The sequence below is a fragment of the Nicotiana tomentosiformis genome, chromosome 9, assembly GCF_000390325.3.
Source record: "Nicotiana tomentosiformis chromosome 9, ASM39032v3, whole genome shotgun sequence".
NCBI classification, from domain to species: Eukaryota; Viridiplantae; Streptophyta; class Magnoliopsida; order Solanales; family Solanaceae; genus Nicotiana; species Nicotiana tomentosiformis.
Window position 1 is genome coordinate 78149242 of NC_090820.1, and position 72089 is coordinate 78221330.

General features: G+C 36.5%; 4 protein-coding genes, 1 long non-coding RNA gene and 1 other non-coding gene across 9 annotated transcripts; 3 read left to right on the forward strand and 3 right to left on the reverse strand.

Annotated features, from left to right (window-relative positions):
* The first annotated feature begins 21685 nt into the window (after positions 1-21685).
* On the forward strand, positions 21686-21792 carry LOC117274363 (small nucleolar RNA R71). Its single transcript, XR_004504472.1, has one exon. It is a non-coding gene; the product is annotated as a small nucleolar RNA R71 (small nucleolar RNA).
* A 10258-nt stretch (positions 21793-32050) lies between these two features.
* On the forward strand, positions 32051-37214 carry LOC104086967 (putative methylesterase 11, chloroplastic). Its single transcript, XM_009591336.4, has 5 exons — positions 32051-32537; positions 33490-33726; positions 34260-34403; positions 35512-35643; positions 36487-37214. Exons 1-5 carry the CDS (start codon positions 32193-32195, stop codon positions 36763-36765), a joined length of 1137 nt encoding a protein of 378 aa, XP_009589631.1. The 5' UTR covers positions 32051-32192; the 3' UTR covers positions 36766-37214.
* On the reverse strand, positions 33294-36541 carry LOC117274359 (uncharacterized). The gene is made up of 2 exons (XR_011410930.1): positions 36422-36541; positions 33294-33928 (listed from the first exon to the last, which is right to left on the reverse strand). It is a non-coding gene; the product is annotated as an uncharacterized lncRNA (long non-coding RNA).
* A 1365-nt stretch (positions 37215-38579) lies between the features above and the next one.
* Positions 38580-42178, forward strand: LOC104086955 (protein COBRA-like). 2 transcript variants are annotated; one of them, XM_009591320.4, is made up of 6 exons: positions 38580-38802; positions 39511-39590; positions 39904-40360; positions 40464-40623; positions 40729-41006; positions 41594-42178. In XM_009591320.4, the coding sequence occupies exons 1-6, from the start codon at positions 38718-38720 to the stop codon at positions 41932-41934; spliced, it is 1401 nt and encodes a 466-aa protein (XP_009589615.1). In that variant the 5' UTR covers positions 38580-38717; the 3' UTR covers positions 41935-42178. The 2 variants fall into 2 exon arrangements, with proteins under 2 accessions (XP_009589615.1, XP_070041760.1); XM_070185659.1 differs by lacking the exon at positions 38580-38802 and adding an exon at positions 39315-39411.
* A 2513-nt stretch (positions 42179-44691) lies between these two features.
* On the reverse strand, positions 44692-48944 carry LOC104086948 (COBRA-like protein 4). The gene is made up of 7 exons (XM_009591311.4): positions 48755-48944; positions 48583-48662; positions 47675-47915; positions 46931-47146; positions 46122-46269; positions 45615-45892; positions 44692-45191 (listed from the first exon to the last, which is right to left on the reverse strand). The coding sequence occupies exons 1-7, from the start codon at positions 48810-48812 to the stop codon at positions 44908-44910; spliced, it is 1305 nt and encodes a 434-aa protein (XP_009589606.1). The 5' UTR covers positions 48813-48944; the 3' UTR covers positions 44692-44907.
* Positions 48945-60435: 11491 nt separating this feature from the next.
* LOC104086928 (agamous-like MADS-box protein MADS2) lies at positions 60436-68031 on the reverse strand. Of its 3 annotated transcripts, XM_009591289.4 has the most exons (8): positions 67409-68031; positions 63318-63399; positions 63138-63202; positions 62425-62524; positions 61903-61944; positions 61787-61828; positions 61231-61367; positions 60436-60751 (listed from the first exon to the last, which is right to left on the reverse strand). In XM_009591289.4, exons 1-8 carry the CDS (start codon positions 67591-67593, stop codon positions 60667-60669), a joined length of 738 nt encoding a protein of 245 aa, XP_009589584.1. In that variant the 5' UTR covers positions 67594-68031; the 3' UTR covers positions 60436-60666. The 3 variants fall into 3 exon arrangements, with proteins under 3 accessions (XP_009589584.1, XP_009589597.1, XP_009589591.1); XM_009591302.4 differs by lacking the exon at positions 61903-61944 and having other exon boundaries at positions 67409-67723; XM_009591296.4 differs by lacking the exon at positions 61787-61828 and having other exon boundaries at positions 67409-67723.
* Between the last annotated feature and the right edge of the window lie 4058 nt (positions 68032-72089).

Sequence of the window (72089 nt, forward strand, 5' to 3'; positions counted from 1 at the left end):
TCATAGGTGAAACAATAGAAGAGAAACCCCCTACAAATCGACGGTAATGCCCCGCAATGCCAAGAAAACTTTGGATCTCTGTAGCTGAGGACGGTCTAGGCCAACTCTGCACTGCTTCAATCTTATTTGGATCTACCTTGATCCCCTCACTCGATACTACACGATCCAAATATTCCACTGAATCTAGCCATAATTCACACTTCAAAAAATTTGCATATAACTTCTTTTCTCTCAAGGTCTGAAGCACAGTCCTCAGGTGCTGCTCATGATCCTCCCGGCTCTGGGAGTACACCAGAATGTCGTCAATAAACACAATGACGAACAAGTCAAGATAGGGCTGAAATACATTGTTCATCAAGTGCATGAATGTTTCTGGGGTATTGGTCAATCCAAAAGACATCACAAGGGACTTGTAATGACCATACCGAGTCCTGAAAGCAGTCTTCGGGATATCTGGCTCCCGAATCTTCAATTGATGATAGCCTGAACGCAAGTCAATCTTAGAAAACACTCTGGCACCCTGAAGCTGATCAAATAGGTCATCAATATGTGGCAATGGATACATGTTCTTCGCTATAACCTTGTTCAACAGGCAATAATCAATACACACCCTCATATAACCATCCTTCTTCTTTACAAATAAGACTGGAACACCCCAAGGCGACACACTGGGTCGAATGAATCCCTTATCAAGAAACTCTTGCAACTTTTCCTTTAACTCTTTCAACTCTGTTGGGGCTATATGATCGGGTGGAATAGAAATGGGCTGAGTGCCCGGTAAAAAATTAATACCAAAGTCCATATCCCCACCGGGCGGCATGCCCGGAAGATCCGCCAAAAATACGTCTGGATAATCCCTCACATATGCCATATATGTATCACACCCTTTCTCAGCCATTCGTTGAGCCTTTAGAAATGAGACAACCCTGCTAGGAACATAATCTAAAGTACCTCTCCACTCTAGCCTCAATAGACCTGGCATAGCTAACGTCACCATCTTGGTGTGACAATCAAGGATATTGTGATAGAGCGACAACCAATCCATGCCCAAAATAACATCGAAATCCACTATACTGAGCAACAATAAATCAGCTTTGGTCTCAAAACTACTAAGAAAAACCAAACACGACTGATACACATGGTTAACAATAATAGAATCACCCATGGGTGTAGAGACATAGACAAGAGAACTCAAAGAATCACGGGATATACCCAAATATAGAGCAAAATAAGATGACACATAAGAATAAGTGGAGCCTAGGTCAAATAAGACTGATGCATCTCTATGACAGACCGGAACAATACATGTGATGACAGAGTCGAATGCAACTACCTCCGTCCTAGAAGGAAGGGCATAATATCTGGCCTGGCCTCCCCCTTTAGGGCGACCTCTACCTGTCCGACCTCAACCTCGAGCTGGATGTGCAGGTAAAGTGGTAGCTGGTGCTAAAACCATAGCCTGAGGACCCGGTAGAGCATGTGATGCCTGAGTGGTCTGTGGAGGTGCACCCCTCCTAAGTCTGGGGTAATCCCTCACCATATGACGACTATCATCACACTCAAAACAAGCTCTCGAAGGATGTGGCTGTTGTGACTGGCTCAGACCTGATCGGCTCGATTGACCACTGAAAGAACCCCGTGCAGGAGGTACACTAGACAATGGCGGTGCATAATAGGGATCCTGGGGCCTAGGAGTGGCCGGAGTACCGCCGGCGGCTAGAAGTGCTGAATGAACAGGGCGACTCCCATAGCCCCTACCCTGACGAGCTACAGCTGGGGCACGAGTACCGCTATATGTGCCAGACTCTCAAGACCTCTTGGCCTCTCTCTCCTCCCTCTTCGGAGTCAACATACCCTCTAACCCCCTAACAATCCCCACTACCTGCTGGTATGCAATGTCCATCTCCAGCTCTCGAGCCATGCTAAATTTGATACTGGGGTTGAGCCCCTCGATAAACCAACGAACCCTCTCTCGAAAAGTAGCAACCAAGGCTGGTACATGTCTAGCCAAATCACTGAACCAGACTACATACTCTCACATGGTCATAAAACCTTGGGGCAACTACTCAAACTCTGCACGCCATGCATCTCTGAGACTTTGGGAAACATACTCCCTCAAGAACATATCTGAGAACTGAGTCCAAGTGGGTGAAGCTTCCTCGACCGGACTACCCAACTCATATGCTCTCCACCACTAATAGGTCGCTCCTCTAATATGGAACGTAGTGAAAGAAACCCCATTAGACTTCTCAACACCCATAGCCACTGAAAGTACGAGGGTGGTACTTCTTGTACCTCTTGATACTGAGTTGCTCCCCCTCCGAAACAGCTGCCCTAGCCTCGGGCTGAACTGGAGCTGCCGACTACATTGGTATGACCTCAGGAACCTAGTCAACTTGGACCCGCTGCTCTGGGGTACGGGCGATGGGAGTCTGTGTTCCTCCCGCGGCCTGAGATGTGGCAGGAGCAAGTAGTATCAACCCTGCCTGAGCCAAAGTGCTGAACATGCTCAAAAACTGGGCGAGAGTCTCCTGGAGGGCTGGTGCAGTAACATGCATCTCACGTGCCTGCCCTTCAACTAGAGCTACCGGTGGCTCCTCTATAGCAGCTCGTGCGGGTGCTCTGGCTGCACCATGTGGAAGTCCTCGGCCTTTACCCCAGCCCCGGCCCTGGCCTCTCGCGGCTCTAGTAGGAGGCACAGGTGTTTGGTCATCTGATCCAGTTGTACGTGTCCTCACCATCTGTGAGAGAATAGAAAGACAGAAATTTAGAATCTGAAGTCAAAATTTCGCAGGATAAGAAATCAAAGAAGTAAAGCTTTTCCTAACAGTTCCATAGCCTCCCGAAGATAAGTACAGACTTCTCCGTACCGATCCGCGAGACTCTACTAAACCTGCTTGTAACTCATAACACCTATGAATATAGAGCTCTGATACCAACATGTCACGACCCCAAATTCCCTCCGTAGGATATCGTGACGGCACCTAGTCTCTAAGACTAGGTAAGCCTAATCAATATACGAAAAACATTAAATAAGAGATTTAGAACTTGAACATCCCAACAATCGTATGAAAAGAATTTACCAAAACTCAATACGTAAAATCCCAAAACCTGGTGAAATATAAGTCACAAGCTCTAAATACAGTAACGAACACATCACTGTCTATCAAAATGTAAAGATATAAGAAATAAACGGGATACAAGGGGACTCCGAGGCTTGCGGATGCAGGCATGTGTACCTTGAAGTCTCTAAAGCAGCCACACATCACACTAATATGGAGGCTGATAGGATACACCTGGATCTACACAAAAACATATGAAGAAGCGTAGTATGAGTACACCACAATGGTACCTAGTAAGTGCCAAGCCTAACCTCAGTAGAGTAGTGACGAGGTCAGGTCAGGGCCCTACTGGGAATAATAGGAAAACCAAGGCAGAAGATATAATGATGTAATGAAATGGCAAAGGAGTGTAACAACAGAATTTCACCGAGGATAACAACACGGAATCAAAGAAGACAATTACAACACATAAGGACACACGAATTTTACAAGTTAAGGAACAACAACAACAACGACAACAACAATGCAGCAAACGGAGGAAAAACAACAAAAGGCACTCTCGAGGTACCGTCTCGTAGTCCCAAAAGTAAATAACTCACAACGGCATGACAGACACCTCATTCCACAATAACAATCCACACGGCAGAAATCTCGTGCCAACAATAACAATCCGCACGGCAGAAACCTCGTGCCACAACCAACAGTCATCTCACCAATAATTACGAAAACAAACACAAAACAATTGAAACAATGATGATACAGGCAAGGAGTCCTACAATTAAAAAATGAATACGGAATCAAGGAAACAGGTAAATTAACTACGCATGTTGTACAAATTGCAAATAAGAGATAAGACACGTAGACATGTGAAATTAGGCTAAACATGATGACTACAAATGCTAGAGTAACTAAATTAAGAAAATAAAAGGGAAATACTTAGCAAAACCAGATATTTAACATTTAGCCCGAGTACGCAGTCGTCACCTCACGTACACGGCCTTCACGTATTGCAAATACCATAATAGTACCAAATCCTAAGGGGAATTTCCCCCACACATGTTTAGACAAGTCACTTACCTCACATCTTGCTCAATCAATCAATAAGAAGGCCTTTCCCTCAATTTTCCAACTTTGATCGGCTCGAATCTAGCCAAAACAATTACATACTATAAATATAAATGTAAGAAACTAATTTAAATAATGCAACTACGGCTTTAGTAAAGAATTGAAAAATCACTCCAAAAGGTCGACCCGGACCCACGTCTCGGAACCCGACCAAAATTATAAAATCCAAACACCCATTCGATATCGAGTCCAACCATATAAGAATTACTCAAATCCGACCTCAAATCGCCTTTCAAATCCCTAAATTTTAGCCTAAGAAGTTTTCCCATTTTTTCTCCAAATTTCCAACTAGAAACACTAATTAAATAGAGAAAACAACAATAGATTTGTGGGAATTAATCAAAAATGAGTTAAGAATCCTTACCCAAATGATTTCCTTGCAAAACCCTTGAAATATCACCACAAACCGAGCTCTCTTGGTCCAAAAATGGATAATGAAATCAAACCATCGAACTTAGCCCTTTTCTGCCCAGTGATTTTGCATCTGCGGGCTCTCAAGCGCACCTACGACGCTGCACCTGCGGAAAAACCATCGCAGGTGCGGATTCCATTTATGGCCAGGATTTCCGCTTCTGCGGACCAGGGCTCGCACCTACGAGCCTGCTTCTGCAGAGAACCTTCCGCTTCTGCAACCATAGACCAGGCCAACCTTCCGCTTCTGCGATCGCACCTCCGCATCTGCGGCGCACAAATGCAGCTCTCACCTCGTACATGCGATCCCAGTCTGACCAAGCCAGCTTTTCTCCTGTGTCCAAATGCTCACTTTTGCGAGCCCGTATTTGCGGCCAACCTCTCCGCAGGTGCGACGACACCAGAAGCTGGGAGCTTCAGCACTTGCACAAATCTAAAATTTGTTTCGGATTCAATCTGAATCACACCTGGGGGGCCCGGGACCCCGTCCAATATACCAAAAAGTCCTAAAATATCATACAAACTTAGTCGAGCCTTCAAATCACATTAAACAATGCTAAAAACACGAATAGAGCCTCGATTCAAGCCTAAAGAACCTTAGAACTTCTAACTTCTTCATCCGATGCCAAAACCTATCAAATCAAGTCTAATTGACCTCAAATTTTGCACACAGGTCATAATTGACATTACGGACATACTCCAACTTCTGGAATCAGAATCTGACCCCGATATCAAAAAGTACACTCCCGGTTAAACCTTCCAAAAATCATCCAACTTTCGCCAATTAATGCTGAAATGACCTACGGACCTCCAAATCAACATCCGAAAATGCTCCTAAGACCAAAATCATCCTACGGAGCTATTTGAATCATCAAAACTCTATTTCGGAGTTGTATTCACACAAATAAAACTACGGTCAATTCCTACAACTTAAACTTCCAGTTTTAGAGACTATGTGTCCCATCTCACTCCGAAACTAAAAACCAAACCTCTTGGCAAGTCACGTAACCATAGTATAACACATAGAAGGCAATAATTAGGGGGTTGGGGCTAATACACTCAAAACGACTGTCCGGGTCGTTACAGGATTTGAGCGATGTTTTAGGGGTTCTTTACGTGTTGGATTGGGGTAAGTGTTATTCACCCATAATTGATTATATTTAATGATTCCATAATTATTTTTATCATTAAATTAGTCATTTGAATGGGAGAAAATGACAATTATTGTGAAAACCTTAAAAAATGTAAAATGATGATTTGAAGGAAAATTTGATGTCGGAATTTGATACTTTTGGTATGATTGTAATCGTATCGGAGTGGGTGTTCAGATTTTTTAAATTTTGTCGGGTTCCGAGGTCCGGGCCCAGAGTTGACTTTTTTGGGTTGACTTTTGAGTATTAATTAAAGATCGAAGCTTTATTATCTGTAATTATTTCCTATGATTTTTAATTATGATATTAAGTTATTTTGGCTAGATTTGAGCCGTCCGGAAGTTGCTTCACACAAGAAGGTCATTTTAGAGTATAAATCTAGCTTTTTTGAGGTAAGTATCTTGCCTAACTTTGTGTGGGGGAACTACCCCTTAGGATTTGAGTCATTTGTGCTAATTGTGTCATGTGAAGGGCGTGTACGCGAGGTGACGAGTACATACTTGGTCGTTTTTGTGGGAATTTGACCGTTTTAGGCTCTAAGGTTCTTATGTCCATTAAAAATGAACTTGTCTTGTCATGTTAAATCCCCCATTTATTAAATTCACCCTTACGTGTCTTATTTGGAGTTGATCGATTCATGTTCTACCCTTGTTTCCAATAAACTCTTATGTGCCTTAATTGAAATTGTCGCCTCTTTTATTGACATGTTGTCTTTTTCGTAATTGCTTAACGTTAATTGAAGTTATTGTTATCTTTTTCGTAATTTCTTAACTTTAATTGAAGTTATCGATGTCTTTTATGTATTTGCTAAACCTTAATTGAAGTTATTATTATCTCTTCTGTAATTGCATAACCTTGATGTAAGTTTTGTTATCCTTTTCATTGTTGACTTATCCTTATTTGGAATCATTGATTCATTATATATCTCCTACCGTCGAGTTGTACTTATGTGGAATAATTGTTACACATTATCCCTCCCCTTGTTGAGCTATTCTTGTTGAAACTATTATTACATGTTGTGTCTTTCATTGTGAGCTCGTTCTTCCATTTATTTGTGTTCTGCAGTTCTTGTGTTGATTTACTTGTCGTACTCTCGTGTTATTGTTGTTGATTATTGTTGTACTCAGTGTTGTTGATTCGAGGGCTATGCGTGATTGTGGAATTAAAATTGTTTTGAGAAAAAATTGTGGCATATGGGCACATGTGGTGAAAGACCTTATATTGTATTGTTATATTTTTGGCACACATAGTATTGTTCAGAGGATTGTCGGGGTATTCGCACGTGAGTTATCTGTGCTATTGTTATTATTGATATTTTTACATGTGGCGTGACAAGGTGGACTATATATGTGATTTTATGCATGTGGCGAGACAAGGTGGGAATATTATTATGCGTGTGCGGCGAGACAAGGCGGGCATTTACTTCATTATTATGCACGTGGCGAGACGAGGTGGGCTATGACGGGGAATGATTTGTGATGGCCTGGGGGCATTGTTATTGACGATATTTGTGGAGTGGTGTGCCTACCTTGTGCGAGTTACACATTGTACGTTTCATGGTATTTGTTTCCTGTGTTCCATTCATTGCCTCTACTTGTACTTGTTGACTTGAGTTGTGATAGAACACTTACACAAGCATACATATAATTAATCACCCATATCGGTTTAAGAAGATGAATTCTGATGATATTGACCATTTATATGTACCCTTGTTTACTTGCCTTCGGTGTGGGAGTTATTTTATTGGCACGAGAGTTGTTCATGCACTCAGGAGTCATTGTTATTATTGGCACGTGAGTTGTCCATGCGGATATGAGATATTGCCACTCCCTTGGCACGTGAGTCATCTATGTTGTTGCAAATTGTAATGTGGGAACAAGATGCCAAGAGATTAGGGTCCATGAAATGGGACCCGTGAAATGTGACTATGAGGTGAAGTACCTCAGGAAAATCCTAGAACAAATCTTGTGTGGAAGAGGTTGCTCTTATCGAGTTGTTACTTATTTTCTTTACTTGGTTTCACCGGACTTAAACTGTATTCAGCTTACTCCATGACGTTATTACCTATTGTGTCTCGTTGCTAATTCTTTTCTCTTAGTTTCCTATTACAAGCATTGTTTTGTTATTGTTATCAAATGATTGTATTGTTGATATTATTTTGTTATTGAAACATTTGTATTGTTGTTGTTGTGGTTGGTGTTGGCGTTGTTGTTGTGGTTATTATTAGCATTGTTGTTGTGGTAGACGTTGGTTAATTATTGTTGTTGTTGGTTAATTGTGGTGGTTGGTGGTTAATTATGGGTGAATGGCAACAATGTAATATTGCCATTATAGGATAGTTATTGGTTGTAATTGGCAGGTGGTGTAGCTTAAAAGCAGCCATATTCTACCAGATATTTACCTAGAAAATCGACCGATTTTGGTCGGAATGCTCATATTTTTATCCCACCGACCGACTTCGGTCGGTAATTTCAACGTACAATCTGCAAAAATATGAAATTACCGACCGAAGTCGGTCGGAAATAAACTTTTTAAAATTTTTTTTTTTTAATGATTCCTACCGACTTCGATCAGTATTTTAAAAAATAATTTACATATAAACGGCCGATTTCGGTCGGTATATTTATTTTTCCAACAAAAATTGTCAGATAAAGTGGTCAAACTTTGGTTGAATTAACCGACCGACTTTGGTCGGAAATTGCGGTCGTCTTCGGTCGCCACATGTTAGTGACTACTATTTTTCGACGAATTAAAATCGGTCGGTTTTCCTATGTTTTTGACCAATTTCAATCGATTTTCTTGGACGGTTTTTGGCAGTTTTCTAGTAGTGTAGACCAATCTTGATTCGGTTCTTTCTTCATTTCTAAAAAAATAATTAAAAATAAGAGAAAGATGGCCCTCGAAGAAATTTGTATTAATCAACTCTTTTGTGTTTGTAAAAGTACAAACAATTCCATAGAAGAGTAAAAAAAATTAAGTTGATAAAAAATGTTTAAATGGAGTATTCATACCATGTGTTGTGACCGGTTTGTATTGTAATTTGATTACTTAATTTAATCATGGTATGATATATAAGGATAAACTTGGACCTTTCTTTCTAATTTTCTTTATATATTTACATAAGGAAAAACTCAATGATGATCACTTCAACAATGGTTGCTTACTGCATGTGGATGGCTCAATAAAATTGGTTGTATAAAGTTAAAACTTAATAAGATGCCATAATATTTTTAACAAAATTCATTTACATTTTTATTTAACATTCACACTTCTAACTTATTGAGGTGCAAAGTAGAAAATTAATCTTTTTAGATTTAATCAAATATTTCACTAATGGACAAATATAAACAGTTGAATAGGAAAACTGAGCTAAATTGAATAATAAAATTTTCATAAACATTGAAAAAAGAACGAATGTTCGCGAAGAAGGAAGAATCACCAACGTGCATGATAGAAAAACGTACTAATTAATGAAAGATAGAAAATTAACTTAATTTTCTCACTCAATTAACAACATCAACCTAATCCGAAACAATTGAAACTTTTTATTTATTATAATTCTAAAAAATATAAATTATTTATTTCATCTGTTCCATTTTGTGTAAATCTTTAATAATTTGGGGAGTCAAAAAAAGTTTTCTTTGATCATGTTAAATACTTTTATGGTAGTATCTAAATATGTAAATTTTATTTTAAAATTTTAAAAATTCTTTGTCCAAATTCACACAAAAAATAATCAAGTTTACCCTCGTACTCCGATAAAACTCATATAAACTCGAACATATGGAATATAATATATAAGAAGCAAAAAACTCCAACATAAAATGTTAGTCTAGCTTTTTATTCTTCATAATTGTATGTTGGATAAAATTTTAATTACAGTTATCGTTTAAGCTTCATTATTTTCTCGTATCCATTATTTGGCTTTTTTTTCTGATAAAAGATTTTTCACCACGAAATAACTGCCATCTTCCTTAAGAAGTTATAGTTAAATCTTAATTTAAAACTTTATTATTTGATTGTATTCATTATTTGACATTTTTATTTAATAAAGAATTTCCTTATCTCCTTGTAATGCCGCCATGTGGAATACAATAAATATCCTTTTTACAACGCTACTCTAACACCTCAAACCAACATTTGTTGATCCAAAACTATGCATACAATGTGCAAATCAATCAAAATGTGTTCTAATACCCATAATTAATCAATTTAAATAATTTCCAACTCCGCTCGAAAAATCGATAAAATCCGCCCTCGGGCCCACGTGCTCGGATTTCAAAAAATTTCGAAGATGAACTTTACCCATAACACTATGAACTCGAATATATCATTTATTCTGAATTCCATGTCTAATTTCGTGGCCCATATCCAAAATATACCAATTTCTAGGTTTTTCTTCAAAATCCTAATTATTACTAATTTTCATGCCTAAACCATATACAAACTATGTATTTAACTTGTAATAGGTGGGAATCACTTACCTCGTGTTACTTGATAAAAATTCCTCCATGAAGCTCTCCAAATATCGCCCCAACCAAGTGAAACTAAGAGAAAATGGGCCAAAATCCCGTACTTAAGAAAACCTTCTGCCCAGCGATCATCGCACTTGCGGTCACTTGGCCACTTCTGCGGTTCCGCAAGTGCAGCCACAAATTCCGCTTTTGTGGTTTCCCCCCTAAGGCCTCCTACCTTTGGATATGCGGACCAGGCTCCACTTCTGCGAAGTGGTACCTGCGATCAGAAATCCGCTTCTGCGGTCTCGCAGGTGCGGCCAAAACCTCGCACCTGCGCCTCCAACCCAGCTCCCCTCTAGCCGCTTATGCGGTCCCCTTCCTCTCTTTTGCGAGGCCGCTTCTGCGGAAGATGCTTCTGCAATGAATCTTCCGCAAAAGCGGTTACACCAACAATTGAATTTCCAACAGCTTCAACAAGGCTCCAATCGATCTGAACCCCGTCCGAAACTCACCCGAGCCACTCGGGGCCTAAACCAAATGTACCAACACGTCCCAAAATATCACACAAACTTAGTCGAACCTTCAAATCACGTCAAATAACATCAAAAACATGAATCACGGCCCGAATCAAACTTATAAACTTTCAAATTTCTACATTCTATATCTTATGCCGAAACGTATCAAATGAAGTTCGATTGATCTCAAATTTTGCACAGAAGTCATAATTGACATTACGGACCTACGCCCACTTCTGGAATCGAAATCCGACCCCGATATCAAAAAGTCCCCTCCCGGTCAAACTTTGCAAAAATTATTAAATTTCCAATTTTTACCAATTGACGTCGAAACGGCGTACGGACTTCCAAATCAACATCCGGACACGCTCCTAAGACCAAGATCACTATACGGAACTATTTCCAGGCTCGGAATCCCAAACGGACACCGATAACATCTAATTCCATTGCAAATCAAACTTAAAAAATTCTTAAATCTTCAAAATGCCAACCTTCCATAATATGCGCTGAAATATTCTCGGGCTACCCAACACTCGATCCGGACATATGCCCAAGTTCGAAATCATCATACAAACTTATTGGAACCTTCAAATCCTGATTTCGAGGTCATTTATTAAAAATTCAAACCTTAGTCAATTTTTCCAACTTAAAGCTTCTGAATTTAGATTTTTCTTTCCAAATCAACTCCGAACTTCCCGAAATTCGATTCCGACCACATGCACAAGTCATAACACCTGAAGTGAAACTACTCAAAGCCTCAAACTGCAGAACGATACGCTAGAGCTCAAAACGACCGGTCGGGTCATTATATTTTGTCTTAATTTTTTTTTATTAAATATGTATAAATTATTAATTTAGAACACAATAACTTAAAAAGATCATAAACTCAATCTCACAAGCTGCTTGTCGACATGAGATTCCACCATCATTTTTCTTGGATTTTCTTCCCATTAATTTTGAACTGAACAATATTCCTCAACCTTTGAGTATAGTTTGATAAGGTCTAAATTCCTCTAAAAGTTTACCTTGTCATGCTGCATAACAAATATTTTTCAGCATAAAAAAACATAACACAAATATATGGCATGACATATCACTGAGGTGGACGCCACGTGGTATGCCACCTTACTGCTCCAATACGATTTAACACCCCAGGCATCTTCTTCTAGCACCACCATCTCCCCCTCCACCTAACCACATGCCCCAAGTAGAAATTCATGGCTACAGAATCGATATGTCCTCTACATTACATATGTACCCAAAATGCTTATCAATAGACCAAGGGAGAGTCCAAGCTTAAGTAGATGAGCTAGATCAGGCATAGCACCAATTGTTAGATTGAACTCCATAAATTTCACCTGTAGATATATTTGGGAAACATTTTCAGTAAATTCCAACCAATTTTAGCTTGAATTTTCTCTTACACTACATAGAGTCTTGGTACATAAACTCTAAGAGCATGTTTGGAAAGCCACATGGGAATGAGAATTGGAATTGGGTATAATTACACACTTTGACATGTTTGTTTGACCAAGTAATTACTTGGTTGGTAAGGAATTGGGTGTAATTGAGAGAGAGTAATTACACTCTCCAATTCTCAAGGGGAGGTAAAGAATTGGGTGTAATTACATGATGTAATTACAAGGAAAACTTTTCAATTTCTACTTAGGGCATACTCATACATCCATCTCAACATCCTTATTTTATCCACTTTCATCTTCTAAACATGAGAGTTTTTGACTGCCCAATACTCTGTCCCATACAACATAGTCAATCTAACTACTACTTTATAGAACTTACATTTTTGTTGCAATGGTACATTTTTATCATACAAGACACCGGAAGCGAGCCTCCACTTTATCCACCCTGCTCCGATACAATATGTGTCATCTTTATAAATCTCTCCAACACTTTGTATTACAGACCCAAGGTACTTGAAACTCCCTCTATTAGGGATGACTTGTGTATCAAGCCTCACATCCATGTCCGTTTCCTAAGTAATGTTGATGAATTTGCACTATAAGTATTTTGTTTTGGTCCTGCTAAACCTGAAACCTTTAGACTCAAGATTCTATCGCCAAACTCCCAGCCTCTCTTTAAAACCATGTTGCATATTGTCAATCATAACTACATCATCAAAAATAACATACACTATGGTACCTCCCCTTAAATAAGTCGCATCAATGCGTCCATCGCCAAGAAAAATAAAAATAGTCTAAGGGTTGATCCCCAATGTAACCCTATCACAACCGAAAAGTATTCTGAGTCTCATCTCGTTGTCCTTACTAGTGCCTTTGATCCATCATATATGTTCTTGATCACCTTAATATATGCTACATGTGTATGTAGACTCCAAACATCTCCATAGAACCTCTCTCGGGATTTTGTCGTATGATTTTTCTAGGTAAATGAACATCATATGAAAGTCTTTCTTCATCGCCCTATACTGGTCCACCAATATCCTCACAAGATGAGTGACTTTGTAGTTGATTGATCTGGTATAAAAGCGAACTGGTTCTGGAAATTAGACATGCTACTCCTCACCTCTCTTTTATCATTCTCTCCCAAACTTTCATCCTATGACTTAGCAGCTTGATATCCCTATAGTTACTATAAATTTGGATATCACCCGTGTTTTTGTACAACAAAATCATCGTACTCGACCTCCATTCTTCGGACATCTTCTTCGTCCTAAAAATAACAGTAAACAACCTAGAGAGTCATTCCAAGCATGCCTTACCAACATTCTTTCATAATTCTACAGGAATTTCGGCTGGCCCGGTCGCTTTTCCCCTGCTCATCCTGCACATAGCCCCTTCGTCCTCCCCCACTCTTATGTGCCTATGGTACCCAAAGTATAGATGCCTCATAGAGTTCTCCAAATCTTCCAACACAATATTCTTATCCCCCTCTTCGTTCAAGAGTTTATGGAAGTATGACTGTCATCTTCGCCTAATCTCTGCCTCATCCAACAAAACTCTACCCTCCTCATCTTTTATACACTTCACTTGATCCATATCACAGACATTCCTTTCTCTTAACTTGGCCAGCCTGTACAGCTTCTTATCCCCGCCTTTTCCCCCCAAGAACTTTATATAAACGTCCAAACATAGAGATCCTAGCCGTAGTAATTGCTAACTTCGCCTCCTTCTTAGACTTGTTATATCATTCCTTATTACCTCTTCTCCACCTCGTCTATGCTTTCTACTAGATTCAAATACACCATTTTCTTAGATTTTATTTTCCATTGAACCTCTTGATTCCACCACCAGTCCCCTTTGTTGCAACCACAGAGATCCGTCGAGACCCTTAACACCTCTCTTATTGATTCTCTAATACAGTTCGCTTTCATAGTCCATATACAACTCAAATCCCCACTACTCCTCTAGGCCCTATATCCAACAACTTCTCCCCAACTCTTGAGTTTTGTCCTTAGCCAAGGCACCCCACCTTATCCTAGGTATCTTAGACACAACCCTCTTTCTCCTTGTCCGCTTGATATCTAAGTCCATAACCAATAGCCTATATTAAGTCGTAAGATGCTCACTCGGGATGACTTTGAAATCCGTGCAAAAATCTTTATCACACTTCATGATGAGTAAATAATTAATTTGGATCTTGGCCACCATAATCTAGAAGTTGACCAAGTGCTTCCCTTCTTGAAAAAATGCGAGTTAGCAATCACCAAATCAAAAACTTTAGCACACTCCAGCAGCGAAGTACTTCCTCTATTTTTATCTCCAAAATCAAAACCGACATGTATACTATCATAACCCTCAAAGGACATCTTAATATGGCCATTAAATTTTTCTCCTATAATAAGCTTCTCGGTGTGCGGAATTCCCCACACCAACCCATCTAAATCCTCCCAGAAGCGCCTTTTAACCTCCCCGTCTAAACCCACATGAGGCGTATAAGCACTAATTATGTTTAAAGTAAACTCTTCTACGACTATCTTAATATCCATCAGATTATCATTCATCCTCCTAACCTTTACCACTAGCTCTATGAGGTCCTTGTCAACTAAGATGTCTACCACGTTCTTCCCCTTCAGCCACCTGAGTACCACAACTTAAACCCATGTGCATCCCGAGCCTTATTTCCCACCCATCTAGTCTTTTGGACACAAGTTATGTAAACTTTCCTCTTTTAGAGAATCTTCGGTAACTCTATAGATTTTCCCATTAATGTCCTTACATTTCATAACCCAACTCTTAGCCTAGGGGTTCCCTTACACCCTTACTACCTTTGCCCCCACCACTATGCCACCCGAGGACATGACCTTACTCTATCATTACTCACCGTGGCCACTATAGTCTAAGAGGTACTGAATTATCCCTGCCAGTAGATTAACAAAGAACTACAATAAGGGATAGGCTAAGAATTAAAGAGTTAAGCAACCTAGTGCTCTGATACTAACTTGTCACGACTCAAAATCCTAACCTCGAGACCGTAATGGCGCCTAACATCCACTTGCTAGGCAAGCCGACTTGGAATAGAAAATTTTCCAATTTTGACAGTTAAAAACAAAATATTAACAATAATAATGATAAAAGACTATATCAGAGTGATATAACACCGAGTAACAAAATCTAAACATATCCCAGAACCTGGAGTTACGAATACATGAGTATGTAGAGTGATACAAATAAGGTCTGGACAAAGTACAACTATTTTTAAACTCAATAAAACAGTAATGATAAAAGGGAAGGGGACTTTAGGGCTGCGGACGCCATGCAACTATACCTAAAGTCTCCAACTGCGACTGGATCTGAAAAGAAAGCTACTAAGCGCCATTAGGATCAGCACCAAAATCTGCACAAGAAGTGCAGAAGTGTAGTATGAGTACAACCGACCCAATATACTCAGTAAGTGTCGAGCCTAACCTCAACGAGATTGTAGCGAGGCTATGATAAGACACCCACGTAAAATAAACTTGTGCAAGTGTATATAAAGCAACAAAATGACAGTAAAATGATAAAGACTAGTTTGGGTCGAACATGCAATAGGGGAAGACATAATAGATACGACAAGTATGAAGACATGAAATAATCAAGTAAATCGCCAAACCGGAAATCAATCAAATCAATGATATGAAAATGGCACGGCATCACCCTTCGTGCTTTTACTCTCATCCTCACCATGTAATAATATGAATGAAATGGCATGACATCACCTTTCGTGCTATTACTCTCGTCCTCACCATGTAATTATAATATGAAAGAAATAGCACGGCATCACCCTTCGTGTGTTTACTCTCATTTTCACCATAAAATAATATGAATGAAATAATAAACAACGCGTGGAAATAATTTAACTTCAAAGGTAGTGTCATGATATCAAACTTCAACCTCCAAAATGTTCAACATCTTTAAAATAAGCAATAAATACAAAATGAGTAATTAAAGAAGTAATAATATTTCTTAAGCTTGGATAACATAATTAATGAAACATTATAATACAACGAAACAAGTTTCACCCGCATGCTTTAACCTAATGACAATGCATAAGTACTTGTCACCTCACATATACGTTGTCCACACACATAAAATACGTAGAAAATAGACCAACAAGTCCTAATCACTGAAGTCAAGGTTAATCACGATACTTACCTCGCTCCGCAATCAAAGAAATCAACCAACCAGGACTTTTTCTTTTGAACAAGCCTCCAAACTAACCAAATCTAGCAAATAAATGATCAAATGGTTCAAAATAAGCTTTAGAAACTACTCTTCAATGAAAAAGGTCCAATTTTGATTATGTTTGAAAACGTTAACAAAAGTCAACCCCAAGCCCGCTTAGTCAAAACTCGAGATTATTCAGACCAAAATCCGATTACCCATTCACCCCCGAGCCCAGTTATGTGATTTGTTTCGAAATCCGACCTGTATTTGAGGTCTAAATCTCAATTTTACAAAATTTTCAATTTCTACCCAAATCTCTAATTTCTACAATGTAAATCCTAGATTTTATGTTGAAAATACATGAAAAGTAATGGTTAATTAAAAAGAAATGGATTAAAGTTGCTTAAAATTTTGGAAGAAAATTCTCTTGGAAAATTGCCTCTAGAGTATTTTGGGTTGAGAAATGGTGTAAAATGAGCTACGTCCCATTTTCCCCCTCTTTTAACTAACTACAGATGTCGCAATTGCGAACATCGCAAATGCGAACCCTTCCTCAGAACACCAGAAGTTGCAAATGCGACATTTAGCTCGCAAATGCGAACAACCCACCTTCGTAAATGCGGAAAGATTCTTCACAAATGCGAAGATTTCCCCTCAGAGCACTGAGTCGCAAGTGTGACTCTGAGATAGCAAATACGATGTATAATTATTCGCAAATGCGAACCTATTACTCGCAATTGCAAGATCACCCAGTCCAGGGCCCTACTCGCAAATGCAATGCCTTTATCGCAAAAGCGAGGCTCGCATTTGCGATCCATACCTCACAAATGCGAGATCTACAGACTACACTGGCAACATAAGTGCCCCAGTTATTCAAACTTCAACCAAATTCATCTGAAACACGTTTAAAACATGCACACAAGTGTAATAATATCATACGAACTTGTTCGCTTGATCTAAATACTAAAACAAACACCTAGAACTACGAATCGAATATCAAAATGAATGAAAGTTTTAAAAAAGTTCAAGAACTTTCAAATTCATAATCGAGCCTCCGAATCCTATCAAATCAACTCCATTTTGCACCAAATTTTGCATAAAAGTTTTAAATAGTAAAATGAACATATACCAAGTTCCAAAATCGATATCCGAATCTGGTAGCAATAAAGTCAACCTACGGTCAGACAAAAAAATCTTTAAGCCTTCAAATTACTAGTTTTCAACAATTCACGTCAAATCAAGTTAGGAACTTTCGAATTCAATTTTGGGCATACGCCCTATTGCAAAATCATGATACGGACCTGCCGGGAACATCAAAATACTGATCCGGGTCTATTTACACAAAATATTGACCGTAGTCAACTCAAATTATTTTTAAAGCTAAAATTCATATTTTCTTTAATTTTTCATAAAACTTTCCGAAAAAGACACGGACTGTGCACACAAATCAAGAATCACTAAATGGAACTAATTGGGGTCTCATAACATTAAAGTAAGGTATAGAACTCAAAATGACCTATCGTGTCATCACACCTCCATTCCCTCTTTGAAACGGCGACTACCAGAGGGTTGTTCCCGCGTCGTCAATCTTCCTGAAGTGGCAGCACTAGAGTTCAAAGGAAAACAGGTCGAAAATTGGTAGGTCACATCAGAGCTACTCAAAATCTGTGTTAAAGTGATCCCAGTACGTGGCATTGAGGAAGCAACTGAAGCTAAGTAGCCTTATATTTAGGAAGTAGTTATCTCTATTTAAGATAGTGGAGTTAGTTGTAGATATCCACTTAGTTTGTTTGTGTTTCCATTATCGCCACGTTTATTCACTTCCTAGATATTAGGTAGAAGTTATTGAAACTTTATTCTATTTAAACTATCAGTAATATCATTTGTAAGCAGACTTTTAAACTCCAAAAAGTTCTTTGTTTTAGACTTTGCAAGTTTTACTGTTTTAATTTTATCAGCGTTATTAGAGCTAGGTTGACTACCACAATTTGTTTCCTCATCTCAATTCGAGAAATTCCAAAATGGATGACCTACCAACAACCATTCCAGTTCTTAAATGAGACAACTATCCTTTTTGGTCTATCAAGATGAAGACAATGCTTGGATCCTACGACTTGTGGGAGGTAGTTAAAAATAGTTACACCACTTACGAAGAGACAGATAGACTAACTGCAGCTCAACGTATAGAGCTGAATGAGAAGATAAAAAAGGATGCAAAAGCTTTGTTAATGATTCAACAAGGCATAGATGACAGCGTGTTCCCTCAAATCATGGGTGCAGAGACATCCAAGGAAGCATGGAATGTGTTGCAAAAGGAGTTCCAAGGATCGAACCAAGCCATTGCTGTCAAAGTTCAAGCCTTGAGAAGAGATTTTGAGAATCTCACAATGAAGAACACATAGAAGGTTGTTGATTTTTCCAGTCATGCCCAGACCATTGTGAACCAACTAAGGGCATATGGATAAGAAGTGAAGGAGCAACAAGTTGTCAAAATAATCTTAAGAGGTCTACCAGCAAAATTTGACTCAGTTGTGACTGCAATTGAATAGTCAAAAGATCTAAGTGACTATTCAATTTATGACTTAATGGGATCACTTTTATCCCATGAGCATAGATTGAAAAGGTCTGAAGGCCAAAGCAGTGTGGAGAAAGTACTTCAAATGAGGTTGAATGTTAATGGACGAGAAAAAGGTGTTGCAAGCAATCAGGGAAGGGGAAGATGAGATCGTGCTAGAGGAAGAGGACGTGGATAATTCTATCGGAAGCAAAGTGAACAGAAAGTAGAGTATCTTGAATGCAAATTCTACAAAAAGAAGAATCATGCAGAAGAAGATTGTTGGTTCAAAGAAAAGCGCCAATGTTACAAATGTCATAAGTATGGACATTTGGCGAAACATTGCAGAGAGAAGGGAGATGAAGCAAACTTCCAAGAAGAAACAAGTGAAATAAAAGAAGAAAATATCTTTTATTCTTGCTTAATGGGAACTATAGAAGCAACACAATATGTGTGGTATCTTGACAGTGGATGCAGCAACCACATGACTGGAAACAAGCAGTTGTTTTATGATCTAGATAAATGAAAGAAGACGGTAATTACGCTGGGAGATAACAACACAATCACTGTGACTGGCATCAGCAGTATCAAAGTGGAGATTCTTGAAGGAATAAAAATAATTACGGGTGTCCTCTATGTACCTAAGATACGACAAAATCTACTAAGCTTGGGAAAAATTATGCAATCTGGTTATAACATACTTTTTGAAGGAGGAGTTTGTCAAACTTTTGACAAATTTGGCAGCAGAATGTTTAGTTGCTCGATGACGGCGAACAAGACATTTCTAGTGAGTTTTATGACTTCAAGTTCATGTTTTTATATTTCTACTGCAGAAAAATTAGCATTATGGCATAAGAGGTTTTTTCATTTAAACTACGATGAGTTGAAGCATATTAGTGATATCAAAGTTGTTGAACAATTGCCTAGTCTCACACCAAGAACCAGATTGTGTGAAGCCTGCATTGCTGGAAAGCAACATCATGAGAAGTTTGAGAAAGGAAAATAATTTAGAGCAACAAGAGCTCTCGCTTTGGTTCACGCAGATTTATGTGGACCAATGCACATAGAGTCTCTTAATGGAAGCAGGTATTTTCTTTTACTCGTTGATGATTTCTCAAGGATGCAATAGGTATATTTTCTTAAGAAAAAGAGTGAAGAGTATGAGATGTTCAGAAAGTTCAAGTTAGAAATAGAAAATCATATGGGGTTGAACAACAGTTGAGAATTATGTGATTAAAAACTAAAATTAACTAAGACTCTAGATCTAATTGACTAATGACAATTGAAAAAAATTAAGGAAAGAAGATATCAATAGGAGAAAATAAGGGTTGATTGGATAGGTACGAGATAATTATCTGGGATTTAACTCTCATTAATTCACTTCTAATGTTCAAGTGAGTCTCTCGAATTCACTCAATTATTAGTTCAACAGTTTAGTAGAAACTCCTCTCTTGATTAAGTCTCAACCTCACAATATGAACCAATTTATGCTCGGTGAAGATATGCACGAATTCGTAGTGGACTGGTCTTTAGGAGAACCTCTTTCGATTATCCTCCTAACTAGGTCTAAACAATAATTCAACTAGCCTCTTTCGATTACTAAGAAGAATCAATGAATTCAACCAACAAGATGATGCAAAAACATCACAAGTTATGCCTCTCTCGATTACATGAACATGTGAATATAGATGCAATAATTAAATCACCCAAAACAATTCAATACATAAAAACTAGAGTTAATATCCACAAACAATCATCAAAACACCAAATCCATCAATCCCTAAAGAGAACTACTCCATACATATGGAGTAATTCATCACAAATATAAAGAAAAGCATTAAATGATCCAAACTCTTGTCTTGAGTGAGGATTGAATGATGAATTCCTTGTGATTTGGCTTCTCCACCTTCTCTCTAGCATCCTTCTTTCCTGTCTTCTTTTTATCAACTTTATTTTTTAGCTTCTCCCCAATTTCTTTTTCAGTCACACTCTCTTTTTGGACCGGAGTGGGCTCTTCCAACACTTGCCCGCTTCTCAGAGTTACAATATTTACAGTTTCTTTGGGGTTCCTTTCAGTGTCAGCTGGCAAAGTACCTGGGATCCTCTCAGACAATATGGTGACAATTATTCTCACTTGCTTCTCCAAATTTTGCCACCCTGTGCCAAGTTCTTTGATAGCTGAACCATGAGAATCTAATCTCTCATCTATCTTGACAATGAAGGACTTCATTAGATCTTCTAACCCAAACTGAATTGGTTGTTGAGGCTAAAATTGCTGCCTTTGCTGATTTTGGAAAACAGGCGCCCCTTGTCCCTAAGGTCTGGCGTTATTTTGTTTCCATGCATTTGATGTACCTCCTGGTGAACTCCATGAAATATCGGGGTGCCTCTGGCCCATTGCATTAAAGTTATAATTTCCAACAACATTAACTTCCTCAGTTGAGGCTTAACACTCATGAGTAGGGTGTCCTCTTCCACAAATATCACATTATGCATGAGTCTCACTCTGTATTGAGGCTAAGGTCAGCTTCCTTATCTCTTTCGCCATGGCATAAAGCTGTACCTGCACAGATGTGTTAGCATCAACCGAGTGAACACCATTTGCCCGTCTTCTTTCAGCACTTTTAGAGGGCCACTGATTTGCATCTTCAGATAATTCATCGAGAATAGTGACTATCTCCTCCGGTGTCTTCTTCATTAACGGACCTCCAGCTGCATTGCTCAACGTTCTACGTGAGGCCGGTGTCAACCCATCCCAGAAATCCTGGAGTTGCATCCAAAGTTCAATACCATTGTGTTAACACTTTGTGACTATCTCCTTCAACCTCTCCCAAGCTTCAAAAACTGTTTCATTATCTTTCTGGTAGAAGTTATGGATCTCTCTTCTAAACTTGCCCGTTTTAGCTGAGGAGAAATATTTGTCAAGAAATTTTCTGGTCATCTCCTCCCATGTTTGAATTGATCCTTGAGGCAAGCTCCAAAGCCAATGTTTCACATCATCTTTCAGTATAAAGGGGAATGCCCTTAGATAAATTGCATCTTGTGAAACACCATTATATTGAAAGGTGTTTATGATCTCCTAGAAGTCCATTAGATGATTGTTTGGATCTTCGTTCATCTTTCCTTTGAAGACACACCAGTTTTGCAGAGTTTGAAGCAACCCTTTCTTCAATTTGAAATTGTGTGCTGCAACTGGAGGTGGTCGAATGCTTGACAAACCTTGGTTGTATACCGGTCTAGAGTAATCACCAAGAGGTCTCCCACCACAGGTAGCTATGTTTCTAAACTGTCCTTTACCCACGGGTTGATTTTGATTAAGTCTGTGACCCCTCCCTTCTTCATAAATACGATGTGCATCTCTAAAACCTGCTTTCATCAGCATCTCGTGCTACCTTTTCTCTTTGTTGGGCTACCTCTGTCGCAGCCAGGTCCACATTATCTTTATCATTTCAGGTCATATCTTTTGTTGAGGATTACCCAACCTTTTCTAACGTCTCGGTGAGATTTCTTTCTTTCTTTAACTGTTGTAGTTGTTTTTCTATTTCTGGCTCGTATGGTAGCAATTCTTTCCCAGAAGATCGAGTCATGCACCAATTTAATCTGTAACCTGCGCACATTCAAAGAATACCAACCGTAAAAAGGGAAAAATAAAATAAAACAAAAAGAAAAAATTATTGAATTAGCACTACAAACTAATTCAAACACTATTGATTGTCAATCCCCGGCAACGGCGCCAAAATTTGACGAGAGCAAAATCGGTGTATAAAACTTAGGCTCGCTAGTCGAATATAGTATAGAAAATATCGTATCCACAGGTATTGGATTTAAATAGTATTTCATAGCTTCTAGTTAAATTGCTATCCAAGATGATCAACAGTTGAGAATTATGTGCTTAAAAACTAAAATTAACTAAGAATCTAGAGCTAATTGACTATGACAATCGCAACAAAAGTAATCAAGGAAGATATTAATGGGAGAAAATAGGGGTTGATTGGATAGATGCAAGATAATTGCTTGAGATTAACTCCAGTTAATTCACTCCTAATGTTCAAGTGAGTCTCTCGAATTCACTCAATTATTAGTTCAAACATTTCATAGAAACTCCTCTCTCGATTTAAGTCTCAACCTCACAATATGAACCAATTTAAACTCGGTGAAGATATGCAAGAATTCGTAATGGATTGGTCTTTAGGAGAACCTCTTTTCAGAGACTGGATTTTTGGGATCTGTCAGGAAAAAGCACTAACACTACGCACCCTGCTACGCACAGTGCGACGCATGAAAAGCAATAAGTTTGCAGTTTTCCTATTTCGGCTAGGAAAGGGTGATTTCGTTTGAGCCAGACCCTACTTGGTATAAATACATGGAGAAACAGTATTTTCTGGACTTTTGACACATCGAATACCTAAGGAGGCTAAGGAGGAGTTGGAGAAGCAAAAGCACAAGGAATTCATCATTCAATCCTCACTCAAGACAAGAGTTTGGATCGTTTTATATTTTTCTTTATATTTTTGATGAATTACTCCATATCTATGGAGTAGTTCTCTTTAGGGATTGATGGATTTGGTGTATTGATATTTGTTTGTGGATATTAACTCTAGTTTTTATGTATTGAATCATTTTGGGTGATTTAATTATTTCATCTATGTTTACATGTTCATGTAATCGAGAGAGGCATAACTTATGATATTTTTGCATTATCTTGTTGGTTGAGTTCATTAATTCTTCTTAGTAATCAAAAGAGGCTAGTTGAATCATTGATTAAACCTAGTTAGGAGGATGGTTGTGGAACTTCGGAGCGAGGTAAGTCTCTTGCCTAACCTTGTGAGGGGGAAACTACCCCATAGGTGATATTATTGTTATGTGCACTAGTTGTGGTCTCTGCTTACGCACGAGGTGACGAGAGTCCGTACGTAGCTAAAGCATGTTTATGTCCGGGTAGACTTAGAATTTTATCATGAAATATCTGAACTACTTGAACTTGTTCTGCTGGCTTAATTAATTGAAATTATAATTGAACTTAATTTAAAAATTATATATATCTTAGGCCAAGCCTTGTCACCTTGAGTTATTGACTAGTTATTTTGAGAAAATGGTAAGATTATATTCATATTAAGTTCATGTGCTATAACATTATTCTGGATCAGGCCGAATAATGTACACATTATTCTGGATCGGGCAGAACGACCTCAGCAGTATCGTGCGTTATACCACTAGTAGCCAAATATTCACGAGTTAGTCTTTCCACTGATGCCCGACATTTTATGGTATTTCTTATTTATTTGGTATTGACACTTGACATGTTCTGAGATATTAATAAAATAATACAAGAGTGAGAAATTATACTCAAAAGGGAATAATTGGAAAAATATTTTGAGATTACAGAATTTCTTCACTACAGTTGTATACTTCATATATGTTACGAATTACCTTATTATTTATTTAGACCTCTAGTAAGTATCGATGTCGACCCCTCGTCACTACTCCTCCGGGGTTTGGCTAGATACTTACTTGGTATACGTTGATTTACGTACTCATGCTGCACTTCTACACTAAATGTGCAGGAATTGACAAGTCCATTTGGTGATCACCTTGGCGTGTAGGCGCACCTGTTGAGGAAACCTATGTGAGCTGCATTCCAGGCTACGCATCGCAGTCCTCCGATTCTCCATTGTACAGTTTCTTTATTCTGTCTTATTACAATTGGGACAAACGTTGTATTTATTATTGCACTCCTTAGAAATGCTCATGCACTTGTGACACCGGGTTTTGGGGGTTACTATGGGTGGTTCGTCATTGTGGCTCGTGTTCATATTATCATTCACCATGTAAATTATATTTCACTTTAATTGATTAACAAAAAATGTTGATTTCATATTTCTAAATGGGTTGAAATTGATAAATTATTGTTGGCTTGCCTGACGGTGGCGTTAGGCACCATCACGCCCTATAATGGATTTTGGGTCATGACAATATGGTATTAGAGCACTAGGTTCACGTAGGTCTCACGAGTTATGAGCAAGTTTATTAAAGTCTTGTGGATCGGTACGGAGACGTCAGTACTTATCTTCGAAAGGATACAAGGTTGTTAGGATCATTTCTCTTCTGGATTTCCTCATCGTGTTGTTTGATTCCTTTGAGGCTTATGTATTTATTTTCTTCCTACTCGATCTTACGTGACACGAAGCGCTCGTGTCAATTGGGCATCGAGGAATTTCAGTGGTACTATAGACGTGGAGCAGGATGTTTCTCCCTGCGTATTCAAACAAGTTATTATCGCCTTCTTGGGGAAGGAGGTTCTGTCATTTCAACTCAGTATCGGTATTTTTTATAGTTTTGAGGCTATGCACAGTGTTGGTCTAATGGTAGGGTTCCTGTCTATGTGTCAAACTAGTGAATGACTCGAAAGAATGATTTCTCAGTGCATGATTTAGAGGTTCAGTATTTAATTCTAGCAAAGAAAAGGCGATTGGACTATGAATGTTTAGGTTTAGGTTGATGGAATAACGAGACTTGGTATTTTCGAGCGTGGTAGAATTTTCATTGTGAAGCGGTGTCATAGTCCTTGTTTTAACGCATCACGGTTTGCCGGTGTACGGTCTTCTTTAATTGTCTTCGGGTCAGGGTGTGTGAAGTGGTGCCTGAGGGGCGGTTGTCAGAGATAGCGGTGTGTCATGGTTCAAAATCGAATTGGTATTTTGAATACTTATGGCTCGAGAGAGATGATCTTCGAAGAGGTTTAAGGTTGGTAGCAATTCGATAGCTTAGGTGCTACAGAGATGAAGTTTGATTCGATGAAATAATTGGGTAATGATGAATGAGGAAGGACAAGTAGGAGGTGTCTTGCAGTGGTTAATTTACTAGCAGGTCAAGTATGAGAAGCGGAAGTCGAGAAGTTGCTTAAGGGATATGGTTTGACCAAAGTGGAAGAGGCAGAGTAGCATATGGATTTTTGTGGTAGGATTCCACGTACCTTCAGAAAGTGTAGAACGGTTTGGGAATCATGATGAAAGGTGACTTGGTATATGTATTTTACTTGGAATGGTGGTTACCGTACGGAGAAAGAGTAAATATGGCAGAAAGGAGTTTGATTGGAATGAAGAGGGGTGTGAAGATTTGACTATCATTTCAGATGCGATATGACTTGAGTTTGGATGATATTGTTGAACTCTTAGTTGATGTTAATGAGGAAGGAACAGACTTTTACAACGTCGTGGAAAGAGGTCGGATATGAGATCGTGGCTAATGATTCAGAATGTTCAAGAAAAGATTTAACAAAACACTTCGAGAAATTTGGCGGGTTAACGGTGCGAGATCATGGTAATTGAGAAGGAGGAATCATTGCGGGCTCTACATTATGTGATGGTAGCTTAAAGCTAAGTGGGGGAGCCCCACCGTCTACGATTTGATCGCGTGGTTGTCTGCTTGTGCGGGTTCTGGCTATCGGTGCATTGGTGAACTATTCATGACCAAGAAAAGAAAACATCAGGAGCAATTCGAGCACAGAACTTAATGAATGTGTGCCAAACTTTGTCTTGTTGATTCGGGTGCAGGTTTTGGGAAGACTCAGAGTTTATGCTTCTTGTGGGTGTAATGTACAAGAAAAAGAATTCAGCCGGTTTCTTCTTTGAGAGGGTATTCATGTGTTAGTAGAGCAATGAAGTTTGGTTATATTCGAGACTGGGTCAGAGTGGATGACTCTTAACAATGGTCTAGTGAGTTCAAAAATTTAAGTCTAGTACCTAAGGATTTCGGGTCCGTTGTATGGTTAAGGATCAAGTTTCTACAGGGGATTGTGAACGAGACTTGGAGTGTTTTATGTTATCATTGGGTATGCGGTGCGGTATTGGAGGAAAATAAGAAATATCTTTGGACTTGCGGGAGCTCTTGCAGAATATATATATATACCAGTTGGAAATGTCATTTTGCGCATGAGGAAGGTATGAGATGAGTTATGAGTATTGAGACGATGTGGTCTCGTAATGCGAGTCACTCGGTATGAGTGAGGATTTAGTTTGTTATGTTTGAATATAGCTGCTAGTATTTCTAAGGAAAGTCAAGAGTGAATTTGAATAAGTTGGGTCGATTAGTAGTGGTTGAATCAGCATGATTGTGGCAGTGATCAGTTCCTTCACTATGAAGTTATACATATGATTTGTGGTTGTACTCGTGGGTTTGACATCCACCATAACTTGATTGATTCTGGAGGTAGTTAATTCAAACGGGCTTGTTGTGTAAACGGATTCCGGAAGAGTCATAATGATTTAGATCACAACTTAAGGTTTGTATTTTTCTGCGGTTTGGGAATTCAGTTGCGTGTTGCATTGGTTATTCTAAAATTAGCTAAGTGAAAGGTATCTAGCCAATTAAGTGTTCATTCTACTAGTAGTTCAGGGTTTATTATGAATTCTTGTACTTTTGTATAGTGGCATGATGGGTGCAGTAAGCAGTATGGAATTTGAAGTTGAGGATCAAGGTTGCGGTTCAGTATTGATAAGAATGTCACGAGATCGGATGAGCAGGGAATAATTCAGATGTTTAGAGCAAGCTGGCGTTATCTTAGTGTCGCCTGAAAATGGTGTTCTGTTGAAGAGGCATTGTGTTTGGATTTGCGGATTGCGGTTTACAAAATTAGTACGGTTGGTGGTAGGGATGTGCAGACTTTGTCACTTGGATCAGAAGGTTGGGGCAGCGTATCCCACAGGTAAACTTGTATAATATGACCTATTAATCACTGAATTGTTAAAGATTGAAACCAAGTATGGAGATTTTGGGGTACTATCGTTAATGTGGGAGTTTGTTTCGGATCGGGACGGCTGCTCATGTGTGTCATGAATAGGGCCATTGTGGATCCTTGAAAGGTTATTGGCCCAGTATAGTATGATCTGAATCGGTGTGAGGCCCCGTGTAGTTTGTAGTGTTATGTGAGCAGGATGGCTCTCGAGATGTAGGTCATTTATCGCACGTTAGTTGTGCTTGTGTTTCGCAGCGTGTGGCGCTATTCATCTCCCCAGGATTTGTAATATGCACTAGGCGTGCTTATAGTTGATATTTGGGTATTTTGTAAGTATAAGAGCTACGGCTTGATGGGTGTGTTTTCTTCTTGATTGTTATGTGCGAATCGGGTGGCACGTCACCATGGGTATGTTGTTTGGATCGGGTTGCACGCTGCAACGGTACCATGTGTAGATTGGGTTGCGCCCCATAACAGTGAGATGTTGAGTACGGTTCCATATATTTGTTTCTATGTATTTTGTTTCTCATTCTCTAAGGAGAGATCATAGCATTTTTTTGACCGTTTTATTCGTTACGCGGGCTGGGAAGTTCCATTTCAGAGTTTGCTTTTCCTTATGTATTGCATTCGAGTTTGTAGCCTGCTGGCACATTTTTGGCATCATATGAGATCTTAGTCAGTGTTTAATGTTGCTTATTGACTGTGTAGCTTATACTGGGTGAGACGAGACTATTGGACCTGAAATCAGTGCAAATAGATTTATATAAGGTATATTAAAGAGAGAATATCGTTATTTGGTTCAGAATGAGGTGACAGACCTTGTTAGGAGGAGAGACTCCATGATTTGATTAATTCAGCAGGTGGTTAGGAGTTTCTACACATCTTCTCTGTCACGGAAATATTGTGAGGATGGAAACCAGGCTTATATGTGTTATGAGGTATATTGCGGACATCAGCTCCGTGATATTTCAGCTATTGTGGTTGGGGGATGTTACTATGGGTAACCGACTTATGCGATGCGTCGTGTGATTTCAGCACAGATGCACAATCATGTTTTAATACAGTGTGTAGTGATTGATACTGTGTTCGTATGTTAGAATAAGGTATTGTAAAGAAAATTCGAAGATTGGAATTTGGTTCTAAGGCTTATTGATTGAATAAAAGGGAGGACCTTCAGTCCGGCTCGAGCCGAGGTGCCAAACTGGGATTGTGATGGCACGGGCAGGTGCACGAGGTCTTAAACAGTGATTTTGGTCAACTCCGAAGTAGATCTTAGCACGTTCGACGAAGAACGTATGTTTAAGTGGGAGAGAATGTAACGACCCGACCAGTCGTTTTGAGCTCTAGCGCGTCGTTCGGCGGTTTGAGGACTTGAGTAGCTTCACTTCAGGTGTTATGACTTGTGCTTGTGGTCGGAATCGAATTTCGGGAAGTTCGGAGTTGATTTGGAAAGAAAATTCTAAATTCGGAAGCTTTAAGTTGAAAAAATTGACTAAGGTTTGGATTTTTAATAAATGACCTCGGAATCAGGATTTGAAGGTTCCAATAGGTTTGTATGATGATTTCAAACTTGGGCGTATGTCCAAATCGAGTGTTGGGTAGCCCGGGAATATTTCGGCGCTTATTATGGAAGGTTGGAGTTTCGAAGGTTTAAGAATTTCCTAAGTTTGGTTTGCAATGGATTTAGATATTATCGGTGTCCGTTTGGGATTCTGAACCTCGGAATAGTTCCGTATGGTAATTTTGGTCTTAGGAGCGTGTCCGGATGTTGATTTGGAAGTTCGTACGCCGTTTCAGCGTCAAATGGTAAAAGTTGAAAATTTAATGATTTTTGGGAAGTTTGACCGGGAGTGGACTTTTTGATATCGGGGTCGGATTCCGATTCCGGAAGTGGGAGTAGGTCCGTAATGTCAATTAAGACTTGTGTGCAAAATTTGAGATCAATCGAACTTGATTTGATACGTTTCGGCATAAGATATAGAATGTGAAAATTTGAAAGTTTACAAGTTTGATTCGAGCCGCGATTCATGTTTTAATGTTATTTGACGTGATTTGAAGGTTCGACTAAGTTCGTGTGGTATTTTGGGACGTGTTGGTATATTTGGCTAAGGCCCCGAGTGCCTCGGGTGAGTTTCGGACAGGGTTCAGATTGATTGGAGCCTTGTTGAAGCTGCTGGAATTTCTATTGTTGGTGTAACCGCTTATGCGGAAGATTCATCGCAGAAGCATCTTCCGCAGAAGCGGCCTCGCATAAGCGCCTAGAGGGGATCTGGGTTGGAGGCGCAGGTGCGAGGTTTTGGCCGCACCTGCGAGACCGCAGAAGCGGATTTCTGATCGATCCGCAGAAGCGGAGCCTGGTCCGCAGATGCAAAGGCATGAGGCCTTAGTGGGGAAACCACAAAAGCGGAATTTTTGGCCGCACCTACAGAACCACAGAAGCGGCCAAGTGACCGCAGGTGTGGTGATCGCTGGGCAGAAGGTTTGCTTAACTACAGGATTTTGGCCCATTTTCTCTCATTTTCAATTGGTTGGGACGATTTTTGGAGAGCTTCAAGGAGGGATTTTCATAAAGTAACACGAGATAAGTGATTCCCACCTATTACAAGTTAAATACATGGTTTGTATATGGTTTAGGCATGAAAATTAGTAAAAATTGAGATTTTGAAGAAAAACCTAGAAATTGGTATATTTTCGATTTTGGCCACAAAATTGGACATGAAATTCAGAATAAATGATATATTTCAGTTTGTAGTGTTAGGGGTAAAGTTCATCTTCAAAAAATTTCGGAATCCAGACACGTGGGCCCGAGGGTGGATTTTATCGATTTTTCAAGCGCAGTTGGAAATTATTTAAATTGATTAATTATGGGTATTAAAACACATTTTGATTGGTTTGCACATTGTATGCATAGTTTTGGATCAACAATCATTGGTTTGAGGTGTTAGAGTGGCGTTGGAGCCGGCTGTGGAACTTCGAAGCGAGGTAAGTCTCTTGCCTAACCCTATGAGGGGAAAACTACCCCATAGGTGATATTAATGTTATGTGCACTAGTTGTGGGCTCTACTTACGCACGAGGTGACGAGAGTCCGTACGTAACTAAAGCATGTTTATGTCCGGGTAGACTTAGGATTTTATCATGAAATATTTGAACTACTTGAACTTGTTCTGCTGGCTTAATTAATTGAAATTATAATTGAACTTGATTTAGAAATTACATATATCTTAGGCCAAGCCTTGTCACCTTGAGTTATTGGCTAGTTATTTTGAGAAAACGGTAAGATTATCTTCATATTAAGTTCATGTGCTATAATGTAAAACATGCGCTTCGAAAATTTGGGAGCTTCCTTCCCTTTCTTGTAGAGCGGGCAGAACGCCTCGGCAGTATATATGCATCTATGGTTCGTGCCGCTCGACCCTCGGTAGTGTACACATTATTCTGAATCGGACTGAACGACCTCGGCAATATCGTGCGGTATACCACTAGTAGCCAAATATTCACGAGCTAGTCTTTCCACTGATGCCCGACATTTTATGGTATTTCTTATTTATTTGGTATTGATACTTGACATGTTTTGAGATATTAATAAAATAATACAAGACTGAGAAATTATACTCAAAGGGGAATAATTGGAAAAACATTTTGAGATTACAGAATTTCTTCACTACAGTTGTATACTTTATATATGTTATGAATTACCTTATTATTTATTTAGACCTCCGGTAACTATCGATGTCGACCCCTCGTCACTACTTCTCCGGGGTTAGGCTAGATACTTACTGGATACACGTTGATTTACATACTCATGCTACACTTCTGCACTAAATGTGCAGGAATTGACAGGTCCATTTGGTGATCACCTTGGCGTGTAGGCGCACCTGTTGAGAAAACTTATGTGAGCTGCATTCCAGGCTACGCATCGCAATCCTCCGATTTTCCATTGTACAGTTTACTTTATTCTGACTTATTACATTCGGGACAGACGTTGTATTTATTATTGCACTCATTAGAAATGCTCATGCACTTGTGACACCGAGTTTTGGGGGTTACTACGGGTGGTTCGTCATTGTAGCTCGTGTTCATATTATCATTCACCATGTAAATTATATTTCACATTAATTGATTAATGAAAAATGTTGATTTCAAATTTCTAAATGGGTTGAAATTGGTAAATTATTGTTGGCTTAGACGTCATCACGATCTATAGTAGATTTTGGATCGTGACACAAATACGGTATTCGAACCAAAATTACTTGGACCTGCCGAACCCATATTCGAAAAGAGAGTGCTTGAAAAAATAAATAGTTAAAGTATGTTTTCACCTATATTGCAAAAAATTGCTATCTTGGTAGAATACACGTGGAAAAACTAGTTTTAGTAATAATGGCAAACAATACGTCCGTTTTCATATCTCCATTACAGTCTGTAACCACCTTCGTCTCCTTTTAAACTCAGCGCTAACTCCATTTCTCATCATCTACTCGACACATACGTCTTTTTTCTTCGTATGCCGTATAAATACTTTCAGTGAAGCTTTTCCATGTGAAAAAGATCGCCGAGAATGGGGTTATGTTTCTCCAGGAAGTCCGCCGTGAAGAAGCGGCCGTCGAAGCGTTTAACGAATCAATCCACGGCCGTAGGAGGCGGCGGAACCGGAAATAACCGGTGGTCTAGGTTTCGGACGTCGAAGAAGGACGATTCGTTCGCTCAGGACCGAGCGTTGGCGGCCGCGATTTTGTTACAGCAACAGTTGCAAAATGGCGGCCGTGTACTGTTTGATCGTTCGACGTCGATGCGGTATTCGAACTGTAAGTCTAAGAAGAATCAAGCATTGCCACGTAGCTCGAGTTCTAGGTCTCGCTCTCTTACTGATCCTCTGCTTCAGCCTCACCAGCTTGTTAACAAGGTACTTAATTAACTTAGGAGAATTCAAGTTAATCAAATTATTCAAATTTTAAGTTTGATGTGATGTTTTCTCTATTAAACTAACTATTCAACCATTACATCATCATTTTCATCCTCCGCCAATTTTAAAATGAATTTTTACTCTTTACCCAATCAAATCAAACACTGTTATATAAATTGAAAGGGAGAGTACCTTTATTTATTTATTTATTTTTTTTTTTTGGGGGGGAGGGGGGAGGTGTGTTAGCTTGCGGCATTTGGTTAATTTGCTTTGTTGTGTTCGTTGTGCTCCATCGATTGATTCGTGGTTTTGTAAGGCTTGCTTGTCTTCATTAACTAATTCAGAATTGAGATACTTGCTCAAAACTGGAAGCTGTAAAGAATATGAGAATTTAACCCAAACCTCAAGATAATAGGTAGAGTACATATATAAACTTCTTTTTGATAAGTCATTTTTTATAAACCTCTTCGGATTCCCTTTTATAGCCGAGATGGGACACTTATAACCTGTCAATCCGCATGTTTTCAATTTTTGATGCACATCTGCCTGATGAACTGCAAATCCTAGTAGAGAAGTTCCATTTGAGGTAAATTGATAGAATTCGATTAATGTATTGAGGGTTTGAAATTGTTGAGACCTTGAGAATTCCACACCAGAAGGCAAGGTGCGGAGAATCAAACCTGCAGAACTGGACAGTGTAGCTAACTTTTCTGCTTGAGTATAGTACAGTAGATTGCCCTCATTTGGCTATTAATGGAACGTATAGACTGATACTTCCTTGTTATTTATGAAATGTAGCTTCTTTTCGTTTGCTTATTCGGACTTTTGACAGATAAGTAAAGAGGTCTCAGTTCTGCTCTAATAGTATTGAAACAATGCGTTTTGCTTGTGGCTGTGTCTATATTTGATCTTCCACTTTCATGCTAAATGGATGGCTGTATATAATGGGCAGGAATTAACCATTGATGATTTAGAGACAAACCATTTTGTCCTTGTCCATGGTGGTGGATTTGGAGCCTGGTGTTGGTATAAAACCATTGCACTTTTAGAGGAGGCTGGATTTAAGGTGACTGCAGTGGATTTAACTGGTTCAGGCATTCATTCTTTTGACACAAATAGCATCACCAGCCTATCGCAATATGCAAAGCCACTCACTGATTTTCTTGAAAAGCTTGCCGATGGAGAGACGGTTAGTACTTCGGTATTTCTGGTTCTCGGCTTCTGATGTTTCTATCATATTGTCTTCCATTCTTACGAGAGTATAATACTCGTAAGACTACTCGGCGCTGAAGATCTGAAAAAAGATATTCTTCCAGGTTAAAGTGTTCGTAAGAACTTTAGCATCTTCGATGAGTATCTTCCTTTGCATTTCAAAGTTTTGCCTGTGACACCTGATATGAAGGGTTACATTTTTCTTTATCATTGATCGGTATTGAAATAAAACAATGAAAAACTAATAGTGAACAAAGAATTTTTAAAGAAGACAGAAGAGAATGCTAGTTCTTACATTAGACTAATGGCTTGCTTTATGTGGAATGGCAAAGTTGATAAAAAAAAAGTGGTGCTTGGATCTGTAGATTTGTCATACTTGGAGATTAAATGCTGAAATCTGCCAATTCTTCAGAACCCCAAATTTACTACCAGGACAAATTCCAGAATTTCTGATATCTGTTTTCCTTAACTAGTCTATTACAATATTGTGAATCTTTTTTCACACTGTAGGTGATTTTGGTGGGACATGATTTTGGTGGTGCATGCATATCATTCTCAATGGAGCTCTATCCCTCTAAAGTTTCAAAAGCGATATTTGTTGCTGCCACAATGCTCATTAGTGGACAAAGTGCCCTTGATATTTTCTCAGATAAGGTATATGTTCATACTTTTATTTACTGCTTTCATTTGATTCTTCCAAAATCTACATCATCTGGTCTTCTTCTTGTAAGGTTATATAAAATCTATTTTGCTTATTTAAGCACATTGTCCGTATATGGTTTAGAAACACTCAGCCCTAATCATAGTTTTTATGCATGGACTGCATATGCAAAGCGACTCTTAAGCCCTGCTCATAGTTTGTTTTGTGCGGAATCCTTGTAAGAAGTTTAGTTTGGTTTTATTTTGTGAATTGGGGCATGTATTTCTAAAGTATATGGGCGTAGATTATCGAAACTACTTTATAGAATACTGATTTCACTAATCCTCTGGATGATAAGTTGCAATCAGTTGAGTGTTGGTGCTCCTACTTATGAAGTAAATTTCACCTTCTCCAGGTTACAACCTTGTTTTGAAATGGTCTTAGAACTCAGCAGTTCTCTAGTGATGAAGAAATCAAATTTCGTTTTTTGTCAGGATTTTATGTCATCCATCTGTTTTTAGGCTTTGCAGTTTTTGTCTTGTGAAATCTTTAATGTATTTTCTGTTCATCATGAGAACCCTTGATATACATTATCTGCTTATAGTGAACGCGTGAGGTTCATCTACTTGCAATTCAGTTCCCCAGGAATCAGCTGTAGCTTGTTTAGTAAACTTGTGAGTAACCTTTGTGTTCATCTCTTGGAGAAAAAGTATTTTTGACCTGGGGAGAAGGATTTGGATTAACCACTGAAAGTAAACTGCCTAGGGCTCTTCTTTGGAGAGGGAAGGAATAAGAGAGAGGGTGATATTGAAGGGGTCTCTCCTCCACCAATTTTTCCAGTCTTTCATGAGTTAAAAGGGATTGGGTTGAGGATGAGGTGACTCAGCAAGTGCCTGAAACTTTGATTATAATCTGGAGGATCTCTTACCTTTCCAATCCTACTTATTGTACCTTCCATGTACCAATAACACTGGATAGCATAATGTCATTCCACCCAATAGGACTACAATTCTCTAGTTCTGTTTCCTCCCTTGAATGTGTGGGTCAGATGCTTTTAGCTAGTTGTTTCATTACAGAATTGAAGTTTATTTATTGTTAATAAGAAGCTCAAAATTATTGCAGACGATATCAAATGATCTTATGAGACAGTCTCAAGTATTTATCTATGCCAGTGGGAATGATAAACCACCAACTGCTATTGATCTGGACAAATCAGTCCTGAGGGACTTACTATTCAACCATAGTCCCGCTAAGGTATGTTGTCCTGTATGAAACTGTTGATCACAAATTAAATGTTACTTCCATAAAGTGGCAAATTTTAATGTTTATTTTGGATGTAGTGAAGAGTAGAGAAAAAAGCAAAAATGGGAAAAAAGAAAAGAAAAAAGAAGAAAAGGAAATGGTGAAATAAGACTCCCTTTATGTACTTTTCCTTTTTACCTTCTTGTTGTATAGTTTTCATTCTTGGATCTTAATCATTTCTAATTATGCACATAAAGTATTTCTCTTATTCAAGTACAATGCTTCTTTCAAACTTTTTTTCCTTTTAATCTCGATTGTGGTCAAGCTAGACTTTTGTACATTGGGATTTGGGAGGATGAGTGTTGACAAAAAGTTTTATATATGGATTAGTAACACATCGATTTTGAGGCAAATTTCGATGGCCTTGAAATGGTGAATCTATAGGCCGCAGACACTGGGGTGTGCCATTGTACTTGAGTAGGTTTCCTAGTCATCCATAGACAATGTAAACATCCTGAGAGGAAATTACATAGACAATGTAAACATCCTGAGAGGAAATTATATATCTCATCTGATTCTTGTATAAATGGTTCTTACATACCTTGATATAAATTGCTAAAAACCCAGCAGATGTTTTCAAGTTATCCGTTAATGTCTAACCTCAGTGCTAATGATACTAGTTTACTAGGAGGAGGATAGAGAAATTCAATTATTTGTTCCTGGAACTAGCTGATAACATTCATCCTGTTCTGGTAGCTTTGTGTTAAATAACAAAATCAATTTCAGATACCTGTGTGGAATCTTCCTTTTTGTGCATATTCAAAGCTTTTTATACTATCTTCTTGAATTTTTCAGGATGTTGCTTTGGCTTCTGTCTCAATGAGGCCAATTCCATTTTCCCCAGTTCTTGAGAAGCTTCCCCTGTCAAACATCAAGTATGGTTCCATTAGACGGTTTTACGTAGAAACAACAGAAGATAATGCTATACCAATAGCTTTACAACAGAGCATGATTAACCAAAATCCTCCAGAACGAGTTTTTCATCTCAAGGGTGCTGATCACTCACCTTTCTTCTCCAAGCCTCAAGCCCTACACAAGATATTGGTAGAAATTTCAAGGATTCCATCAACCTGAAGTTATTTGTCAGAATCCTTTTATGAAGCCGTACTAACATGTTCCAAAACGGATGCTCTCTCACCGATCCAAGGAAAAAGGAAGAAAGATTCAGGTGCTGTCGACACTTCAATTGTATCAGAGATGTGCAGAGTAACCCTTCGTGTATATGTGTAACTTAGCTGTTTAGATTATTTATGATGGGGAGAAATGAGAATTGCCCACTGGAGCGCAAATCAAGAATCGAAGAGTTTTTAAAATTTTAAAGAAGAAGAAATAATAGAAATAAACCGTTTTTGTTTTCACATTTTGACTTCTCATATGGTAAGATATCCATGGCACCATATTTTACTTGATGCTGTAGCCTTTTAGATCAAAACCAATTAGGAATTGGTTGCTAGAGACTCTTTAAGTTTGTTGTGCTGTATGCCATTATTTTGAGTTAGGCTGAATATTGTTAGATTGTCCAACTTGCTTTATTTCGTAAACTGAGTTTTTGGTGTTGATAAAACGTAGTTTCACCAAGTCTTAGGCCTCATTTGTTTTTTTTTTAAAGATTAAGACGTCTGAATTCGTATACACGTCTGAATATCAAGATATGGTGGTAGTTTAGGGTAGTAGCTAGTGGGGATTGGTAGTGGTAGATATTATGATTGAGGATGGTAGTGGTGGGCGGTAATAATTAATAATGGCGGGTAGTGGTGGTGGTAGTTGTGATTAAGGAAGATGGTGGTGGGTGGTAGTAGTTTATAATGATGGGCAGTGTCAGCTATGGTTGTTGATGGTGATTGGGTGGTTAGTTGTGGTAGTTGAGGTGGATGAGGGTTGGTTGTCGTTAATAATGATGGTGGTGGGAGTGGTGGGGATGGTGGGTGATGGTAGTCGACAATGGTGGCGGCTATGATTGAGGATGATGGTGGTGTTAGTGGGTGGCATGGTGGTAGTTGATAATGGTAGGCGGTGATGTCAGTTAATAATGAATATGGATGATAACATCTTAATGAAACTAAGTGTTTATTATAGATCTTAATGATACAGGCCTATTCAGACCCATTAAGTGGTTGTGAAGTAAAAAAAAAAATAAACACACTTAATGATTAAGATCTGAATAATTAAGATTTAGATTTTAAAAACAAACGCACTTAATGTATGAGATTTGAATAAATAAGATTCAGACTTGCATTAAGCGCAAACAGACGACGCCTTGCTATACCAAAATTTTAAAAAGTAAAACGTAATGGATGTAAGAAAGAATATGAGCGCAAATGGGTGCTCTGCACATGCTATTTCAATATAACTTTACCACGACGATGACATTATCGCGATGACAACGAAGAAGTACGATGTTAAATTAGTACTCAAGTAATAAATTAATGAGTAACGCATTATTTGCTAGACATTAAAAGATATGTCCTTTGACTTCTCCCGACCCCATTGTTCACCAACGACACAAGTAATGAGATCCATGAGCGGGGGAAAATCTCTTATTAACAATGCTAATGCTAATACTTAGAACAAGGATAGTTATTTATGGTAGATTCAATCATTGACCATCCTTTTTCATTAGTTCCCTTAAAACCACGTTCGAAACAAAACTTACATTCAAAAAGAAAAACATCGATTACAAGTAAATCTACTTATTAAGCATTGATTAGGTAATTCTACTTGGCAAATATTGATTAATAACCCAGAATAAATGGTAAGTAACGGCCAGCTTTAAATCACGGAAATGGTATGAAATTCATCATGTCAGTTTTTTTCAGATCAACCAATGGTGAGAAAATTTATACACAATTTAAAGTCAAACACCACTACTTAACCTCCAAGTTGGTTCAAATGAGTAACATGGCATGTGCCTATGTCAACTATCTCCTCTTTAATTGATCTCTCCCTCTTCAATTAGCCTACTTTAATTTGAGCAGAGTTTGACTCAGTAAAGCACAAGAAATTCTTCAGCCACAAATCTTCAAGGAATGAAGTTCTTCAGATCTCTTTCAAAATTCAATGCCACTGTACTATTGATTTTCTTGCTGTCATTTCTTTGCTTTTTCTCAACAGGTTTGCACACAAACTCCCAAATTCCGAATCCACTTCGTAATTTTCTAATCAGCGTTTTACTTAGTTCTTGATATACTACTTAATTGTATTCAAACTTAGAAAAATGTGCTTTTTGTACGAAGGAAGTCATTTTTGAAGAATATTTTGCCACGAGGAAGTAATTTTCTAGTGTTTGGTTTACCAAGAAATGTTTTCTAAGAAAAATCATCAAAAGGAAGAAAATGACTCACTTACTTGAGGACGAAAGTCATTTTCCTCGTGACTATATTAACTTTTAACTTCATATTACTTGCTCCAACTAATACTTTCACATTATTATTAATATTATTATTATTACTACTCGAATTGTATGAAAACATTCTCCAACTATTTTTCTTTTATATAACTAGTATGGTTTTTGAAAAATATTCTCGACTCACTAACCAAACACCGAAAAGCATATTTCAGCAAAATATATTCCAAGGAAAATGACTTCCCTCGTACCAAAAACAAGTAATTTATGCTGAAAGCTGGCTATTTTGAGAGAGATCAGGGAGTTGACCTATAATTTTGAACATCAAGAAATTGGCTTTCCCTTTTTCTGGAAAATGATTATGTCTCTTTTTTATGGTTAGATGCATATCATGTAACTTGTATTTTTACTATATTTGACTATTTGTGCGTATTATTTATCATTCTCTTACATTTTTATTTCTGCGTTTCTTCCAGATGCGTATGATGCACTTGATCCGAACGGGAACATCACAATAAATTGGGATGTCATCAGCTGGACACCAGATGGATATGTTGTAAGAAATAATTTATTTCGTTCTGGAGCATTTTCTCATTCTAACATTAGAATAAATTTGATCTATTACTATGTGATTAAGAATGGCGTTTGCAGTTATTAGTTCTTTCAAGCATTAGTTATGGCTTGTCCATATTATCTGTCTTTTAAGGTTTTTGCACATCCGTAAAGAAAGACATCTAATAGTACAGCCTTTGGACCTCAGTCTTATGTTCAGTCTATCTAATAGTGCATTCACTTGTAGTTCTTTTACTTCTCCTTGTTAACATTTGTCGAATGGAAAGTGTCATCTTAGTTGTTTAGCATTTGTACAGGCTGTGGTGACTATGTACAACTTCCAGCAATATAGGCATATCCAACCACCAGGCTGGACTTTGAGATGGACATGGGCTAAGGATGAGGTGATATGGAACATGATCGGAAGTCGGACTACAGAGCAAGGTAATTGCTCAAAATTCAAAGGAGATATTCCTCATTGCTGCAAGAAAAATCCAACAGTTGTTGATTTGCTACCGGAAACTCCTCATAACCAGCAGATTGCAAATTGCTGCAAGGGAGGAGTAGTCAACTCATGGGGGCAAGATCCTTCAACTGCTGTTACTTCATTCCAACTCAGTGTTGGTTCTGCCGGAACAAACAACAAAACAGTTAGAGTACCTAAGAACTTCACGTTACAAGCGCCAGGGCTTGGTTATACTTGTGGACCTGCTAAAATTGTTAAACCGACTAAATTTATTACTCCAGATAGAAGAAGAGTGACACAGGCTATGAGTAAGTTAATTGCTTTAACTTTATTATCATGCTAGTTAAAATGCATGTAGTTGCAGTTTTATAATAAAGGCTAACTTCTAACACTCTGTACTGTCAATGACAGTGACTTGGAATGTCACATGCACATACTCACAGTTCCTGGCTGAGAAAAATCCTAAATGTTGTGTCTCCCTATCGTCGTTCTACAATGACACAATTGTACCTTGCCCTACATGTGCTTGTGGATGCCAGAATAATGGCACTAAGCCGGGAACTTGTGTGAAGTATGTCTTACAAAATATGTTCTACAATTTCTTTCTCTCACGGCTTAAATCTCTGAATTCTTTTGTTATTTACTGTCAGGGTACTTCGCCTTTGTTTTCTTGCAGTTCAGAAACGCCGCACCTATCTTCAATTGTTTCGGACCATGGAAAGAAAAACTTTACTCCTTTGGTCCAGTGCACAGACCATATGTGCCCAGTTGGAATTCATTGGCATGTGAAGCTCAACTACAAGGATTATTGGAGGGTTAAGATCATTATAACAAACTTCAATTACCATATGAATTATACACAATGGAACTTAGTTGTCCAACATCCGAACCTTGATAACATCACTCAGCTTTTCAGCATCAATTACAAGTCATTAACTCCTAATGGAGTGATAAGTAAGTTATCCATCTAATTAAAAATGATATTATTTCATTTGTGCTACCTAAACAGCAGCTACTACTTAGATATTTAAATGGATTTCCACAACTATACGTATTCCGTACTTTAATCTAGAATCTGTGTAATCAAAGGCTCGCTTAAGCCCTGAAGATAGCAGCAAAATAGGCCGAGCACTTCTCTTCGCTTAGCCAGCGATTCATAGTAGTCACCGAGGGGCTATGGCATATGTCTCATCATCAATGTGCAATGTCCCGAAGAGACAACACTAAACAATAAATATTTCACTTAATTACAAATTTGTTAAATTCCTTTGTCCATATAATTGTCCTTTATGCTTATAATTTCTTTGAGTTAAGTATGTGTTTTGTTTTCTTTATTTGTTCCTTTTCTTCATAAAACTCGAGCCTTATTTTGCATTTGCGCTTAAAGTGCCAATAGACAAGCTGCGCTTATTTGCGCCTTTTGCCTATGATAACATTGTCTTGAATCGCAGTCCATTCTTTTGGTTGAAAATATTACTCTATTGAAGATATTACTACTTAAGTTTCCTTAAATATGATTAATCTTCTGGGCCTTTTCGCAGATGATACTGCTATGTTATGGGGTGTTAAATCCGACAATGATCTGCTCATGCAACCTGGTCCATTAGGAAATGTCCAGTTCGAACTTCTACTCCGAAAAGATACATTAAATTTCACTTTTGATAAGGGGTGGGCTTTTCCAAACAGAGTTTATTTCAATGGTGATAACTGTGTTATGCCACCTCCCAATGCATATCCACATTTGTCGAATGATGTTTCTGTCATGCCACCTCCTGATGCAGATCCACAGTTTCCAAATGCTGTTTCCCAGTGGAAGATCTCTTTGCTTAAATTAGCAGTGACACTTATGTCCTCTGTGGCACTCTTCTTTGCATATATATAGAAGTATATCACTTTCCAATTGGTCAGTAGATTTCATCTAGCTGTTGCATTACATGTTCTGCTTACCTGTTTTTTGGTACATTTCTCAAGCTCACGGTGTTAGTGTTACTAGAGCTTTCCACGAATAAAGAATAGATAGAGCATCAAATTCTTTATATACTCATGTTTTTTCAGTATCACCTTGTATTGTAAAGAGTTTCTTTGCAAATGAAGTTGAACACATCTACCATTTTTTTCCTTTTGCATTTTTGACAGTTCAGTGAATTCATCTTGTTTGTTGCATTTTTCTATGTACTAGTTACTTCGCAAGTACGTTGCATCGTGAATACTGAGTTGTTCGATTTTGTAAAAATAAAATAAATAATATTTAAGAAACTCTTTGGATAAATAATTATACATGAACGAATAAATACAAATAATTCGACATCAGTGAGTATTTTAAAATTATATACCTTTGTAACCATTACCTTCTACGGCGTGACTATAACATTGCCTTGATTTTTTAAGATAAAGTATTTCTCACAAATATCATTATCAAAATATTTTACGTATAATATTTTTAATAAGATGAAATATAGATGATTCAAAAACACAAAAGGCTATATTGGAGAGGAAAGAGTGATAAGGAGTTAATCCGCACATGAGTTCACTTGAGAACAATGCATCAAATTAATAACATAAATTCATAACAAAAAAAGATTAAATTTGACCTTTTATATAAAAAAAGTTACTATATCATTTACATCAAACCGACGACAATCCAGAAGATGTAGGTAAAAATAAATCGGAAAAATCATCCTCAATATATCCATTATCTAAAATATTACCACTTCAAAAGCACCTGAGTAATATCTTCAGTCAATTACAAACAAATAAAGTGCCAACTCAACCAACTGACCTAAGAAACTCAAATGGAAACCTTATTATTTAGAGTTATTCAATCTCCTTTTTCTGAACCCTAACTCTTAATGAAAAGACATGATGACAAATTGACAAAGAATTTGTTATATGATTATTCTTGATATTAATATCATTTCATCTTGAGGGCATTTCAAGTTATGTTAGAAAATCTTCTTTCTTGGCTATTTTATTGGTAGATTTGTTTAGGTATTATCACAGAAATAAAGAAGGGTTGCTATTGCATTGTATTTGTGAAGTTGTTTACGAATTCAAGGAGGAAGCATAACTTAAGTAAGTTTTTAAAATTATACAGATCCATTCAGAATATATATCGACAATTACCATGCGATTTAAGAAGGCAACGGGATATCAAAAATCAATAATGAAAAGAGTAGAATACAGAAACATATCTTGAGAAATTTACATCAACTTTATTCTAAATGAAAGAGAAAGAACAAGCAATAAAACGAAGAAGAAAAATAGAAAATCAACCTCTTTTTAGTAAGAATTAATCCAAATGATGACAGTTTAAAAAGTAGCAATAATTGATAATAGATGAACAAAAAAAGTGAAGAAGTAAAGTTATTTAAAGGAGAAAGTTTTCTTTCAAGAGTTGGAGATATAAATCCAATATATGAAACTTTTTTGAAAGAGCACATTCCTTTGGTTATTCTCACTTAATACTACTTCGGGAAGAAAAATGTCACACGTTTCTTGGGAAAATTTAAAAAAACAATACACACTTGAATCCTAATTACTAGTCAGATTCTTCATCCAGTAAGTATTTGCTTATCTTAATATTATTTATTGCATTTCTAACTCCTGACAGATAATGAAGATATGGACGAAACCTGTATCTATTTTATGGCCTGAATTAGATAAACTCGTAGGAAGGCAAGAAGATGATATGCATTAGTTTCTCATTTAACAATTTTCTTTTTATCGTTTTCAATACATTTTGCTTTCACATTCTGTTTCTAAGCATTATAAATTTTTTCCCCTAAAATAACTAAAACACATTGAATTGAATATATAGTTGTAATATACATTTCATACTATCCCATAAATTGAAAGTAAAGTAACACATGATCTTATTCGTGTAACCGTAAGATATGCCAATTAATTATTTTTGGTTTAGCAATGAAATAATAAAGTTAATTACTTATAACATTACTAATCAATATTATTATAAAAGTATAAAGACCATAAATTAGAAGTTAAATTACATTTATCCTAATATTTATGAAAATAAGTTTCACAAAAATCACAAGGAATAAATATATAAAGATTGTAGATTATAAGTATTGAAGTTATACGAGAGTAAAACCTGATTTTGTTGCTATTTTCTTTTTGAATTCATTGTGATTTGATGTTGTGTCTGACCATCTTTACAGTGGAAGGTCTTTTGATCTCATAAGAAAAACATTTCACACCTTTTTGTTCTTCAGATTTTCACAAAATTTTAACCAAGAATCCAAGGTTTTGCATGGCCTTTCACTCCACAAGATTGAAGCGGCAGCATCACTTAAAGTTTCACAAAAAAAAAAAGAGCCGTTTTGAATTTAAGTTCCTTTCAGGGAAAAGAGCCGTTTTGAATTCCATCCTTAATTTTCAACGTTGTCTTAAGGCAATATTCTTCAGACTTGTGATTCTAAAAAAAATCAAAGTCTTATTATTTGATGTATGTGTGATTGATTTTTCTAGTGAATGAATAAGTTATTTACTAATCAATGAAACAAAACGGTGGCTTCGAAACAGATGTGTCTCTTGGTAGTTAGTTTCTCTTAAATTAAAAAAAATATTTAGGTTAATTAAAAGGGCATTTAAGTAATTTAACTTTTAAGTTATGCTCTTCTCATAGATTATGAAACGTTTAGTTTAAGAAATTTCAAGCATTCCGGGCACGTTACACTGACATTCACAGAGTTCTCGACATATTAGGACTGCTTGTCATGAACCAACATGCTCAAATTCCCTATGGTGCAGTAACACATGTTCATGACACGCGTTACATCGACATGCAATAGTTGCATGGCTTCAAAATTTTTTAGTTATTCACAAACTAGAGAAATGATTAAAAGAGAACAAGTAAAAGCAAAAGCAGAGAAGAAAACAATGTAGAAAAGGCAACCAAGTTCTGGTGGGCAAAGTTGGGTAAGTAGGGATAAGTATCTGGTGGTGGTAACATGCATTCATCACCATTGAAGTATACTTTTCTTGGAAATGCCCATCCTTGCTTAAATGTGAAAGTATCTTTGTCCTTCTGGAGAAGCACTTCTGATTGAACATTTCCAGATGGCCCTGCTTCCATAAGTAGGTCATTATAGAATTTCATACCATAGAACATTCCTGTGTCATCTGCATTGTGAAGTTTTACACAGGATTAATGTACATGTTTCTAATTTCACAACTTTATCCACTACAGTAATGTCACAAATCTATATCTTGTTAGTTACTGAATTCTTATGCAATATAACAGTAAGATTATGAAACTTTACTCACAAAGTCACAAACTTTCTGTGTCACATTAAAGCAACTTAACTTTATCCACTGTATCAGTAAAGTCACTAAATTTTACCTGCTATATCGGCAAAACCTACGGATCAAGGTGTTAAAAGTGGTAAAAGTTTTGTGACTTTAATGTGACAAAATAATATTGTGGTTATACTATTATAGAGGGTGAATTTCATGGCCTTATTGTTATAGCGGGTAAAGTCCAGTGGCCATATGTAATATCAACACTTGCATCTATAGAGTATTTCAGGGAGTTCACGGACTTACTTATCGATTGATATGGAACGAGAGGCTTGTAATCGAAGCTAAAAACTTGTGTTACATTGTTAAGATTTGGATGTTGAGCAACAAGAGTCCACTGTGTGTGATTGACCCTGTAATTGAAGTTGGTAATAGTAATCTTGACTCTCCAGTAGTCCTTGTAGTTGAGCTTTACATGCCAATGCACTCTAACAGGGCACATATGATGTGTGCACTGTAGTAGTGGTGAATTGTCTTTCCTTGGAGTGTTTATTCCCACCACACTCAGTAGTTTAGAGTCACTCCTGTGTGTCACAAGAAGATTAGTAATGTTAGCTTATATACATTATGTATTTTAACATGTTGTATCAGTTTATATGCCTCATTTTTCAGGCTACTAATCTCGCTTATTACGAACAATTACCTATAGTTTAGGTGATCTGATAGTGTAATTAGTGTACATAAGTTAAACTCAATCAAATATAAATGTTCCTTACATGCATGTGCAATTGATGTACAAAAAGATACACTTACTTGATGCATTTGTGTTTGTTCTCACAACCACAAGCACAAGAAGGACAAGGGGTGATGGTTTCATTGTAGAAAGTTGAGAGGGAGACGCAGCAACTTGGGTGTTTTTGGGCTATAAACTGAGAGTATGTGCATGTTACATTCCATGTCACTGCGAAGAATAAGAGTACAAGTTGATTACAAGAACATCATCTTCGACATACTTTCCTCAAAGTCATTATTTCGAATTCAAAATATTTAGTAGTAAAAGAACGGCAGTTCAGTGCATGAAGCATCCCGTGTTCACCAAGGACCGGAAAAGGGCCGTACGTGATAGTGAATTTCAAATTACTTTTTGATAGGGAGTGTTTCATACGACGAAAATCATTTTTCAAAAAATATTTTCAAGAAAAATGACTTATTATCTGAAAAAATATTTTTTTATGTTTGGTTGGAGAGTATAATTTTTTTAAAAATAATTTGATAAAGATTGGTAGTAACAGGATTAACATATAGAATATTGTTTTGAAAATTTTGAGTATTAAATATTGATATAATATCTAAGTAGTGGTTAAAGCAATGATATGAAGTTAAGAGTGGAGATAATTGTGAGAAATTGACTTCTCTCAAAAGTGAGGAAAGTCATTTTTCACTTTTGGTGGAATTCTTTTTTCATGAAAAGTATTCCAGGCGATCAATCAACAGAAAATGACTTACTTTCAAGAAAACATTTTCCTAAATAATATTTTTCATTATATACAAACACACTGACTGTGTAAAAGAACCAGAAAGCAGAATATGATAACCAGGACCAAGTGATGAACCAAACTTACTCAGTGCCTGAGTTTTCCTTCTAAGATCAGGTGTGAAAAATTTGGTAGAAGGGACAATTTTTGCAGGTCCACAAGTGTAGCCAGGTCCAGGGCCCAGCAAAGTGAAATTCTTGGGAAGTTTAACTGTCTTGTTTGAAGTACCAGCTTGGCCAACACTAACTTGAAAAGCTGAGACAGAAGCTTGAGGATCTTGGCCCCAAGAAGCCAAAACTCCACCTAAAAAAAACACAAGAGGAGTATAGTACTGGTTCGTTAAGTCTACGTCCAGTTCTCTTGGATTACAAGGGAGTTATACTTGGAGGTTCTTGAATTTCGTATTTAGTACAACATTTGACGATTTTATAGTTTTGAAGAATTACCTTGATTTTATATTTTATATTTTTGAAGAATTACCTTGAGTCGAGGGTATATTGGAAACAGCTTCTCTGACTTCACAAGGTAGGGGTAAGGCCTGCATACACATTACCCTCCACAGACCCCACCTGTGGAATTATACTTGGTTTGTTGTTGTTGTTGTTGTTGTTGTTGTATATTTTTGAAAAATTAACTTAAATAACCGTCCATCCAATCGCTTAAACAGAAATAGCCAATGATTGTATAATATATATATATTATGTGTATAATTATGTATATTCAATGTATAATTTATGCATACCTACTAGAAAAAGTAAACAATGAATCAGACTGATATATTTGGTGTTAAATTTCTTGTTGTCAATCATCAAAATCTTGAGGCTAACATACCTTTGCAGCAATTGGTGAATTGTTGGTTGTAAGGCACCCCTGGGAGCATATCTACAATAGTGGGAGTCTTCTTGCAACAATGTGGAACATTTCCTTTGAACTTGGAGCAGTCACCTTGTTCTGTGGCTTGTGCACCAACCATAGTCCAAATCACTTCTTTTTTTGCCCATGTCCATCCCAATGTCCAGCCAGGGGTCATGATGTGCCGGTACATTTGGAAATTGTTCATCGTTACAACAGCCTAGGAACAAAAGACGGATTCAGAATTTAAATTTAATACATCGAATCTTTAAATTCTAATCAGTGAATTCGTTGTACTTTTGTAAAAATATGATTTCAGAATTTATAGTTACCACGGATCTTCCCATGCACATAAACGTGCAGTAATAAAGAACTTAATTTTTATATAGTGGTAGCTAGTATAAAAGGTCAACAGAAAGATAACGATTTTAAGTTATATGCATAGCTATGTAAAACATATTTACAATCAAATCATTTATAAGGTAATTTGCAAGTAAATTTCTATGATAATCAATAATTGGTATTCTCGTAGAAATGATAACTACACTAATAGTTGTGAAAAATGTTTACATAGTCAGAGAATATAATTTAGATCCAAATATAACTATAGGTAACTTCCCAAAAATTGAGATTAGTAACTTGGAAAATGAGCACCGATAATGTAAAAAAATATTTACACTGTCAGTATATGTAAGTTAAATATCATAAGCTATGCACTCACATGCAAGAATAAATGACCATGAGAATCATAAAAATGTCCTTTTTTTCCAATGCAGAACTTAATATTTAGGGAACATGAATGGGAAGAGATTATAATTTACTATTGTCACAATGTTAATAAGGTGGTGAAAGAAACAAGAGAGAATAAGGGAAGGAAATTAACTTACAACATAGCCATCAGGAGTCCAAGACATTACATCCCATTTAATGGTGATATTCCCATTGGGATCCAATGGATCATAAGCAGCTGCAAGATTACACATGCTAGTTTGAGAATACACAACAACAACAACAACAAAAGATGTATACAAATTGAGTATGTGAAAACTGCATCTTTACCTCCATAAGAAAATATCACAAACAAGAAGCCAACTAGAGTGATCAAATAAGTCCCCATATTTTTCTTTAAAGAATTGATCTCAAAGATCTTCAATAAAACTTGGAATTACGAGTCTATGAGAAATTAATATGGAGTTGTTATTTACCAACTGGTTGTTGCTACCAAAAAAAGAAATAATCCTATATAGAGTTTGTTGTTCTTCTTCATATGACTCTCTTTTATATTGCTGTTGGCCTTTCTGAATCTTGAAGCAAGGATTTGGTGAGTTTTCATTGAAACTTGAGTTTAACATTTCAACGGTCTAAAGAAGATGACACTTGACAAATGACATAGCAACGTAAAGCCTGCTTAAGTTTTCAGCTGCAATCAGTAAATTTTAGACTTTCCCATTCCAAGAAAATAATTGGGTTATCATCCTAAGCAATTGTTAAAGTTATTCTTACAACACCTATACTAGGACGTTTGCTTTCTCAATAATTGTTTCTTTTGTTTCTTGTTCTTTTTTAATTACTGTGATGCCTACTTGCCTAGGTCAAGATCTATGTAAGCGATGCCAACTATATTAATTTATGTTATATTACTTATTAGTACTTCACGTTCAGGTTCGATAATTTACAATAATCTTTTATATAATAGTAATAGAATGAGACGAGCTTAAATGGATCAACATTGCCACTGAGGATTCGTATAGTCGACTCACTATGCTTGGGACCAAGGTGTAGTTTTATTTGTCGTTGTTGCTTAGTGTCTCGGCGAGTATGCATATACTACAATTATTCTATTTGATATTTGCTAACTTCTATCAATATAAATATTATATAATACTATGATCTAACACTGCCTAGGTAAATAAGAAGAGATCTCCTAATATCTTTTTGTCTCTACTGAAATCTAATTTTCTATAATTTTCACTCACTTCGTTAAGTTTTAGATCACACCCTTTTCTCTTTTGTTAGAGCGAAATTCTTTTGGTTTGTTTGGATATAAATCTATAGGAGTAACTTTCAAGTATACGCATGAAGTTGGTGATGATGAGTGATACTCTTTATATCAACGACAACTACCATGTAAGATTTTCTGTATTTATATGTCCACGTGTTAAATATGAAATAAGAAGTAAGAAATTAAAGTCAGAGAACTTTCACATTAAGGAAAGGAAAGAACGTAATAGTGTATAGGTTTGGTGGGGACAGTGGGGATGTCCTTGTCTAAAACAAAGACACTCCAACTATGTACTTTGTTGAATGCTTCATCAATTAACTATATCCAACCACCCCTCTAAACTCTAAAAGAGAAGCCAAAAACTGGTCTTGAGATGCAATATTTCTCCCTAATAATATTGTCAAATTTTAAAGAACAAAAAATTACAAACGGAGTTCTTTTTATAATTAAAAGGTCCTCTATGATCGGGGGAAAACAAATTGGGGAGAAAACCACTTTTATAGTTGCTATTTAAAAGATAATGTCGTATTTAAGAAAAGGCCACTACTTAAAAAGGCAGCAGATAATTTTTCTCTTCTTCTTCTCTATTTCCTCTTTGCACGGACAACAAGCAACTCCAGTTAATTGAGCAGTAAATTAGGGAACAAGGACATAAACTATAATGAGACTTTTGCTCCAGTTGTAAGATTAGAAGCCAATAGACTCTTTATAACCTTTGCTGCTTACATGGAATTTACTCTCCATCAGATGGATGTCAAGTGTACCTTCCTCAATGGCTATCTAAAGGAAGAAGTGTTTGTCAAGCAACTTCCTGGCTTTGAAAGCAAGGAATATCTAGATCATGTGTACAAGCTTGAAAAGACACTTTATGAGCTCAAGTAGGCACCAAGAACATGGTATGAAAGATTGTCTAAATTCTTGCTTGAGCATGGCTAAAAAGAGGTAAAATTGACAATACTTTATTCTTGAAAGAGAAAGGTAAAGATCTCTTGGTAGTTCAGATATATGTTGATAATCTAATCTTTGGAGTAACAACTGATAGGTTAAGTAAAGAATTTGCTAAGCTAATGGGGAGTGAATTTGAAATGAGTATGATGGGTGAGCTTAATTTCTTTTTAGGCTTACAAATTAAACAAAATTCAAATGAAACTATGATCCAACAATAAAAGTATGTGAAAGAGTTTCTTAAAAGGTTTAAGATAGAAGATTCCAAAGAAATTGACACTTCGATAGCAGCAACCACGAAATTGGATTTGGATGAACTTGGTTCATCTGTTGATCACAAAATTTATAGGAAAATGATTGGATCTTTGTTATATCTCACTGCTAGTAGACCTAACATTGGGTTCAGTGTAGGCCTCTACTAGATTTCAGGCAAATCCAAAGGAGTCTCACTTGAAGGCTATCAAAAGGATCTCGAGATACTTAATGGGCGCAACTAATCTTTACCTATGGTATCCAAAAGGTAGTAATTTTGACTTAATAGGATATACTGATATTGATTATGCAGATTTTCTTGTGGATAGAAAGAGTATTTCAGGTATGTCACACTTTCTTGACTAATGTCTTGTGTCTTGGGCCACTAAAAACCAAAACTCTGTGGCTTTGTCTACTACTGAAGCTGAGTGTCTGAATGCTGCCTCATGTTGCTGAAAATCTTGAAAAAAGATTCATTTTGTTGGTACAATTGCTAGTGTGGAGACTTCCGAGTCTCGCAAAATTGGACGTAAAAAGGAAAAGGAAAAAGAAAAGGAGAGTAAGGGTGTTGAGGTTGTGAGGGGAAAGGGAAAAGAAAGAGTGGCTGAAATTGTCTTACCCACTTCTACTGGTTTAAATAAAGAAACTGGGGCAATGATGTTATGGAGTCAGGAGGTTGTTGAGCAAGAAGAGAGTATTAGAGAATAAGGAGGCAGTGGGTTTGGGGATGTTACTGCAATAGAGGGGTTGGTTAGGCTAAGGAAAAAGTTCCAAAATCATGTTCGATCTAGGAAGGAACCCCTCCATGACCTATTGAAGAAAGTGTCTGATAGTTATAATCAAAAGAAGAAGAAAAGTTCAGGAGTTAAAATCCCTAGAACAAATTTGGGTGGCAAGAAGAGAAATGTTGTCTCTTTTATCCCTGTAGAGACTCCTTCCACAAAAGGAAGAACTACAAGGAGTCAGAGGAAGCAGAGTAGGGCCGACCTAGAAAAGGCAGTATCTAAAAGTGCAATGAAAGATGCCGCCAAAGAAAAGAAGAAAGTTGGTGAAACAAGTGAAGCTATTGAAATAGAAGAGATAGACCTAGTATTTTATGATGAGGATGAGGCAAAGGAAATGGAGGTTGTGACTCCTAGTGCTAAAAAGAGAGAGACTTCTAAGAAGAAGAAGTCTCCAGAAAAGTTTGTTGAGACAGAGAGCTCTGCCTTGGCAACAAGAAACAGGCCTGCCAGGAAATCAAGAAAAGTTCAATTGTGGAGGAAGAAAGTGAAGAAGAAGAGACTGGTGAAGAAAAGGATAATGTAGTGAAGTTCCAGAAGAGAACAATCCTAAAATGGAGGTCTTAGTGATTTATAAGAAGAAGGGATGGTTCTGTTGCTGGAAAAATTGGAGATACAAGGCTGGAAGGACATGGTCCTTCAGTTGGAAGGAAGGTTAGACAGAGATGAGATCATTGAGATCTTTGCTAATTGTGAGATTGTAAATGGTAGAGTCAATAGTGAAGTGAAAGGAGTGAAGGTGAGCTTTGATGACAAAGAGCTAGGGGATATTCTGGGGATATCTACTGAGGGCTATAATGACTACAAAAGGTTGATGTGGCCTAGTCTAGAGAATCTACCTACCTCACTGGCCATCACTAGAAAATTTGCTGATAGGGACTTAGAGCAAGAACCCAGGGCTGTTTATAAGAGTGAAATGAAACCTGCGCAGAAAGTGCTCTTTGAATTTGTCAACAGAGTGGTTCTGCCGAGGCAAAAAAGAAGGCACATTGCTACCTTCATGGACCTGGTCTTTATGGATTGCTTGGATAGTAAAAAGTAGATCAATTGGCCGGGGTTCATAATCCAGATCTTTCATAGGGTGGTTTGTGGCACTAGAACTCATGTCATCCCCTATGGATTTATCCTCACTATTGTGCTTGATCACTTTAAGGTTCCCCTTAAGAAATGGGATGTTTGGACGAGTAAAGACTACTTTGGGTCTGCACTTTGACTGGCTATGACTATGAAGTCCATACTGCCCCCAAAGAATCTGGTTCATCCAAGAGGGTGTCCAAGGATAACAAAGTGACAGCATTGGAGCAGGAGAGTGGGACTAAGAATGCTGAGATTGAAAGGCTGAAGAAGAGGCTGACTGAAGTGGAAATTGAGAGGGACTCTCTCAAGAATGAGCTTGCAAAGGAGAAAGAGAAGAATGGGGACATTCTTCAAAACATGTTAAAGCTGCTTCAGGACAGAAACCAAGTACCTGGTCCTTCCCAGTCCTAAACCCTTCCTAAACCTAGTTTGTAACCAGTGACCCAAGTAGGATATTTTTTTTCTTTTTTGCTCATGGTTAGTGATTTTATTTCTTTTTATGCTTTGTGGAATAATCTTATCAATAATATTCACTGCCTTTGCTCTAATTATTTGTTGATATTTCTTAGATGGCTAATATCCTTAGATTGATAAGAGAATATTAAATCTATGATTGCATTTGAAGTAGCCTCAAGGGTCATGAGTAAGATCTGCTAAAATCTGGTTACTTAACTAAATAATGCAACTTTTTGATGATGACAAAAAGGGAAAGATAGGTTGTGCTTTTGCTTTGGACTGTGATATTTATAATCTAATGAACCTGGTCCTTGATGATTTGAGACTTTAAATAGAAAGTGTGCTGACATTGTGTTTGATGTTGAGCTGAGTTGAAACATGTTTCATGTTTCTGAAAAGCACACATTTGTCATCATCAAAAAGGGGAAATTTATTGGCCTGAGTGATTTTGGTTTTGATGATTGACAAAGGAACACATGCATGAACTAGGTCCATGGACAGTGTACACAAGGCACAGTCAAATTCAAGCAAAAGGCATGCACGTGCAAGGGATAAGTATAAGTGGCTATATCTGAGAATCCCTGAACGAAAAGCTTGCATAATTGATAAGGAGAAGGACTCCTTACTTAAAGAGAACTCTATCCTAGATAAGGAAAGAGTTAGAGATTGAAGTTGTCACGACCCCAATTTTCCTCCGTAGGATGTCGTGACGGCACCTAGTCTCTACGACTAGGTAAGCCTAACACTTACTGAAAAAAATTGACAAAAATTAACCAACAAAACTATTAAGCAAAACCCGGATATTTCTAAATGAACTCAATATTTACAACATGAAATAATATCCCAAAACCGGTAGTACAAGTCATAAGCTCTACTTGGTTTGCTAGAAAGTCTCTAAATACAACAGTTCAGAATAGAATTAAATTGTACAAGTACAATAATAGAAGGTGACTCTGAGGCCTGCGAACGCGATGACAGGTTTACCTTGAGTCTCCACAGCAGTGCTCGAACAGCTAGCTAATAATCAACAATAACCGAGACACCTGGATATGCACAAAAATATGCAGAAGCGTAGTATGAGTACACCACAGCGGTACCCAGTAAGTATCAAGACTAACCTCGGTGGAATAGTGATGAGTGACAGATCAAGACACCTACCGTACTAAACAACCTGAACAAGCGTGAAGGTGAACTAACAGAGAAACAATATTAATATAAAGCTAAGCAAGATAAGGAATACAAAATAATACTTGCAAAGATACACTAGTAACAACAATGTTCAACAGGAAGCAGTCAGGTAATAATGTTGTAGAGTAAGCTGATCACAGTCTAAGTCCAGTGAAACTAAATAAAGGAAAACCAACAACAACTCAATAAGAAGACCCGTTTTCACACCAGATCTGTTCAGGCATTTCCACGAGGTATTGAACCTCATAATCACAGCTCACGGGTCCCAATTCATGAACCCTAATCACTTGACATCTTGTACCCACATTACAACTCATAACCGCACGGACGACTCACGTGCCAATAAAACAATCCTCACACAGAAGGCAAGTAGACAAGAGTACGTATAATGGTCAATAACGTCATGATTCATCTTTTAAAACTGATATGGGTGATTTAATTAGGTGTATGCTTGTGCAAATGTTTTACCACAATTCAAGCCAACATATAAGAGTAGAGACAATGAATGACACATAAGAAATGATCACCACGAAATGTACATATAAAGGCAGCAATGAAGTTGAAGCAACGACTAGCACAACAAGATTAGCTACATAGAACTAAGCAAATAGTGCACCACGGAGTAAGACAATTAATAGTATGATAAGAAGACAACAATCAAAGACAAGTACAAAAGAATGGGGAAATAACAAAAAGAGCCCTACCGAGGTATCACCTCATAGTCTCAAATCATAAAATGAATCACAAACTTTCCTTATATCACCGCGAGAGCCTTTACATTTAGTTTTTTGAAAATCATTCTTTCCGAAATAGCATCCCGCGTTTTAGCCATCTCATCACACCGCATGGCTTCTAGTAGTTCCCCTACTAGCCACGTATTTAAAGCACACCTTATCTCACCGCATGCGTTTCAACACCCAGACCTTATACCACCTCATGCGTATCAATAATAACAACAACACGGCAGAAACCTCGTGCAACACAATAACAACAGCACGACAGAAACCTCGTGCAAACACAATAACAACAGTACTGCAGTAACTTCGTGCAAGCAACATAACAATTATCTCAACAATAACACGTATGCCAAAATATAACAAACTCAACAAAATGACTTTCACAATATGTGCCCATATGCCACAACATTTCCTCAAAATAATTTTAATATCATAACCACGCATAGACCTCGGCTCAACAACACTGAATACAATAGCAACAATGACAATAATACGAGAATATGGCAAGTAAATCAACTCAGGAACTTCAAAACACAAAGAAACGGAAGAACGAGCTCAAAAGAAAGACACAACAGAGAATAATGGTCTAAACAAGAATAGCTCAATAAGGAAGAGATAATGTGTAGCAATGATTCCACAGAAGTATAATTCAACGATAAGAGGGATAACATGAATCAATGATTCCAAATAAGGATAAGTCAACAATGATAAGAGATAACAAAACTTCATTTAGGGTTGAGCAATTGCGGAAAAGATACAACAAATTCAATTAAGGATAAGCAAATTATGGGTGAGATAATAATAACTTCAATTAATAATAGGCAATTACGAAAAAGATAATGATAACTTCAATCAAGGATACACAATTACGGAAAGGATAATATGGCAATAAAAGAGGCAACAACTTCAGTTAAGGCACATAAGAGTTTAATCGGCAATAAGGGTAGAACATGAAGCAATTAATTCCAAATAAGACACGTAAGGGTGAATTCAGTAAATGGGGAATTCACTACAAAAAAAAAACTGGAATTAGCTACGAACATTGTCGCTAATCTGTCGCTAAAACGCTCGTAGCTAGCAGAATTTCTTGATAATCCATCGCTAAATGAGATTAGCGACAAATTTTTCTATTTAGCCACAAAGTGCAGTTCCCCCACACAAAGTTAGGCAAGATACTTACCTCAAAGAAATTAGACCGATACTCTAAAATGACTTTCTCGAGTGAAACAACATCCGGACTGCGCAAATCTAGCCAAAATAAATTCAATTCATAAATAAAACTCATAGAAAATAATTCCGGATAATAAAGCTTCAATCTTTAACAAAAACTAAAACATCAACCCAAAAGTCAACCCCCGGGCTCGCATTTCGGAACCCGACCAAAATTATAAAATTCGAACACCCATTCGATAACGAGTCTAACCATACAAGAATTACCAAATTTCGATATCAATTCGTCCTCCAAATCATCATTTTACATTATGAAAGAGTTTTACAAAATTTTCCATTTTCCTCAACTCAAACCACTAATTTAATATTAAAAATAAAGATGGAATCATGAAATATAATAAATTATAGGTGAAGAACACTTACCCCAATGATTTGCTTGAAAAACCCACGAAATATCGCTCAAATCTGAGGTCTCTAGCTCAAAAAGATGAAAAATGGACAAAATCCACGATTTTGAAAATTATATTTTGCTGCCCAGGTAACATGCAGCGCGATCGCGAAAATTCATATGCGATCGCGAAGAAAGAATCATCAGCTGCCAAGAGAAACACTATGCAATCGCAAAAAAAGGAATGCGATCGCGAAGGTGAAATATCACTGCCCAAAGAAAAGTACTATGCGATCGCAGAAAGAAGAGTGCGAATGCGGTTCACCATAGCCTCAACGTACACGATCGCGGTCCTATCCATGCAAACGCGAAGAAGAAAGTGTGGCAAGTCAACAAATACAATACGCGATCGCGGCTAACTCTACGCGATCGCGAAGGAGGTTATCAAACACTAGTTATCAGTAACTCTAAACAAGGGAAATTTGACCCATAACCCATCCGAAACACACTCGGGACCCCATCGAAACATACCAACAAGTTCCATAATATAATGTACCCGCTTGAGGTCTCAAATCACATCAAACAACGTCGAAACTACAAATCGCACCACGAATCGAACTTATGAACTTTCAAATCTTCCAACTTTCAAAACTCGTGCCGAAACATATTCAATCAACCCGAAATGACATAACGGAGCTAATCCAACTCTCAGAATCGCAATCTGAGTCCGATATCAACAAAGTTAACTCCCGGTCAAACCTCTTATCCTTCCAAAACTTCAACTTTCCAATTTTTGCCAAAATACTTCAAATTATCCTACGGACCTCAAAATCCAAATCCGGACGTATGCCTAAGTCCAAAATCACCATACGGAGCTATTGGAATCATCAAAACTCCATTTCGGAGTCGCCTACAGAAAAGTCAAATTCCTATCAACTCTTACCGCTTAAACTTCAAAAACAAGAATTCTTCCTCCAAATTGACCCCGAATCATCCGATAACCGAAATTGGCCACACACGGAAGCTATGACACATAATACAAAGCTGCTCAAGACCTAAAGCCGCCGAACGCGATGCTAATTCTCAAAATGACTGCTCGGGTCGTTACAGAAGTTAACTAGAACTCTTCCACCAAGGAAGAGTAAAGTATTAGACTTCTAGTTAATCCTAATCCTACTAACTATATATATATCAATTGTGTTCTCTTTTATAGGTGACATACAAACGCTGAAGTTAAGCAAGAATTGAGAGCAAAATGCTTTATATTTTGCAAGCAATTCCTATGTGTTTCAAGAGTGTGAACCTGGAGCTACATGAACCAGATAGAAGAACCAGTTCCATGTGTCTGTCTTTTATTCTAATTCAAGTGCAGTAGAGCTTTTGAGTTATACCTTTCAGCTTTATTAGAAGCAAATTGTATTAGATACTTGAGTTGTATTGTTCAAGTTAGAGTTAACTTGAAGCAGTCGCAACAACCTGTGGCTGGTTGCTACAAGGGTTATAGGTAATCCTTACATTTACAAGAGTTTTTAAACATTGTTGTTTTGGCTCAAAGTTGTAGTGAAGTTTTGGAAAATATTCTACTAGGAAGTATGTCGTGGTTTGTTCACCTTTTGAGCCGATTATTTTTCACGTAAAAATACTTGTGTTCTTTACTTTCTGTATTATTTATTCCGCAACAATATATTAAAAAAGCATAGAAGAACCAGGTCCTTCTATAATCAGTGCACGCGAAAACTTGGATACCACACAAATCACCTCCCTCCCCCTCTTGTCTGGTAAGTATAAAACATCAATTGGTATCAGAGGGGGTTATCCTTGAAGAGGCTAACACCTTAGGAAAAGATCAAGATGAGTGCACCACCTGAAAATTGGGAAGGGTAATTCATTGCTAGGCCACCACTCTTCAATGGCCAGTACTACTCTCGGTGGAAAACAAGGATGAGAGATCACATGGTGGCAGAAGATTACGAGCTATGGGACATAATTACTGATGATCCACTGCCTACTTTGAAGAAAAATGCTGAAGGAGAAGATGTACCAAAGACAAGAGTTGATTGCAATGTCGAGGACATGAAGAAGTGGGAGAAGAACGACAAAGCCAAGAAATGGATTGTCTGTGGACTTGGTCCAGATGAGTATAGCCGAAAAGTAAAATTAATTATGATAAATATTTTATTTTCCTTCAAGTAACAGGTAAAATTCAAATATGATAAAAAAATCAAGACAAACTCTAACATAGGCTAATAGGCACATTAAAGTTATTAAACACTACTCTTATATATTGAACATTTCTCAAATATAATGGTACTATATATATATTCACCACCTATATCTCTCAAATATAATCTAGCAAATAGTATATGGTATAAATGGCAAAGTCACCTTTTAAGTGGGTTTCTAGCCATGTTACTTTCTAGGGTATATGTATAAACTAGAGTGACTTTATTGGGACAAAAGAAAGATAAATGACTTTACTAGATAATTTTATTAAGTCGAGTGGTCGTTTGAAAAATTAACTTAAATAATTGGGAGGGCTATTACTACTCCTATAAACCAACTTTTAGGGTCAGCGGCGATTGTAAACTCTAATGGGCTAGCCATTCGCGTGGCATTATAGTGAAAATAGCACAAACTAGTTAATTTTCGGACTGATAATTGAAAAATAGCCAGCGTTTGCAAAGTCATTGAAAAATAGCTACTATTTTGCTGCAACACGGAAAGTTCCAGCATAATATACTAGAAATTGGTGCACCAGTATATGAACTTCCAGCATATTATGCTGGAACTCCAACACACGGAAAGTTTCAGCATAATATACCGGAGATTGGAGCACCTGTGCATGAACTTCCAGCATATTATGCTGGAATTTCAGTATATTATAGTGGAACTCCAGTATATATGTTGAAATATTTTCCGGATTTTGAACAGTGTTTTCGTTCAAATTTATCTTTATATGAAAAATGGCTAAATTTTGATTACTTTTGAAACGGTGATTATTTTTCAATTACCACTTGTAAATCTAGCTATTTTTGAATTTCACCCCGCCTTATCCATAGAAGAATTTATTGGGCGAAAGGTCCAAGAATCTTACACCATTGACTCTACTGTCCTCTCTGTAGATGTGACTACTGGATTGAGGCCCAGTAATACAGTACTAGTCTTATAGTCCTATGTTAACTGTGCTATTAATAGCCACCGAGAATCTTTTTTTTTTTTTTTTTAAGAAAAGCTGAAAAAAATAATTTCTTCTTAGGAGCAGAAGCATTATATTAGTACTAACTACTAAGGGGAAGAAAACAATTCTCCTATATGTTTTTTTGAAGCTTGTCATTTTTTTATCCTGGAAAATACCCATTCAACTAATAAAATGAACTTGCAAAATTCATAATTCATCAGTTGTTTGTTTCTGAGAAATTTATAAATTAATTCCGCTTCTTTCTTGTTCTCGTGATTTGTTTCTGATCAAGATTAAAACTTTCTATGTATATCCGCCGTAATTAGTATTTGGGTATTTTTAATTGAGTTGTACGAGATGAAAGCCTTACAAATAGAGGAATATTTGAATGGTAATTGCACGGATTTGTTATCTTTTTAATTCTACTTCCAATTATTTACCTGCCAATTACATCCAACTTTTTTGTTTTAAGTCGTTAAAGCACATTTTGTGCCTAGCATATACAAATGCTCCATACATCTTTCTTCCTTAAACTATCAGTAAAAAATAAACTAAAACAATGATATTATCTTAAAGTTGAAGCTTTGTAATTGTCACATTATAAAAATTGTAGTAAAATGTTTTAAATGTGTCATAGAATTATTCTACAAACATCTCAAAGCAACTGTATAAGGATATCCACAGCGCTTTGCACAAAATCAGAAAGTAAGAGAAAGGAGGTTACAGTCCTTAGATAGCTGAATAACTGCATTTTATTTGCTTATGATATGACATGAAGATTTCTTTTAAGGAACATTCACAGCATCCAACCTGGGACTATGCCATTGATGTTCTGGCCACTGGTTACAGCTGTTATTTGGCTTGAACTTGCTGGATCATACCTATCATCAAAGGAAAATAATCCTTTAGTCTATCCCCATTCTGAGTCGGGAATATATGATATAGATGGATCCAGAATTTTAAGTTAATGAATATAAAGTACTATTTCGCGCATTATTTTATTGATCTTTTCTCAACAAAATAATTCAGAGTGGAAGACAGTGAATGTGCTTTGCAGATCTATTTCCCATATACATCCATCCCAACATATAGTTGAAAATACAACTTCCTTTGTTTCATTTTATCTTCCTTTGTTTCATTTTATGTGACTCAATCTTTTTCGGCCAACATATTTTTATATTTAAAAATAATTTACTTTAAACTGCTCAATGACATGATTTTATAGCTATAGAAATATCATGTTTATGACTCCAAGTTCAAAAAATATTTCTTTATTGAAATTCTTATCCAGTTAAACACTTTCACCTAAAATGAAAGGGAGTACAATTAGGAGTAATAATTAATCAAATAAGAACCTTACCCTATTTGCAAAGTGGAGTTGCATTCTAGAGGTTGGAAAAAACCCTGAGTTTGAGGATGCTGCTGGCTGTAAGCGCCACTTTGCTCACCACCTCCCCATGATTGTTGAAGGTTGTTCTCAGCATAAATTTCTTCCAGCTATATATAAAAGTTTAATCATTGCAGCATGATTTGTAGGATTCATCCATAAGATATAAAATTAGATCTAAGAAATAATTAATGAAGTATTTAGAACATGGATATAATATATATACACGGACATCGTATAAAAAAAAATACACAAACAACATTTATATTCTTTTACATTACTAGTGCAATTTAACCTATTATAGTAGAGATTGCATACCTTAATTTTAAGGTTACAAAATTCACTTATTATGGGCAGTGACCCTGTAGTAGTGTAGTTATCTTTTATTGTAATAGTGAAATATTCTTTTATACTATCAGTATCAGTGTGAAAGTTAATTTCATATATGGAATGAAACAAGGAAAATAAAACACAATCAGGGGAAGTTTTACAATATATAAAGTCCAAGAATGAGCTAAGTCTACCCTACCTTTCTTTCAAGACCCTTGTTTGCTTCAATCCACAACTTCTCCTGTAATTGACATATAAATAGAGGAACAATATGTGAAATTTATCCAAGAATATTAGGAACCAAATGTAGATTACCTTAGTTTGAAGATCAGTAAGCTGGTCAAGCATCAACTGTGTCTGGAAAGCCACCAAAAGAGATGGATACTTAAATTAAACAAGTTATCTCCCTAGAGTAATATAACACTTCAAACATTTCGAGTTATTCTTTTGGTTTATTCTATGGCACAAATCTAGATTAGTTGGCAGCCAGTAGATTCTGGACAAAAAAATGTAAAATTGGTCATTTATGTGTTATACATGTCATAACACAATATCAAAAACATTAATTTTTCTTGAACCCAATTAAAAAAGTAACTTAGTGGTCAATGAATTGGGTAAAAACATGGCAGATCATGGTTCAAATGTCAACATATATGTTAGAAGAAAAAAGGTTAGATAGTTTTTTTCTATCTATGAAAAATTACCCAAAACTTGTACTGATGGGGCAACAAATATTCGTGAGGTGCGCGCAAGCTGATTCGGGCACACCATTTAATAAAAAAAAAGGAATTGCTTTTTTTTTTAATGATGGAGTATATGCATCTACAGTTTGCTTACCCTGGTGGATTTTATATGTTTGAGGGAAGTATCCAGCTGAAGTTCAAGGTGCTCAAGCTCATCTATGTTTAGAGGGCCCAGTTCATCCCCAAGAAGGTGTCTGCCAAAGAAAATGTCAAATATGTTAGCTATATGGACTAGAGAATCTAGTCCAGTGTAAGAGATCTAATACAGGATTACCTTATCAGTTACATGATTAAAGGGAGCATTTGCACAATTGGCCTTTTCTGAAACCACTATTTCAATTGGTGCGAAAAAGAAAAACTTTGTTATGCCGGAAATTAACAGGGAAAGATTGTAAACAGTCTCCAGAAAACGTGCTACAAGAAATCGGCCTTTTAAAGTCGCTACAAGATGTTTTTAGTGACGATCACAGGATTATAGGAATTACTTCCATTACCAATCTTATTGAAAAGACACATTTTGTGGCGACAAAAATGCCAGAAAATTAAATTAAACAAATACGCCACAAAATAGAATTTGAGCAAGTCGCTGCTGAATAAAGACTTTTATGGCGAATCATTAAACCATCAATGGTAACTCTCATATCACTATTCGAGAATGACTTTTCTGTTACCGCCACAAAAACTATTAAACCATCCGTGAAACAATTAATGACGTTTAGTAGGAGTCTGTAGTTGCAACAAAATCCGTTCAAACATCTGGTGCAAATAAGTCTGATTTTAAAGTAGCATTAAAGAAAGGCGAGTTACCGTTGATATCGCTGCAGGGACTCATATTTGGCTTTAAGCTTTAAGTACTCCCTATAGAACTTTTCCTGTAAATGGAAGATGAATTTCATAGCAAATTTATATATATTTCCGTTCAAACGAGCAACAAGAAAACAACAAATCTGAGAAAGTCTAGTAGCAAGATTTCTGGATTTAATTTACCTCATTTGAATCTCTGCCAGATTGTTTGACTTCTAACGTCCCGTAGCTGCATTTTTGGTACCTTTCAAGGGTTTTGAGGGTGCTGATACATTTGAAAGAAGAAGAACAAAAACTTAAAATTTTAAGAATGTAGGGTTGACACCAAGAATATTCACATGTTCACTTTCCAACGATTATCCAAGTAACATAAACTATCATTATACAACAAAGTAAAGGAAAAAAACTTTTATTGGAATAATGACCTTAACGGATATGTACACACTTTAAAACATCTTATAATCAGTGTTTTTAAAGTGAAAAGTACAAAAAAAGTGACAAGATCCTTATAGTGCATGAAGAGAAAAGCGACAATTATAGAAAATTTAAAAGATACCTAACATATGAATTAGTATTATAACAATCAAATTTAAATTAAAACAAATAATAACATCCAAAATATAATATTATAAATGCTAATCCAAATCCTTAAAGTTGAGAATCAAAGAATACGCTTTCTATTTGGATCACTTTGTGAATCTTTGTTTAAAGGGCATGGCATCACCTATGAAATGATAACTCCTCTTTTCACATCGCTTCATTGCTTTTATGCAACAAAACCATGGTGTTTAGTAACACTGCATGTAAGAATAAGAAACAAGATGTGGAAGAGAGACTTGACTACAATTGAAAACCAAATTCTAGGACAACTACTTGTTGAAGTGTTTGACCCTCTATCTAAAAATTTAACATGTTAGTTGAAATGGTCACACACTTTAACATGGTTCCAGAGCAGGCACCTAGGTTCGAGTCTCATAGCCCACCCAATATCAAAAAGAATTTTTATATGTTTGACAATAAAAATAATCAAGTCCGCACGTGAGGGGACGTATTGAAGACATAATTAAACAAATTAAAATGTGCTCTTTCTTACAACTTAATTTTTTAGATAAGATAATTACACAGTTGAACGCTACCAAAGTTTTTCTCCACGTGAGAAGAGTAATACCGAAAAGAATGAAAGATGAGATTCTTGTCTTGTTTTCACGGCTACTTAATTAGAATGTAGTTTAAATGGTTAAAAGTAAACACTAGACTTCTATGATCCTTTGGTATGATCTATAAGGAAAATAATCATGGTATATAATTTGGTATAGGCTTATCCAATAGCGTATTTAGTTTGTAATAAGAAAGTATGTATAACTTAATACACCAATTAATCCATTAAGTTATACCACCAACAATATGAAATAACTTATCCATATATAACTTATACGTGGATAAAGCACCAAAGGAACAAAATTAGCCTTGTATTTTTCCTAGAAGCCAATGAAGGTCAAGCATCCAAGAGTATAATTGTAAACTCATTATTTTTTAGTGTACAAAATAAGCAAATATTTTAAATGATAACTTGTATATCCAATAAAAGTGCAATGAACCAAACATCCAATAAAAAATAATTCATGTATTACTAATTCTTATATTACTAATTCTTATATTACTAATCCTTATATTATAATTCTCGTATAACTTATCTTCGAACAAAACGAACCGTATCTCTCTTTCAAAATGGTCTTCCTTCACAGCTAATAAGTACAATATGTTCCCGATTATATCCATGCAGTTAGTAGAGAAAGGGCAGTTCATGGTACATGAAGAAGTTCATTATTTCGTAGGTATTAATATTGCTTTCTTCATCTTTTTCTAATGTAATGCATAGGTCATATAACATTTCACTAGGACTATAAATCGATTCAAATACCTATATAAATCATTGATTGCAAGATAGTATTACTAAAATATTAAGGTTCTCGCAGCCAAAGGCATGGAATAGTAAAACTTCTTATTTTTCATCTTCTCGTTAAAGATTGATACCAAAAAAGATGTAGGCGCTAGCTTCATAAACAAACAGCAACACACTTTTTGAGCACTCGCAAGTGAGCTATCGAGATTTATAACTTTTTTGTAAGATCCAACAAGAAAAAAGGAAAATAAAACACCCATTTTGAAGATTAATTTTGACTAACAGAAAGAAAAATATTTTATTTAAAATTATGTTATACTTGAAAAGATTTTGTCATGGTCCTCATATACAAGAAAATATTGAAAAAACTGAGGAACAATGTTTTATCTGGTTATTCCAAGGAATTTGGGAAGGTACACAATATCATGAAAATAAAACTCTTCTTGCAGATCTGCATGTACGGCCCTTTATTCCTTTTGTCTCGAAAGGATCAAAACACAGAGATTATGTTATGACACTCTTTCTGTTCCATTTTGTATGATACCCGTTCATTTTTAGAGTGTTTTAAGAAAATACGTAACACATTTTATATTTAAGAATATTTTTATTCTAGACTTCTCATTTTACAATCAATAACATATTTTTATAATTACATAAATATCATTATATGCTTAAGACCACAAGTTCTAAAGAAATATAGTTTTTAAGTCCCTTAGCTCTTTTATCATGAGCGAGTGGTAAGAGTGCTACTCGTTTTAAATCATGTTTCAGATAAATGCCTAGAATTTAAATGGAGAAAGATAAAGAAAAGAGCACATTATTATCTACGCACGAGTTTTGAACCATGTGTCAACTAGCTCTCAGGAATTTCTCGATTATAAGAAGAAAAAAGAGATCTCAAATTCGAGGCATACATTTAATGTGTCAAACTCTTTCTTTTTTTCTTCTTTAATTTCGTACTCATAGTTTCTTTTAAAAGAATTCTTTTTTCATTTTCTTTATAATTGAGAAATTCCGAGGGTTAGTTGATGAGCGTTTTGAAATTCATTATGTTCGAACTCGTGAGGTGGGTCTATATTGCATCATGCTCTTACCATTATATCAAAGTTCTCAAACTAATCCGTGAAAGACATCTGAAGTGAGAAAAATATGCAATGGGACTGCAGTTTAAAAGACAACCATCTTTTAGTTTGAAGTTTGTTTGTTTTCGGAATAGTTTTTGGTTAGAAACCAGTAGATGACCTGTGAAAACCTAATTTTGCATTGAGATAAATCCAAGAAAATCCTTGTCACACCATGTAAAAGAACAGAAAAAGTAAACTTAAACTAGAAAATTGATATTCTTTGGAGTGGCCTCAAGCCATTGAACAGAAAGTCAAGACTGTTGAAAGAAAAAAAAAAATTCACAGTGACACAAAAATAAATACATTTAAGAGGATATTCTTATCTAAAGTTCTGTCATCTTTGAAAAGATTTCAGATGGACATCAAGGGATGTGTAAAAACAGAGGAACAATGTTTTATCTGGTTTTTCCAATGTATTTGGAGAAACACAAAAAGTTATGAAAAATAAAGCTCATCTCCAGATCTGGAGGTACCCTTTATTCCTTTTATTTCGAAGAAAATAAGAATACACAAAGACTGTGTGCATATATATATCTGATTAAAGAACACAGGCAATATTTTTTAAAAAAACTATACTATTCGTTCATAAAAAGTGGGATTAGTATCTTAGAAAACAAAACATATCAACTGCTAAAATAGATTAAAATACACTGCTAGGGTAAAAATTCTTTACACTCTTTTTTAGTTCAATACATTGTCAGCCAGTGTTTACAAATTAAACATTTGTGTCTCCTACTCACTATTCTTTTTCTTCCCTTTTTAAAATATATTTCGGTAGAAACAGTTAGATGACCAGCTGAAAACCTAATTTTGTATTGGCAAAAGATCCAAAAAATATCCTTCCCATATATATGTGTGTGTGTGTATATATATATATATATATATATATATTTATTAGAATGTTTAAGATCCAAAAAAATCCTTTCCATACAAACAAAAAAAATCAGACAGTTGAAAGAGCAAAAGTGACATAGCTCAAAATATTCAGATCTCACAAAACATTTTTGGATCAAAACAGTTAGATGAACAGCTGAAAACCTAAATTTGCATTAAGAAAGATCTAAGAAAATGCTTTCCATATATACATGTAAAAATAGAAGGAAAAAAAACTATACTAGAAAGTTGGTTGCTTTAAACTGATTTAAGCCATTAAAAAAAATCAGAGAAAAAATATATCAGATCCACAAAAACACAAAAGTAAACATTTATATATATAAAAAAAATTAAAGAGGGATGAAGATTAGTACTTGGAGGTGCTAGAGAACTCATAAAGCTTTCCACGGGTAGAGAAAATGATGAGAGCAACTTCAGCTTCACAAAGGACAGAGAGTTCATATGCTTTCTTGAGAAGTCCATTTCTCCTCTTAGCAAAAGTGACTTGCCTATTAATCTTGTTTTCTATCTTCTTCAGTTCCACTCTTCCCCTACCCATTTTAACCCCTTATTTTTTTTATTTGATTTTCTTATATGGGTAATAGTTGATCCTCTTTCTCTTCTAACTGGTCAACCAAAACTGTGAAAGAAATGTAGAAGGGAACTGCAAACCCTAGCTAGAGAGAGAGAAAAAGGTGGAGTCTTTCTTATTTATATCTAGTGAAAAAGTGGAGTTTCGATTAATTTTACCGAGTATTTGCTACTTCCCACCGGCATAGGTACCGGATCAAAAGTAACATAGTGTTTTACATGGAGTGTTTCTTGTTTACATCTAGAGCATAATCTAGGATTTGAACATTAAGGGTTGAGTTTGAACTTCTATCACAACTCATGATTTAATGTATTAGGTTCAAACTTTGATGTTTTACTTATTGGATCTTTTAACACATACATACAGTTTAAACCAAAAGTATTGAATTCGGATGGATCCGTACATAAGTCCTTAACTACATTCATCCATGTTTAATATTAGATGGTTGATGTAATATGAAGCGATATGGTTAAGTATTTATGTAGCTGGCCTAAACTTGTTTTGGGATTGAGATATAATTTTTTTTCTTATTATGATACTTGTGTTCAGATCAGCTTGCGCGCAACTCCACTATTTTGCTAGGTACCTGCTACTTCTCACCAATACATGTACCAAGTAATTCAGCCGTCAAAGTTTAGGAAGATAGGAAGAAATCACATACTCTTTCCCTTCTAACTTAAGTGGCGGGATTTGACTCGGCGAAAGCCTTTTAAAACTTATGGTCTAAAATAAGCCATAGAGATTACTATATCTCATTAAAAATATAGTAGAAAGTTTTAAGTTAAATTATTTCTGAATAAGAAATTATGGCATTCTTTTTTTTCAGACTAAAAGGGAAAATATTATATATAAATTGGGATATAGGGAGTAATAATTTGTCTCCGTTGGACTTTAAACTTGACGCTTAATGGTTCTCCTCTCATTTTATTGAGCAATAGGCCACACCCTTGGGTACTAGTTATTTATTTATTTTTCTTTTAAATTACGCTACAAATTACCTAAAGGATACATGTACTCTTTAAAATGTGCGATTTATACTCTTGAAAGTTAGATAGATTAGCTGCTACAACAAGTAAAAGTGACTTGATGGTGTGAAAATTATTACATTCTCATCTTTTAAGTGACATTTAAAAAAAATTAAATATGCTTGTTTATAAAAAGTAGAATTAGTAACAAGAAAATAAAATGGGTTACGTGCTGTAACATCGGAGTACGAGTTGATCAAATCCTCATTTATAGAGACTACTGAAAAAGGAAATATGAGTTGTGTGTTAGGTTTCCTACTTTCCTTTTCCGGTATCTCCTTTTCTCAGCTGCAATCTTTAGTAACCTTAGGATTAGCTTCTGTACTCATAATAAGATACCTCAGAACTAGGGTTGGTGTTTGTTCCCAGATTTTATACGTGTCAATATATTAGTCGCTTAAGAAAAGATATCATACACACTAAATTTTAGTGCTGGCCCAAAAGTTTTACAATATAAATTTAAATGCTGTACGGTAATCTTCTTAGAATTCAATGAATAGACGTAAACCCCCACAGGTATATTGATTAATTACATCCTCCGTTTAATTTTATATTATATTGAAATTTGATTGATACGGAATTTAAACGAAAAGAAAAGTATATTTTTCATAATGCTAAAAATACTTTAGAATCTAGGATCTTGATTATGTCTTGAAATTTCTATGAAAAGAGTGTGTCATTAAGAAGAAGAGGATAGATAGGTATATCCTACTTTTTAAAACAAATTAAAAACAAACGATTATGTCATCTAAAATAACAAACAAGTTAAAAGGATATATTCTAATTTGATTCTTTACATACATAAGTTTATAAGATAATATTCATTGACAATAAGTTACTAAACTTTCCGGAAATATTAAATTGAGTTGAAATATAAGTTATTTTATTACAAAAAAGATGGAAGTGATATATTGTGTCACGACCCAAATCTCACCAAGTCGTGATGGCACCTAAGCCAACTCGTTAGACAAACCAACCAACACAAATACAACTCAAGCTAAAGATCATCATATAAATAATTAAATAATAAAGATAAAACGCAAAATTTAATACAAACTATCCCAAGAACTGATGTCACAAGTCATGAGCTACTAAAAGTGGGAACAAAATATTGGTATGAAAAATACGTCATCTGTTTGAAATATAAAAAATAGAAGTACAAGACGCTAAGCTACCATGAACAAGTTGACATCTCACAACCGAAATGCTAATATATCTTCAATGCTCGCTCTCGACCCCGCAATAGGTCAACTCCATTATCTACACACAAGGTGTAGAAGTATAGTATGCGTATATGTCACGATCCAAAATCCCACCTCAAGTCGTGATGGCGCCTAACCGTGCTGGCTAAGCAAGCCTACTTACAATCAACAGAATATAGTCCAGATTCCTTTAATTAACAGAGTCATGTCATAAATAAAGACATGAATGATCTCGTAACAGTATTATATATGATACAATCATAACAACGTCTGAATACGACCAAAACAGTACAACCCCCAAGAACTTGGTGACAAAAATGCACGAGTAACTACTGGATAAGTACAAGTTTGAATGCATAATGGAAACTGTCTGAGAGAAAGAAAGTAGACATGAGAGAAATAAGGAGAGGGACACGGGCATTACAATACGAATCTATGAGGTACAGCTCGCCCTAAGTCTCTGACTGAACGCCTAGGCTCAACAAGAGGCTCCACTAGTCCTACCTAAGGATCTGCACAAAAAGATGTACAAAAGCGCAGTATGAGTACACCACAGTCCTACCTAGTAAATATCAAGTATAACCTCGAAGAAGTAGTGACGAGGATATAGGCATCAAGATACTTATAACACAAATATAAATAACAGAGCCTGTAACTAAAACAATAAATATCCTCATGAATAACAGATATTAAAAGTGTAACACAGTTGAAAGATATAAAGCATATTTTTCCAGTACAAGGGATAATCATAACGCTCCTCAAATATGGTATTTGAAGATGACATTTTTCAATCAACGGAGTCTAGGCTCCCAACTAGCATATATAGGCGGCATTCAATATTTAGCATTTAAATTAATGCTTCTAAATGAATCAAGAATGTCTATGCATGCGTAAGACTCTATCTTTTAACATGATCGGTACAAGATCCATGTACCCCGTTACAAAATCCATGTAGCACTGAAATCCAATATAAAATCCATGTATCGACCACACTCATAGGGCATAAAGTAACATGGGTAATCACCTGAATCTAGAGAGACAGATCCTTATCCAAGCGCTAAAAGGAGCTTGATAGCTCACTTATAGTCAAATATTCACTCATCATATCTTGTGTCATAACTGTATTTCAACCGCACCGACCTTACCTTTAGTGCTATAATCTCAGTCCAAATGAAGTATCCAAGTATAATTCATGTGCATATGCCCAAGAATTAACAAATAAAAGATGCACAAAGACTTAGTAAATATCATGCAGATATGTGCTTATTAATCTATATGACTATGCATGATTCAAGTAGTTCAACATATCAAGAATAAGCTCTCATGCCTTCATAAATAATCAAAAACCTAGGCATGATATCTAGCATCAATAAGAGAGCAATCATATAAGCTAAATAAATCATGAATCAAGATGATCACATAATCAAAACAAGGCGTAAAACATCTCAATTCTACCTCGGACATGATATAAACTTGGTACGTGTATATACTCTCTCCACCCCTCATATAAATTACCCCCAATACCATAAACACATAGCAATCAAGTCACATTCTAGGGGGTTTCTTCTTAACAAGATTAGCAAAGAGACTTACCTCTTTTCGGGCTAGGTTCAACCTCAAATCGCATCAAAACCTAGCTCTAGTCCTCCAATCACGCAAATACAAGCCCAACATCATCCAAGAAAGTCAAACAATTCTATGGGAAGTGATCACAAACCATAAAGCTTCGATCTTTGATGAAGTCGCAAAAAATCAACAAAAGTCAACCCGGGCCCATGTGCCTCAAATCTAAAATTAATATCAAAATCCAATGACCCATATCTTGTCGAGTCCAAATATATAATTAGTTTTCAAATTCGGGTCCAAATTGATGGTAAAAATCCCAAAATACACTTAAAGTGTAGACAACCCCGAAATTGTCTTTCACAATTCCATGTTTTAGGTATAGAAATCCATGTAAATTCTTGAAATATCATCACAAATAGGTAGAAATCACTTACCCTCTTGCTTAGTATGAAAATCTCCATGAAAAATCACCTCTCTCCAAGTCTAGGGCTCAAAATATGGAAGAATAAATAAAAATCCCAAAATATAACACTTATGTTTTTGCCCAGCAATATCCTTTGCGAACGCAGCACAAGCCTCGCGTTCGCGAAGCACAAGTCTGCAACCAGCCCAAATCCTCTTTGGCGATCGCGAAGCTCAACCAAATCCAACTCTATGCAAATGCGATTGA

Coding starts and splice junctions, on each gene's coding strand:
- LOC104086967 (XM_009591336.4), top strand. CDS start 32,193: ATGGGGTTATGTTTCTCCAGGAAGTCCGCCGTGAAGAAGCGGCCGTCG. Junction 34,404..35,511: donor TTGATATTTTCTCAGATAAG/GTATATGTTCAT, acceptor AAATTATTGCAG/ACGATATCAAATGATCTTAT. Junction 35,644..36,486: donor TCAACCATAGTCCCGCTAAG/GTATGTTGTCCT, acceptor TGAATTTTTCAG/GATGTTGCTTTGGCTTCTGT.
- LOC104086955 (XM_009591320.4), top strand. CDS start 38,718: ATGAAGTTCTTCAGATCTCTTTCAAAATTCAATGCCACTGTACTATTG. Junction 40,624..40,728: donor AAGCCGGGAACTTGTGTGAA/GTATGTCTTACA, acceptor GTTTTCTTGCAG/TTCAGAAACGCCGCACCTAT. Junction 41,007..41,593: donor AACTCCTAATGGAGTGATAA/GTAAGTTATCCA, acceptor GCCTTTTCGCAG/ATGATACTGCTATGTTATGG.
- LOC104086948 (XM_009591311.4), bottom strand. CDS start 48,812: ATGGGGACTTATTTGATCACTCTAGTTGGCTTCTTGTTTGTGATATTT. Junction 46,270..46,930: donor AAGGAAAACTCAGGCACTGA/GTAAGTTTGGTT, acceptor TATTCTTCGCAG/TGACATGGAATGTAACATGC. Junction 45,893..46,121: donor AACAAACACAAATGCATCAA/GTAAGTGTATCT, acceptor TGTGACACACAG/GAGTGACTCTAAACTACTGA.
- LOC104086928 (XM_009591289.4), bottom strand. CDS start 67,593: ATGGGTAGGGGAAGAGTGGAACTGAAGAAGATAGAAAACAAGATTAAT. Junction 63,203..63,317: donor CTGGCAGAGATTCAAATGAG/GTAAATTAAATC, acceptor TTCCATTTACAG/GAAAAGTTCTATAGGGAGTA. Junction 61,368..61,786: donor ACAAGGGTCTTGAAAGAAAG/GTAGGGTAGACT, acceptor TTTTATATATAG/CTGGAAGAAATTTATGCTGA.